Source organism: Musca vetustissima, unplaced genomic scaffold, assembly GCF_032173495.1.
Source record: "Musca vetustissima isolate MV318-11 ecotype Yass unplaced genomic scaffold, APGP_CSIRO_Mvet_v1 utg114709, whole genome shotgun sequence".
NCBI lineage: Eukaryota > Metazoa > Arthropoda > Insecta > Diptera > Muscidae > Musca > Musca vetustissima.
The window spans coordinates 1-52,928 of NW_026883877.1; the positions used below are offsets into that span (position 1 = coordinate 1).

Below are 52,928 nucleotides of genomic sequence, written 5' to 3' on the forward strand. Positions count from 1 at the left end.
GCTCTATGAATCCATCAACACCATAATTACTCGTCATTCTACTCAAGTTTCCATTCACAAGGTGGTAACTGGTCATCTTTTACGATTACTAGTTGATCAAGTTTGATATTCTCCATTGGGGATTGCCATTTATATCTGCGCTGTAACTCGGTGATGTATTCATCTTTCCATCGACGAGCAAATTGATGTTGCTGAGTTTTTAGTTTTTCCCATCTACAAGTGGGAGATAAATCGACGGATGCTGGTTCGGTAAATGCTACGAGTGGAGCACCTCGTAAAAAATGTCCTGGAGTTAAAGCTAATAGATCATGAGCGTTATCAGTCATTGGGGATAATGGTCGAGAATTCAGTACTGCTTCAATACGTACGAGCAACGTATTAAACTCTTCAAAGGTATATTTCTGGTTCTGAGCAACTTTTTTGAAGAGGGACTTAAATGACTTGACGCCTGCTTCCCACAATCCTCCCATGTGTGGTGCGTTTGGAGGGATAAACGACCATTGAAGACCTTGGGGAGTGTATTTTTTAATAACGTCATCCGCAGTGCTATTCAAAAATTGTTTAAATTCGTATCGCAGCTTCCTTTCAGCTCCAATGAAATTTGTGCCGTTGTCAGACATTACCTTGAGAGGTAAACCTCGGCGACCTACGAAACGAACGAACGCAGCTAAAAATGATTCGGAAGAAAGGTTGAACACAGTTCTAGGTGAATTGCTTTCGTGCTAAAGCACACGAATACGCATACATAGCTTTTTTGGTAGATTGCTTGTCGAACGTTTGAAGTTTTTGTAGAGAGAACGGACCAGCAAAGTCTAGTCCAGTATATGAAAATGGAAGTGAAAAAGTACTCCTCTCTAAGGGAAGAGCTGCCATGATTTGGGATTGAATCTTTTGCTTATAGATAATGCATTTTTTGCAATTTCTTATGCATTTTTTAATTGATGATCGCAATCGGGATATGTAATATTCTTCACGAATGGTGCGTAACATTAAATTATTTTCGGCATGAAGTAAAGCGTCGTGGATGAAATTGATATATAATTTGGTATATTCCGAATCCTTGTGTAGTATTATGGGATAGCGTGCGTTATAGGGGATATCGGAGTTAGAAATTCTTCCATTTACGCGGATAATATTTTGTTTGTCAATGAAAGGATTAAGAGGGAATAGTGAGCTTTTCTTATGAACCTTTTTGGATTGTTTTAGTCCAAAGTACTCGCGACTGTAATGTTGCTTTTGAGCCAATATAATCATTCGAGTTTTTGCTTCTACAAATTCTTTGTGGGATATAAGAGGAGATGGGTAACAAACCATTTTTCGAACAGCTTTATAGAATCTTAATACGTAGGCAATAACACGAATAGCCTTATCCCACCGAGAAAATCGTTTGAGGAAATCTTCTTCGGATTGCGAAGTGTGGAAAACTTCTATTTTTCGTGCTTCAGGAGGGTCTTCATGAATTCGGGTGGTGTTAGGCCATTCTTCGGGAGGACTGCGTAACCAGTTTGGACCATGCCACCATAACGAATTGTTGAATAGTTCCTCGGGAGTGCAACCACGAGATCCAAGGTCTGCAGGGTTATCATTCGATCGGACATGACGCCATAAATTATTACCAACGTTGCTAATGATTTTTGCAACTCTATTTGCTACGTACGTTTTCCAAGTATACGGGGGCTTTTCTAACCAGCTAAGAGTGATGGATGAATCGCTCCAAAGAAATATTTCGTAATTATGCAATGGTAGCCCGACCGTAATATGTTTAACTAACTGTGAGAGAAGAACTGCTCCACAGAGCTCTAAACGGGGAAGACTTACTGGATCGATTGGAGCTACTTTGGTTTTAGATACAAGCAATTGTGTATGAATAGAATTTCCTAGACTAACTCTCAGAAAAATAGTTGCACAATAAGCCTTCTCAGAGGCATCACAAAACCCATGTATTTGAGAAACACACGTTGGGGAAAAATTTATCCAGCGAGGAATTTGGAACTTAGATATTTGAGATAAGGATTCCGCAAATTGATTCCACTTTTGCAATGTATGAGACTTAACGTTTTCATCCCATTGAGTGCCTTCTATCCATAACTGTTGAAGCATAATTTTGGCTACTACAATGACTGGAGATATCCAACCAGCGGGATCAAAAACTTTGGAAACGATTGAAAGAATTTGACGTTTGGTAATAGAATTAGTTGTTGAAGGGGCTTCAACTTTATAAAAAAACATGTCCTGCATGGCATTCCACTGAACGCCTAGTGTTTTAGTGCCACTAGTTTCGTAGAACTTCAAAAATTTTGAGTTCAAAATGTTTTCTTCAGACACTGAATTCAGTATTTCAGGATCGTTAGAAGTAATTTTCTTTAGAGGAAATCCAGCTGAATTTAGCATGGATATTAATTGAGATAGGGAATCTATGGCGGCTTCTGGGCTATGAGCTCCAGAGAGAACATCGTCAACATACATGTCCTTTTTAATAATTTGAGATCCTTGGGGATATAATTCCACTGAATCATCTGCTAATTGGAGCAGAGTTCGCATAGCTAAGTATGGGGCACAATTCACTCCGAATGTTACCGTCTTTAATGAATAATCTTGAATGGGTGAGGTTGGAGAAGGGCGCCAAACAATTTTTTGGAAGTTAGAATCATCTGGGTGAATAAGTATCTGTCGATACATTTTCTCTATATCACCGTTAAAAACGTATTTATAGAAACGCCAGCGAAGTATCAACGTTAACAAGTCTGATTGAAGGGTGGGGCCGACATGTAGAGTGTCATTTAAAGAATATCCCGAATAAGTTTTTTTTGATGCGTTGAATACGACGCGTAACTTAGTGCTAACACTTTGCGGCCTTAAAACTGCATGATGTGGCAAATAGAATGAATTGGATGACCCATCTGTTAAAAACTCTGTAGAATTTGTGAGTTTCATGTGGTTCAGGGAGACATATTCCTGCAAGACGTCATTGTAAGCCTTTGCTATTTCAGGCTTGTTTTTGAGAGATTGTTCCATTCTTACATATTGTAGTAGGGCTTGAGTTCTGGAGGGTGATATAGGTGTTTCAACCTGAAAATTGGCTTTGAAGGGAAGTCGAACCATATAGCGACCATCGGGAGTTCGCGTAGTTGTTTTTTTAAATAACGACTCGCAATATTCATCGTTGGCAGACAAATGTCTTTTTTCGGGAAATTCTTCCTGCTCCCAGAATTTTCTAAGTTGTTGGCTAAGAGAAACATCAGTGTCTTCCGAGGCCTCAATTGAAAAGGAGGAAACTGTATGAGTAGGGACAGATCCACTTATGATCCAACCAAAGATGGTAGCTTGTAGAACAAGAGATGAACCAATTTTCCTTACACCGTCTAGTAAGAGATTTGGGATTACATTACTTCCTAGAAGCAAATCAACCTGACTGGGTGAATGGAAATTGGGATCTGCCAGGTTTAAACCTTCCACCTCTTCGAGGGCCACGTCGGATTTAGTCATAAAAGCTAGGTAAAAGTCGAGTAACTTTATTCACAACTATAGCTTCCATATCGACTGCACGATTGTAAAGTTCCGAGAAAAGAGAAAGGGTACATAATAAATTGGAATTTGCCACGATTTGTCCCCCTAAACCCCTTATTTGATAACTTTTACACTCTGTTGGGAGTAGGAGATGTTGTTGTAATCTTTTTGAAATGAATGATCTTTCAGATCCTTGGTCTAAAAAGGCACGGGCTTTAAATATATCGCCATTATGACGAATGGTAACAATTGCGGTAGGCAACAAAATATTTTCGTTTGTTGAAAAATTATTGTTTGTAGCCATATGTGTAGATGCTTGAAGAACTGATGGCTCTTCACACTGGGAAGAAGTTGTAGGAATATCATTTCCCAAGTTGTGAGATGATGTGCTTACAAAGTTTGCCTTGGTAGTAGGAGTAATATTTTCGGAGTTTTGTTGTGATTTGGAAGTAGGAAAGTGCAGCAATGTATGATGGTTTCTTTTGCATTCCATACAAACAAATTTGCTTTTGCAGATAAAGTTTCATGAGGGAGTTTTGTGGAACATAAATAGACGAGAATAGGATCCCAGTCCTTGGTTGAAATGTTTTGCGCTTGTAAGGCTGCTAGACAATCATTTATTGATGTCTGTATTTTTTGTAGAGATTCACTGTTCTCAGAATTTATTACTTTTAAGTTGAACAAAATCCGGAGTTGGTTGTCAACTAGACTTCTCTTATTCTCATAACGAGACTGAAGAGCTTCCCACGCTAGAGAAAAGTTATCTCCACACAACTTGTATTTGTGAACAATGCCAGCAGCCTGACCTTTAACTTTTAGACGTAAATAATAGAGCTTTTGTACAGAAGTAAGTTGGGCATGATTTATGTATACCGCTGTGAACATATCCCGAAATGAGGGCCATTCCTCATATCCGCCTTGAAATATTTCAGTGTCACAGGGTGGGAGCTTAATGGAAGCGTAGTTGTTGTGATGATCGGGTGTATTTCTCATAGAAATATTTTCTGGGGGAACAACAAGTGTTTTTTGCAAATCTAATAGTTTAGCCTTAGAGAAGTGAAACGCTTTTGTACATGCGGAATATTTTTCTTGGGCTGATTCCTTAAAGTTTTCATCGATTTCTTTGGCATAAGTGAAAATTTTCCGATACGACTTTTGAACATTTGCCCATCTTTCACTTAGATCTTGCAGAACAACATCTAATGAAGAATCTGTATGTTCAGTGGTGGGAATCTTTTCTAACCCAGATGTAAACATAATTAAATCATCGGAGTCAAAAATGAAATCGCCTTGTGCATTTTCCATTTTAGCAAAGAGATTTCCACTGAATTTATTTGAATATCGAAATATCTGGAATATCGCAATATAATTGTTCTAATTCAATATATGTATTTGTATGATATATATTGTGAACAAAACTAAAACCAATACGTATGATCTTCCCAGATAGCAAAGTACAACTATATCAGTGGAATATGTAATTGCTTGATTGACAAAATCCACAGGGGGAAGAGATAATATCAGTAAATAAGAAGAGATTTAAAGTTGTTGAGTTCAGTTCCAAAGATTCTGATTATAATTTGAAATTGTTTGTTGCAGAACTTGAGATCTGGAACTCATAGATGTATTTCATATATTATATCATCAAATTCATTCACAGAAACCCCATACAATTCATTTGAGTAACAAATTTATATATTCTTCTTGAATTGAGATATGCGTTCTTCATAAAAAGAGAACAAATCATAGGTAAATATTTCTACAAATTTACAACGTTTGTAACAACACTATAGTTCAATGGTGGGTAAAATTTCTCTTAAAATATGTTGAAGGGAAAATAAAAACAAGAATTATTCTCCAGAATATATTTAATTAATTTTTTTTTTTATAATAAATAATATCCTAAGACGCTCAAAAAATTAATTCATCAAAAAAATTGCGGAAAATTTTCCATTAGTGTTGATTCTTCTTTTGTTAATGTTAAGAGAACGCATCAACGCTGGTGAGTATGGCTTTCCAACTTTGCTATAGTTTCTTCCACAATCAGCAAAAACAAAGAGCACGCTAAATGAGAATGTAGTTAATAAAGAGATATATTCTCCAACGCTATTTGTACTCTTTGTAAGCACATAGAGAGACATTTAAATGCATTGGAAACGTTTCGTTTCTTCACTCATTGAAAATGTAGGTAAAAGAGAGAAATATTTTATTTGTGCGTGTGTGTTTTTTTACTTTTTTATGAATATATTGTGTTTGAAGAACAATGATGGGCAAAATCTATCTTAAAAATATTTTAAGGGAAATTAAAAACACAGAGAATTCTGCGGAATTTAATAAATTTATAAACATAAATGATATTTAAGCAACTGTAAAAACACCATCATTCCAAAAATTGGGAAAACTCGTGGTTACTGTTTATTTTCGTTTTAACAACAACAAATTTAAAGAGAATGCCTCACGCAGCTGTGTCTGCTTGCCTAATTTTGCTGTGGAACAATGGTGTACGGAACAAAACTAATAGGGAGTGAGTTCACTACAAAACGACTGGCGAAAAGAGAAAAGTAGGGTTTTGGGCTGTTTTGGACATCTGTATTGTGGAACGACACCAAGTTTGATAGAAGTGTTCTCTCATGTATTCACCATTTAACTCTCTTAAATAATTTGTTATTATGATGTTAACGGAGTTCATATGATCTCTTCATATGTTTCTTTATTTCACCAAGTTATTTTGCAATATAAATTATGTTATGGTTTTATATGCTTTCCTTGTACAATAATTCCCTTGTACAGAAGGAATTGTTGGGAGAGAAAAAAAATGTGTTATAAACAGTATGTGCAGAGAATATGAATCAACCGAAACCAATCGTACTCTTATTAACGATGTGTGCCAAAATCAAATCGACATAATTGTAGTGCTAATGATTATTCTTACAAAAAATAATATGTTAACAAAGTTGGCGAGTGTCCTTCTTTATGATGTTCAAGAACTTTAGCTTATAAGAAATTTAAATGAGAATTATTTATAAATTTGTGAAAGGGGTCGCTAATCGGACTGTGGATAATTGTTATATTTAATTATTACTGTTTTATAGAACGGATACAAGATTTTTAACATAAGGTGATTATGAATATGAATGCATATTCAGATTATGCTCGTGGAGTACATGGATATACATTTGTGAATATCGACTTACGTGGTTTTGTGGATATCAACTTTTTGCTTTGCAATTGTTAGAAATCGTCTTTTTGTTCACACTGAGACCCTTGGGAGCAGTGATCTCGCTTTTTTGCTGTCGGTGAGAGGAATTTCCACAGACTTCGAGGACGATGGTTGTGTGAATCTTCTTCCTTTTTGTGTAATAAAATGGGTTTTCACTGGTTGACTGACGTAATTCTGACTGGCAATCCCCAAGTGTTGCTAGTGGAAACAAATTGGAAACGTGACGGCGACGAATATCAATGTTGCTTGAAATCGAAGATGTCAAGAAGTCAATGGCTTAATAACATTGGTAGATGGGAAATAGAACTGCGATTAAACTCAGCGTTACCTTGCATCGATATCTCCACAAAACATTTGGCTCTGTTGTTGGTGTTATTGTGTCAACTTATAACAGAAAATGTTGCAAATTATCATTGCCGACGACCTGTGAATCTGCCGTAAATGATGGGAAAGGTTCAGACCATCTTCGGATAAGCTCAATGTTGTGCGCGAGTTTTTTTTTCTGGAATTCTTTGCGGATTTAACTTGAGGTTATGTTCGGAATTTGGTGTTGTTTTCCATTATAAGTTCACCACAATTTTTTTTTTTTTTTCCGGCCAAACTTCCACAATTTATATATTTTTTTTTTTTTTTGCTTTTCGCTGTGTATTTTTGAGAAAAAATGTATGTATTTTTTGTTTCTTTATTTCTTTTTTTTTGATATTTCAGTTTAAGTTTTGTGTGACATGTGATTGCAAATGTCAAAATTGCGAATCTGAAGAACAATGACAATTCACAATAACGATGATCGTGTTACCGTATTGCTGTTAAATGGAGTTGTGATAACAATATTGTTCAGCAGGTGTCATACGGAATCCAACTTTTGGATATTAGAATTATGACGAATCTTACGATTCTTTTTTTTTTTTTTTGTATTAATGATTTTTTTTAATGAATGTTATTTCATAGGTTGATTTCAGTGGGTTTTCGAAGGACCATGATTAATGTTAAACCTCTTTAACATTATGGAAGCATGTGGGAGTAAGTAGAATCTACACTTTAAGCAGTTGAACTAAGGTTCAGGTTTGGAGAACTAAGGTTCTAATGGAAGACCGGTCTAGAGTTAGGACTCAGGTCCTTAATGTGGATAACTTACGGAATTCGGGCTGTTTTAACGAACCAAATATAACAATTCGGTATTCCAACTTACATATTCAGTATGTACTTTATTTAGAGTTGTAAATATTGTAAAGTGGGATCCGTGCTGTTGTTCGCTTGAGTGGTAAATCCAGAAGAAAGTGCCATTTGTCATAATGCACACCAGCAACCACAAAGATGGTTGAACAAAAGCACGGATAAAACATAGATTTACAATTGTTGCCATATTGACATATACAATAATGGTAAATTAATTCATGGTTGTATTTATCGAGTTACAAGGCAAATTCAAATATTTTCAATACAATATTTTGACTTTAGAAATTCATTTTGTTTTGTTTGTTTAAATTAATTTCAAATCTTAAATTATGATAAACTACTTTAAACAATATTTTTAAAAAATCCACGCCTTGTATGGACCCTTGGTGGGCTCTTAAAAATATTTTTAAAAAATCCACGCCTTGTATGGACCCTTGGTGGGCTCTTAAAAATATTTTTAAAAAATCCACGCCTTGTACGGACCCTTGGTGGGCTCTTAAAAATATTTTTAAAAAATCCACGCCTTGTATGGACCCTTGGTGGGCTCTTAAAAATATTTTTAAAAAATCCACGCCTTGATGGGCTCTTGGTGGGCTCTTAAAAATATTTTTTTAAAAAATCCACGCCTTGTATGGACCCTTGGTGGGCTCTTAAAAATATTTTTAAAAAATCCACGCCTTGATGGGCTCTTGGTGGGCTCTTAAAAATATTTTTTTAAAAAATCCACGCCTTGTATGGACCCTTGGTGGGCTCTTAAAAATATTTTTAAAAAATCCACGCCTTGATGGGCTCTTGGTGGGCTCTTAAAAATATTTTTTTAAAAAATCCACGCCTTGTATGGACCCTTGGTGGGCTCTTAAAAATATTTTTAAAAAATCCACGCCTTGTATGGACCCTTGGTGGGCTCTTACAAATATTTTTAAAATAAGCCGCCCCTTATATGGACCCTTGGTGGGCTCTTAAAAATATTTTTAAAATAAGCCACGCCTTGTATGGACCCTAGCTGGGCTCTTAAAAATATTTTTAAAAAATCCACGCATTGTATGGACCCTTGGTGGGCTCTTAAAAATATTTTTAAAAAATCCACGCCTTGTATGGACCCTAGCTGGGCTCTTAAAAATATTTTTAAAAAATCCACGCATTGTATGGACCCTTCTTGGTGGGCTCTTAAAAATATTTTTAAAAAATCCACGCATTGTATGGACCCTTCTTGGTGGGCTCTTAAAAATATTTTAAAAAAATCCACGCCTTGTATGGACCCTTGGTGGGCTCTTAAAAATATTTTTAAAATAAGCCACGCCTTATATGGACCCTTGGTGGACTCTTAAAAATATTTTTAAAAAATCCACGCCTTGTATGGACCCTTGGTGGGCTCTTAAAAATATTTTTAAAAAATCCACGCCTTGTATGGACCCTTGGTGGGCTCTTAAAAATATTTTTAAAAAATCCACGCCTTGTACGGACCCTTGGTGGGCTCTTAAAAATATTTTTAAAAAATCCACGCCTTGTATGGACCCTAGCTGGGCTCTTAAAAATATTTTTAAAAAATCCACGCCTTGTATGGACCCTTGGTGGGCTCTTAAAAATATTTTTAAAAAAATCCACGCCTTGTATGGACCCTTGGTGGGCTCTTAAAAATATTTTTAAAAAATCCACGCCTTGTATGGACCCTTGGTGGGCTCTTAAAAATATTTTTAAAAAATCCACGCCTTGTACGGACCCTTGGTGGGCTCTTAAAAATATTTTTAAAAAATCCACGCCTTGTATGGACCCTTGGTGGGCTCTTAAAAATATTTTGAAAAAATCCACGCCTTGTATGGACCCTTGGTGGGCTCTTAAAAATATTTTTTAAAAAATCCACGCCTTGTATGGACCCTTGGTGGGCTCTTAAAAATATTTTTAAAAAATCCACGCCTTGTATGGACCCTTGGTGGGTTTTAAAAAATATTTTTAAAAAAATCCATGCCTTGTATGGGCCCTTGGTGGGCTCATAAAAATATTTTTAAAAAATCCACGCCTCTTAAGGACCCTTTGGTGGGCTCTTAAAAATATTTTTAAAAAATCCATGCCTTGTATGGACCCTTGGTGGGCTCTTAAAAATATTTTTAAAAAATCACGCCTCTGGTGGGTCCTTAAAAATATTTTTTTTTTTTAAATCCCACCATTAAAAATATATATTTTTTTTAATTTTTATTAACGAAGCTCTTTATTTTGCGCAAATTTTGTAACAAATTAATTCGAACATAAATGCTAAGAAACCCAATCCCGAACCAATGGCCACAATTAACCAAATCCAATAGAAATCCTGCACCACCAATACCTTGGCTGCCCTCTCCGGATTTGGATCACGTATCGAAATCCATTTCAATCTCAACATATCCGAAAAGGTGCTAGAATGCCATGCCTGTATTAGCCCCGCTGCATGGACCTGATGTATCAGATAATTCAAAGGTTCCTGATAGGGTGAATTAAATTGCAAACGAAATCCCCAGGGTAGAAGACGAAATACGGTTAGGCCATCCGAAGTGCAGAATACCTTGTGGGTAAAATATTGTTGCTTCTGCCTATACATTTCCCAGAGGGTAGAGGAACTATAGTATCCATATTTGGTATTGAAACGATGCCGATTATCCTGAAAATAAGTGGAATTTTGAGTGATGACCAGGGAGGATGTTAGACCCTCAATGTGTGGCAGAATATATTGGGCCTCAATGGCATCGAGTAGAATTTTCAGGGGGGATTGTTTCAGCTGTTCCATATTTTCAATTTGTTGATGATAGGTTGGATGGGTGAAAAGGGTCTGCACTCTGGCCGAAAATTGGGTACTCACATTCAGACCGGCGAAGAATAATAAAAAGTAGACCAATTTCAAGCCCTGCAGTTGGGTCTTGCGGGCCACAAATGATTGTCCCAACACGCCGGGTAGAATGTGTTCATTCAGCAGGAAACTTGTGGGTCTCCAGTGGCGAAGGAAGGCATAATCGTATAGGGAGTGGACCAAGGATAACAACACCGTACAGATTGTTATTGAACAGAAAAAATTCCAACCCAATAGAATATTGAAAACCTCACGTATGGTGCGCGGTTGGGCACAGGGTACCATAAAAATACCCTGAGCCACATCGAGAGGATATGACATATTTAGCCATTTTTCTTCGGGTCCGGTATCAAGGACCATGGGTATATCCAGCTGTAGCTCTTCCAACCTATCATTGATAATGGTGTAGTGGGTGGGCTTACCCAGTACCACTTCTGGGTACATTTCCAGCTTGGCATTGAAATGTTCCGCAAACAACATAACCATGCGGGGTATGAAGCCATTAAGGCGTAACTCCTTTGTCTTGGGATCTCGAAAAAGTAATGCTCGCGGCGGGGTTTGATCGGTGTAGGTGAGTAGGGATTTTTGTTGCATATTCCGCCAATGTTGAGGATAGAGGATGCCAGAGTTCCAGGCTTGCCAATGATATTCGGGATAGGGTTTTAGCATGACGAACTGGTAGTTCTTCTCAAGGGCCACTTTCAAAAGCACATTTGTCATTTTGTAGATCTCACATAGCTCTCGAAGTTCCCGCATAAAAATTTCCAAATTTTCAATATTTTCCGCCAACATAAGAATTCGTGTCTGACGTATATAATTCAATATTGCAGAGGTTAGATTCAGGAATTTTGCATCCATGGATCTTTGCATGATGAGGACACACAAAATTTCGGCATTGAATTTTTTCTTATACACAAAATCTGGCATCTCCTTGGTCACGATTAATTTGGGTATCGGACTTTCGAAGAGGTCTTGAAATTTGGAGGTTTCTACATTCTGGTCATACACAATTAACAGGCTATCGAAGTTACGTTCCTTATGAATTTTTTGTAACAAATTGGAGTTGTTGTGCAGCTGGCTCTCGACATAGGCACTGAGTAGAGGATATCCGCACAAAATCAAAACTAATTTCCAAAAATTCGACATTGCGATAGAATGGCAAACGCGAAGTGTTTACCATGTTCCGACCGTCTTCATATTTATATACGAAGTGAAAATACCTGCAGTTCTCTACAGGTGCGGAATTTCCCTGGCCATTGTTTGGGGGAAAATGTCCTTAGGCCTTTGTTACTGAATACCAACAATGGCCATTGTTCTTAAAGATTGATGTCAGATTAGAGAGCTGTCAACTTGGCAGATAGGATTCAACGAAAGGATACAAACTAAGGCGTAGATTTTTTAAAATTAATTTTTGAAGGCCTTAACCAAAATAAATTTTTTGTGGGACCCTTGAAAAAATATTTTTAAAAATCGAAGCCTTGTATAGACCACTATTCCTCGTACAAAGGCCAGGAAAATTATGCACCTGTTGAGAAGTTAATTTGGAATTTCCGACATTTTTTCCAGCCATATATAAATAAGAGGAACGTCGGAACATGAAAAACACTTCTAGTTCGCTATTCTCACCAAATGTTAAATTTTTGGAAAATCATTTTAATTTTGTGCGGAACTGCACTCGCAAATTTATGTGGAACGTAAATTTGATACCCTGTTAATTGTATATGACCAGTATTTGGAGACCTCTGAATTTCAGGACCTCATCGAATTTCCGTTGCCAAAATTAATTGTGATCAAGGAGATGCCAGATTTTGTGTATAAGAAAAAAATCAATGCCGAAATTTTGTGTGTCCTCATGATGCCAGGATCCATGGATGCAGACATCCTGCATCGAACCTCTTCAATATTAAATTATATACGCCAGACACGAATTCTTATTATGGTGGAATATATTGAAAATTTGGAAATTTTTATGCGGGAACCTCGAGATCTATGTGAAAACCACAAAATGACAAATGTCCTTTTGAAACCCCTATCCCGAATATCATTGGCCAGCCTGGACCTCAGAGACCCTCTATCCCCAACATTGGCGAAATCTGCAAAATCCTTACTCACTTTCACCGATCACACCCCGCCACGAGCATTGCTTTTTCGAGATCCTAAGACAAAGGAATTACGCCTTAATGACTTCATACCCCGCATGGTTATGCTGTTCGCAGGACATTTCAAAGCCAAGCTGGAAATGTTCCCAGGTGTGGAAATGGGTAAGCCTACCCATTACACCATTATCAATGATAGGTTAGAAGAACTGCAACTGGATATGCCCATGGTTCTCGATACAGGACCTGAAGAGAAATGGAAGAATATGTCATATCCTCTCGATGTGGCTCAGGCTATTGTTTTTGTACCCTGTGTCCAACCGCACACCATACGTGAGGTCTTCAATATGTTATTGGGGTGGAATTTTTTCTGTTCCATTACGATTTGTACTGTCCTATTGCCCTTGGTCCACTCACTATACGATTATGCCTTCCTTCGCCACTGGAGACCTACTAGTTTCCTGCTGATTGAACACATTCTACCCGGGGTGTTGGGCCAAGCATTTGTGGCCCGCAAGACCCAGCTGCAGGGCTTGAAATTGATCTACTCTTTGTTATTCTTCGACGGTCTGAATGTGAGCAGCAAATTTTCGGCCAGGGTGCAGACCCTCTTCACCCATCCCACCTATCATCAGCAAATTGAAAATATGGTACAGCTGAAACAATCCCCTCTGAAAATTCTACTTGATGCCATTGAGGCCCAATATATTCTGCCGCACATTGAGGGCCTAACATCCTCCCTGGTCATTACCCGAAATTCCACATATTTTCAGTATAATCGACATCGTTTCAATACCCAATATGGCTATTATAGTTCCTCCACCCTCTGGGAAATGTATCGGCAGAAGCAACAATATTTTACCCACAAGGTATTCTGCACTTCGGATGGCCTAACCGTATTTCGCCTTCTGCCTTGGGGATTTCGTCTGCAATTTAATTCACCCTATCAGGAACCTTTGAATTATCTGATACATTAGGTCCATGCTGCGGGGCTGATACAAGCATGGCATTCTAGTACCTTTTCGGATATGTTGTGATTGAAATGGATTTCGATACGTGATCCAAATTCGGAGAGAGCAGCCAAGGTATTGGTGGTGCAGGATTTCTGTTGGATTTAGTTGATTGTGGCCATTGGTTCGGGATTGGGGTCCTTAGTATTTATGCTCGAATTAATTTGTCACACACATTTGAATAAATTATTTCCCGACACATTCTCTCGTTTGTAGGTAAACATCTGACCCTTAACATATGTTGTTTGCCTAAAAGTATGCACTGAAATTTTGATGCCACATCATCAATGCCTTTGTGCCAATGACACGAATGATGAGAGGAATCTGATTCAGTTATTACCCAAATCATCATCACTAACCGGTATTTTGAATTACCTGAGAGGGTGACAGAGTAAATTTAAATGTTAATACTGCACTGCGCATAATCTTCTCAGGGGATGTTGAAAGTCCACAGAATCTCACACTCGCAAGGAGATGTTTATCTTCTTTGGTACGGCTGAGGTCAGCCTGTAACTATTTTAATGGACATGACTGTAGATGGAATTGAAACACATTTGAACGGAAGAAAAAATAGTCGAACATCTGGTTTCGTGGCGTATACGTAATGTCGATACGTATACGCAACCTATACCAAAAAATGGAACGTATACATGTTGTCGTTACTTATACGCAGCATAGCCCCAAAGGAGAATTTTAAAATAATGACAAAAGGACAATGAAAACCACATATTTTATGAAGTGACCCATCCTCACCTACTGTAGCGTAAATTTTATTGGCCTTTTATTGGTTACATCGCCATTGAATAATCAAATAATTTTTTTATTGTTCCGTCATAAAGTTCTGACAACATTAATTCTAACCCCACAATCGTATGTGTTCCGCTATTAGTTAATAAATAACCAGCCATGTGGAAGCAACTAATTTTTCTACTGCTCACAAATTCTGTGATGGCTCAAAAAATCTATAAAATTCCATTGCCACGGGAGATACACTATAACTTGAGTGAAATTCGAAATCTGCGGGATCTAATGGATTATGGCATTATCGAACCCTCCGCATTGCCGATATCAAAACGACCAAATGATTACTATTGTATACCGAAGTATTTGAAACGAGACAACAATTTCAATTATCCAGGGTGCCTGAGACGCTACCTGCAGAAGATGATTATTGAGGATTGAAAGGTTTTGAAAAAATGCAATTTTTGTAATAAATAATTTTGTAAAATAAATAAAAAAATTATCGTACAAAATCCACTGCTTGGTCAAGGCCTTGAAAAATTGTTTTAAAAATATCCAAAATTAAAAAAAAAAAACTCCAAAAATTGATTTAAAAATATCCGAACTTAAAAAAAACCACTCCAAAAATTGATTTAAAAATATCCGAACTTGAAAAAATACGCTGTGCCAAATTTCGTGCAAATCGAAAGATATATAGGGACTTTGGTGCACCATTTACATAAAATCGGACGAAAATATATATGGGAGCTATATCGAAATCTGAACCGATTTCAGGAAACTTATCACACATCATTCTAGATCTAATTCATTACTCTGTGTTAAATTTCGTGCAAATCGAAAGATATATACGGACTTTGGTGCACCATTTACATAAAATCGGACGAAAATATATATGGGAGGTATATCGAAATCTGAACCGATTTTCACGAAACTCAGTACACATCATTCTGGACCTAATTCAGTACCCTATGCCAAATTTCTTCCAAATCGAAAGATATATAGGGACATTGGTGGCCCATTTACCTTAAATCGGACGAAAATATATAGGGGAGCTATATCTAAATCTGACCCAATTTTCTCGAACTCAATTCAGTACACTACGCTAAATTTCGTGCAAATCGAAGGATATATAGGGGCTTTGGAGCAACAGTTACATAAAATCGGACAAAATTATATATGGGAGCTATATCTAAATCTGAACCGATTTCTCGAAACTTGACACACATTATTCTAGCCTCAATTCAGTACACTGTGCAAAATTTCGTGCAAATCGAATGATATATAGGGACTTTGGGACACCATTTACCATAAATCGGACAAAACAATATATGGGAGCTATATCTAAATATGAACCGATTTTCTCCAATTTCAATAGGGTGCGTCCTTTGGCCAAATCAGTGAACTGTGCCAAATTTCATCCGAATCTAATCATAAATGCGACCTGTATTTTAAAAATCCACGCCTTATGTAGAACCTCCAAAAAATAAATTTAAAAATCCACGCCTTATGTAGAACCTCCAAAAAATAAATTTAAAAATCCACGCCTTATGTAGAACCTCCAAAAAATAAATTTAAAAATCCACGCCTTATGTAGAACCTCCAAAAAATAAATTTAAAAATCCACGCCTTATGTAGAACCTCCAAAAAATAAATTTAAAAATCCACGTCTTATGTGGGACCTCCAAAAAATAAATTTAAAAATCCACGCCTTATGTAGAAGCTCCAAAAATGAAATTTAAAAATCCACGCCTTGTCTAGAACCTCCAAAAATGAAATTTAAAAATCCACACCTTATGTAGAACCTCCAAAAAATAAATTTAAAAATCCACGCCTTATGTAGAACCTCCAAAAAATAAATTTAAAAATCCACGCCTTATGTAGAACCTCCAAAAAATAAATTTAAAAATCCACGCCTTATGTAGAACCTCCAAAAAATAAATTTAAAAATCCACGCCTTATGTAGAACCTCCAAAAAATAAATTTAAAAATCCACGCCTTATGTAGAACCTCCAAAAAATAAATTTAAAAATCCACGCCTTATGTAGAACCTCCAAAAAATAAATTTAAAAATCCACGCCTTATGTAGAACCTCCAAAAAATAAATTTAAAAATCCACGCCTTATGTAGAACCTCCAAAAAATAAATTTAAAAATCCACGCCTTATGTAGAACCTCCAAAAAATAAATTTAAAAATCCACGCCTTATGTAGAACCTCCAAAAAATAAATTTAAAAATCCACGCCTTATGTAGAACCTCCAAAAAATAAATTAAAAAAATCCACGCCTTTAAAAAATAAATTTAAAAATCCACGCCTTATGTAGAACCTCCAAAAAATAAATTTAAAAATCCACGCCTTATGTAGAACCTCCAAAAAATAAATTTAAAAATCCACGCCTTATGTAGAACCTCCAAAAAATAAATTTAAAAATCCACGCCTTATGTAGAACCTCCAAAAAATAAATTTAAAAATCCACGCCTTATGTAGAACCTCCAAAAAATAAATTTAAAAATCCACGCCTTATGTAGAACCTCCAAAAAATAAATTTAAAAATCCACGCCTTATGTAGAACCTCCAAAAAATAAATTTAAAAATCCACGCCTTATGTAGAACCTCCAAAAAATAAATTTAAAAATCCACGCCTTATGTAGAACCTCCAAAAAATAAATTTAAAAATCCACGCCTTATGTAGAACCTCCAAAAAATAAATTTAAAAATCCACGCCTTATGTAGAACCTCCAAAAAATAAATTTAAAAATCCACGCCTTATGTAGAACCTCCAAAAAATAAATTTAAAAATCCACGCCTTATGTAGAACCTCCAAAAAATAAATTAAAAAATCCACGCCTTATGTAGAACCTCCAAAAAATAAATTAAAAAATCCACGCCTTATGTAGAACCTCCAAAAAATAAATTTAAAAATCCACGCCATATGTAGAACCTCCAAAAAATAAATTTAAAAATCCACGCCTTATGTAGAACCTCCAAAAAATAAATTTAAAAATCCACGCCTTATGTAGAACCTCCAAAAAATAAATTTAAAAATCCACGCCTTATGTAGAACCTCCAAAAAATAAATTTAAAAATCCACGCCTTATGTAGAACCTCCAAAAAATAAATTTAAAAATCCACGCCTTATGTAGAACCTCCAAAAAATAAATTTAAAAATCCACGCCTTATGTAGAACCTCCAAAAAATAAATTTAAAAATCCACGCCCTATGTAGAACCTCCAAAAAATAAATTTAAAAATCCACGCCTCATGTAGAAACTCCAAAAATGAAATTTAAAAATCCACGCCTTGTCTAGAACCTCCAAATATGAAATTTAAAAATCCACGCCTTATGTAGAACCTCCAAAAAATAAATTAAAAAATCCACGCCTTATGTAGAACCTCCAAAAAATAAATTAAAAAATCCACGCCTTATGTAGAACCTCCAAAAAATAAATTTAAAAATCCACGCCATATGTAGAACCTCCAAAAAATAAATTTAAAAATCCACGCCTTATGTAGAACCTCCAAAAAATAAATTTAAAAATCCACGCCTTGTCTAGAACCTCCAAAAATGAAATTTAAAAAATCCACGCCTTGTCTAGAACCTCCAAAAATTAATTTTGAAAATCCACGCCTTGTCCAGAACCTCCAAAAATTAAATTTAAAAAATCCAAGCCTTGTCTAGAACCTCCCAAAATTAATTTAAAAAAATCCAGGCCCCTTTACCCTTTCATAAGTTCTTTATTTCACATCAATACGACTATGATTACCAAAGTTATAGCCATTTAAAGAATCAACCGAACAATATAGCACTGCAATTCAATAATGTCCATGCATGCACAATCAATGAGAAATCCACGCACATATACTTTTGTACTACAATGTGTAAGCATAAAACAACAACAACAATAACAGTATTTGCTACGAACATCTATGCTCCCTCCTATTGCCACCCACTGCTGTAGAGCATAACAATATCACAGAGGTAATGAGAGCACTGAGAGTAGCACTTGGGTACTCTCCCATACTCAGTTACATTCTCTCCTAACGAGAACAGTTAACCGTAACATTAATAGACACTACCAACAACAACAACAATAAACGATGTTTGGCGAGTTGTTTTCTCTCGGGTGTCACCAAAAATATTCTTCTTACCTTTTTCTGCATGTCCACTTCGTTTAAAACCATATCGGGCAAACTACCGCACGCTTGCACTCTCGCGAGAGTAAATATCACTATTCTCTTACACACATTCAACTGAACCAATTGAAAAACCATTGACACACATACAAAGACAAACGCGTGAGAACAAAATTTTTTACGCTCTGTCCGAGCCTGGTTTAAAACGTACACACACATAAACACAGCAATATTATTTTTTATAGATCTTCACTTTCAAAGAACAGGCGAATAATACGAACAATTGAATAATGAATTAATTAATTTAAAATATTGAAATGCACTCGCGTAATAAACAAAAAACTCCAAAATATTTAAATATGACCGTATTTAAAGAATAGCGCCCGGCCCGACATTTAAAGATGAACTAAACTGAATAATGGTCGAGATTCTCGATTATCAGAAGAAAATAGAGAGAGAGAGAGAGAAGGCCTCTCCATAACAAGAACAAGCACACATAGTAATAAAAATAGAAGGAGAATCTCACCACATACCCCGGTGCAAGTTATGCTAATGTAAGCTCCTGTTGCCGTATTAGAAACAGAACTCCCAAATTAAAAAAAAAAAATCTACGCCTTATATAGGGACGGAAAAAATTATTTAAAAAATCTGATATAGGCCTTCAAACATTTTTTTAAAAAATCCACGCCTTATATAGGTGACGGAAAAAATTGTTTAAAAAATCTGATATAGGCCTTCAAAAAATTATTTAAAAAATCCACGCCTTATATAGGTGACGGAAAAAATTATTTAAAAAATCTGATATAGGTCTTCAAAAAATGTTTTAAAAAATCCACGCCTTATATAGGCGAAGTTCTCCTACATCAGTCTCATTTGCGCCCATGCTCCGACTGAGATAAAGATGAACAGGTCAAAGACATATTTTACGAGCGCCTAGAAACAGCATATGACCGTTGCCCTGGCCATGACATAAAAAAATTTGCTAGGAGATTTTAATGCAAAAATCGGAAGGGAAAATATCTTTAGCCCCACCGTCGGAAAATTCAGCATCCATGAAGAAGCATCAGACAACGGCATAAGGTTGATTGACTTCGCGGCAGCAAAAACATGGTAGTAAGCAGCACCAGATTCAAGCAACTCGATATACACAAAGCCCCTGGGATTTCTCCCGATGGATCAACGAGTAATCAAATCGATCATGTTGTGATAGACGGAAGGCATTCATCCAGTGTATTAGACGTTCGATCGATTCGAGGAGTGAATATCGATTCGGACCATTACGTTGTGGCAGCCAAGGTACGCGCCTGCCTTAATGTAGCAGCAAAGGTGCGATTTAATGTAACACGGAAATTTGACGTCGAAAAGCTGCAAACACAACAGGTAGCCGATGCTTACTCCGCTCAACTTACCCAACTGCTTGATGAAAGCAGCAATGGCAGAGAATTGCCCTCTCCCTACAGACTGCAGCAAAAGCAACACTTGGGTACCAACGACCACCATCAAGAAATCCGTGGTACGATCAGGAGTGTCGTAATGCTACTGATATGAAAAACACAACGTATAGGGCAATCCTGCAGACAGTAGCAATGCGTACTGTGATGGAGAATTATCGGGAGAAAAGGAGAGAGGTGAAATGTGTTTTCAGAAAAAAAGAAGAAAGAACAAGAATATCGCGAGCGTTAGCAAATCGAGATGTACAGGAGTCAGAATGAAGTCCGAAAAGTTTACCAACGAGTAAAACACCAAAACGAAGGTTTTGGTTCAGGCACATCCTCCAGTAGAGATAAAGAAGGAAACCTGGTGACAGATACAGACAGCGTGCTGAGGATCTGGAAGGAGCATTTTGAAAAACTTCTGGTATCAAATAGTAGCGGTGAAGAGAATACTCCAGAACCAATAATAGATGACGGTATAGAGTGTATACCACCTAGTCAAGATTAAGTCAGAATAGCAATCAATTGGCTGAAGAATAATAAAGCAGCAGGTGCCGATGGGTTACAAGCCGAACTATTTAAGACTGGTAGTCAGATGCTGGTAAGGAGCATGCATCAGCTGATTATTACAATTTGGCTAGAGGAAGCAATGCCCAATGATTGGAACCTCAGCATCCTGTGTACCTTGTTCAAAAAATAGGAGACAAGACGATATGTGCCAACTATAGAGGAATAAGTCTCCTTCCCATCGCATATAAAGTGCTGTGTGGGAAACGTCTAAAGCCAATGGTCAATGACATTATTGGACCATACCAATGCGGTTTCAGACCTGGCAAATCCACCATTGACCAGATTTTCACTCTGCGCCAAATCTTGGAAAAGACCCACGAAAAACACATCGACACATTCTACGGCGGCTTCAGACCTGGCAAATCCACCATTGACTAGATTTTCACTCGGCTCCAAATCCTGCAAAACACCCACGAAAAGCACATCGACACATACCACTTATTTGTCGACTATAAAGCCGCATTCGATAGCCCTATTCGTTCAGAGGTGTTTAAAGCCATGTCTACGTTCGGCATTCCTGTAAAATTGATACGGCTATGCAGGATAACTTTAAGCCCTATCCGTTTAAATGTGTTTAATGCCATGTCTACGTTCGGCATTCCTGCAAAATTAATACGGCTGTGCAGGATAACTTTAAGTGGCACAAGGCCAGCAGTTAAAGTCGAAAGTCTCGGAGCCCTTTCAAATACCGAACGAGGATACAGACAAGGCGATAGTTTGTCGTGCGATATTTTTAACATCCTGCTGGAAAAGGTCATACGAGAAGCAAAGAAATGACATTCTCTACGCCAAACAACACATGTTACTCGCCTACGCTGATAACATCGACATAATGGGTCGAACACTGAGAACGGTAACAGCCACCTTTGAACAAATTGAGAAGGAGTCTGTCAAAGTGGATCTGACAGTAAATGGCGAGAAAACGAAGCTGATAGTATCAACGCGCTAGACGTCCAGTAGACTCGGACCAACTGTGGAACTTGAGAACTACAGCTTCGACGTAGCCAAATACTTTATATACCTTGGTACCGCCATAAATAAAACGAATGACATCAGTTTTGAAATTCGGAAAAGGATTGTGATGCCCAATAGATGATACTATGGTCTGAGTATCCAACTCAAAAGCAAGGCCACCTCCCGCCAGACCAAACTCACACTCTACAAGACGCTGATACTACCCGTGCTGTTATTGTGGATCTGAATCATGGGTACAAGCAGTTGAGGCAGCTCTTGGAGTGTTTGAGTGAAAAATTCTCCGAAAGATCTATAAGGACCGATTTGCGTTGACGGTGAATATCGTCGTCGAATGAAGCATGAGTTGTGCCAGCTATCCTCAGACATCATCGAAATTGTTTGACGTATTGAGCTGCAGCGACTACGTTGCCTAGGTCATGTTGTGAGAATGGATGCCCCAGCCGAGAAGGCATATAAAAGCGAACCAGCTGCTGATGGTTCTCGTAGAAGGGGAATGCACGATAAGATGGAAAGACCAAGTGGAAGATAACATTACCGAATGTGGTCTTTCAAATTGGAAAAACTACGCAAAATACCTACGCGCCTGGAAATCTTTTTTAAGCTCGGCTTATGGAACGAAAGTTCTGTCACAAAAAGAAGACAAGACGATATGTGCCAACTATAGAGGAATAAGTCTCCTTCCTATCGCATATAAAGTGCTATCCAGGGTGCTGTGTAAACGACTGAAGCCAACGGTCAATGACATTATTGGACCATACCAATGTCGCTTCAAACCTGGCAAATCCACCATTGACCAGATTTTCACTCTGCCCCAAATCCTGGAAAAAACTCACGAAAAATACATCGCATTCGCATTCGACAGTCCTATCCGTTCAGAGGTGTATAAAGCCATGTCTGACTTTAAAAAATATTTAAAAAAATCCTTTCCCCCATTTAAACACACCTTTTTCATTACAACATTTAATTTTTATTTATTTTTTTTTTCATACAATTTTTTTTTTTTTTTTTGCTATATATAAAAAAATTATTAGTTAATTTTTTCTACAAAAATTTGTTTGTTTTCTATCTGATATTTTTTCCTTTTTTATTTATTTCTTCACAGTTATAGTTACATGATTTTCCATTTTTTAAAATAGCAAAAAATTGCTCACAAAATATAAAAATATATTTATTTTTATAAGGAGAGACCGTTTTCAGAGTTGTTGTGTTTTTTTTTTTATTAAAACTATTTTAGGAAAAATTGTTTCAAAACAAACTAGTTTTTGTTGTTGTTGTTATTAATAATTAGTTAGTTAGTTTCCATGCTTATATTCTAATGATTAATTAATTAGTTTTTTTAATAATTATTTTTGTATATACCTTGTTAAAAATTATCAGTCCAAGTTGTTGTTGTTAAATATTAGTTGATTGTTTTTGACTATAAAACTACTAGAAAAATAAAGAAAAAAATAAAAATTATTAATTTATTTACAAAATAATAATTTAATAAAAAAATTATAAAATTTAAAGTACATACCAAAAATAATTTAAAAAAATCCCCACCTTTTTTAAGGCCATCAAAAAAAAAAATTAAAAAAAAACCACGCCTTAGTAAAGTTTACGAAAAAAAAATTTAAAATTCCATGCCTTGATAAAGGCCTCGAAAAAATATTTTTAAAAAAATCACGCCTTCATAAAGTTCCATGCCTCGAAGAAATATTTTTAAGAATTCCATGCCTCGAAAAAATATTTTAAAAAAAATCACGCCTTTGTTCTTTGTTCTTCTTCTTCTTAGCTGGCTTGTGACAGACCACTCGTTCCATATGCCGAGCTTAGAAAAGATTTCCAGGCTCGTCGGTCTTTTGGCTAGAGGAAAGCATGCCCAATGATTGAAACCTCAGCATCCTGTGTCTCGTGCACAAAAAAGAAGACAAAACAATATGTGCCAACTATAGAGGAATAAGTCTCCTTCCCATCGCATATAAAGTGCTATCCAGTGTGCTGTGTGAGCGATTGAAGCCAATGGTCAATGACATTACTCGACTATACCAATGCGGCTTCAGACCTGGCAAATCCACCATTGACCAGATTTTCACGCTGCGCCAAATACTATAAAAGACCCACGAAAAACACATCGACACATTCCACGGCGGCTTCAGACCTGGCAAATCCACCATTGACTAGATTTTCACTCGGCTCCAAATCCTGCAAAATACCCACGAAAAGCACATCGACATATTCCACCTATTTGTCGACTATAAAACCGCATTCGACAGCCTTATCCGTTGAAAGGTGTATAAAGCCATGTCTGCTTTTGGCATTACTGCAAAATTAATTCGTCTATGCCGGATAACTTTAACTGGCACAAGATCAGCAGTTAAAGTCGGAAAGGAGCTCTCGGAGCCCTTTAATACCGAACGAGGATTCAGACAAGGTGACAGTTTGTCGTGTGACCTCTTTAACATCCTGCTGGAAAAGGTCATACGTGAGGCAAAAGTGAACAGAAATGACACTCTGTACACCAAACAGCACCAGTTACTCGCCTACGCCGATGACATCGACATAATGGATCGAACACTGAGTGCGGTAACAGCCACCTTTGAACAAATTGAGAAGGAGTCTGCCAATGTGGGTCTGGCAAGAAAACCAAGTTGCTGGTATCAATGCGCAAGGCGTCCAGTAGACTCGGACCAACTGTGGAACTTGAGAACTACAGCTTCGATGTAGTCAAAGATTTTATATACCTTGGTACCGCCATAAATAAAACGAATGACATAAGTTTTGAAATTCGGAGAAGGATAGTGATGGCCATCCGGTGCGACTATGGACTGAGCACACAACTCAAAAGCAAGGCCACCTCCCGCCAGACCAAACTCATACTCTATCTTCTACTTGATCTTTTCATCTTATTCGTCGCCTTCCCCTTCTGCGTGAACCATCAGCTTGTTCGCTTTTATATGCTTTATGGGCTGGGACTACTTCATCCATTCTCACAACAAGACCTAGACAACGTACTCGCTGCAGTTCAATACGTCTAACAATATCGATGTCCGAGAATAGCTGGTACAACTCATGGTTCATTCGTCGGCGATATTCAACGTCAACGCAGATCGGTCCATAGATCTTTCGAAGAATTTTTCTCTCAAACACTTCAAGAGCTGCCTCATCTGCTTGCGGAAGTACCCATGCTTCAGATTCATATAACAGCACGGATAGTATCAGCATCTTGTAAAGTGTGAGTTCGGTCTGGCGGGAGGTGGCCTTGTTTCTAAACTGCTTACTTATACCACAGTAGCATCTGTTGACCATCACAATCCCTTTCCGAATTTCAAAACTGATGTCATTCGTTTTATTTGTGGCGTTACCAAGGTATATAAAATCTTTGACTACCTCGAAGCTGTAGTTCTCAAGTTCCACAGTTGGTCCGAGTCTACTGGACGTCTTGCGTGTTGATACCAACAGCTTGGTTTTCTTGCCAGACCCACTTTGGCAGACTCCTTTTCAATTTGATCAAAGGTGGCTGTTACCGCTCTCAGTGTTCGACCCATTATGACGATGTCATCGACGAGTAGGCGAGTAACTGGTCACACGACAAACTATCACCTTGTCTGAATCGTCGTTCGTTATTAAAGGGCTCTGAGAGGTCCTTTCCGACTTTAACTGCTGATCTTGTGCCTGTTAAAGTTATCCTGCATAGCCGAATTAATTTTGCAGGATTGCCAAACGCAGGCATGGCTTTAAACACCTCTGAACGAATAGGACTATCGAATGCGGCTTTATAGTCGACAAATAGGTGGAATGTGTCGATGTGCTTTTCGTGGGAGTTTTGCAGGATTTGGAGCCGAGTGAAAATCTGGTCAATGGTGGATTTGCCAAGTCTGAAGCCTCCGTGGAATGTGTGTTTTTCGTGGGTCTTTTTTAGTATTTGGCGCAGAGTGAAAATCTGGTCAATGATGGACTTGCCAGGTCCGAAGCCGCATTGGTATGATCCAATAATGTCATTGACCATTGGCTTCAGTCGTTCACACTGCACACTGTATAGCACTTTATATGCGATGGGAAGGAGACTTATTCCTCTATAGTTGGCACATATCGTCTTGTCTCCTTTTTTGGTGCAAGGGACACAGGATGCTGAGGTTACAATCATTGGGCATGCATTCCTCTAGTCAGCATCTGACCACCAGTTTTGAATAGTTCGGCTTGTTATCCATCGGCAACTGCTGCTTTATTATTCTTCAGCCGATTGATAGCTATTCTGATCTTATCTTGGCTATGTGGTATACACTCTATACCCTCATCTCTTATTGATTCTGGCGTATCTTCTTCACCACCACTATTTGATACCAGAAGCTTTTCAAAATTCTCCTTCCAGATCCTCAGCACGTTGTCTGTATCTGTCACCAGGTTTCCTTCATCATCTCTACAGGAGGATGTGCCTGCACCAAAGCCTTCGGTTTGATGTTTTACTCGTTGGTAAAATTTTCGGACTTCATTCTGACTCCTGTACATCTCGATTTCCTCACGCTCACGTTTTTCTTGTTGTTTTTCTTTTTTCTGAAAATACGTTTCTCCTCTCTCGTTTTTTCTCGATAATTCTCCATCACATTACGTGTTGCTACTGTCCGCAGGGTTGCGCTGCGTTTTTCACATCAGTAGCATTACGACACACCGATCGTACCACGGATTTCTTGATGGTGGTCCATGGTTTGGTGTTTTACTCGTCGGTAAAATTTCCGGACTTCATTCTGACTCCTGTACATCTCGATTTGCTCACGCTCACGTTTTTTTGTTCTTTCTTCTTTTTTCTGAAAATACGTTTCTCCTCTCCCCTTTTCACCCGATAGTTCTCCATCGCACTGCGTGTTGCTACTGTCCGCAGGGTTGCCCTGTACGTTGCGTTTTTCACGTCAGTAGCATTACGACACTCCTGATCGTACCACGGATTTCTTGATGGTGGTCGTTGGTACCCAAGTGTTGCTTTTGCTGCAGTTTGTAGGGAGTGGGCAATTCTCTGTCATTGTGCTTCTATATTATTATCGGGACAAAGGGTGCTTTCGTCAAGCAGGTGGGTAAGTTGCAGCTTTTCGACGTCAAATTTCCGTGTTACATTAGATCGCACCTTTGCATTAAGACGGTTGCGCACCTTGGCTGCCACAAGGTAATGGTCCAAATCGATATTCGCTCCTCGTATCGATCGAACGTCTAAAACACTGGATGAATGCCTTCCGTCTATCACAACATGATCGATTTAATTTCTCGTTGTTCGATCGGGAGAAATCCAAGTTGCCTTGTGTATATCGAGATGCTTGAATCTGGTGCTGCTAACTACCAAGTTTTTTTGCTGTCGCGAAATCAATCAACCTCATGCCGTTGTCTGATGTTTCTTCGTGGAGGCTGAATTTTCCGACAGTGGGGCCAAAGATATTTTCCCTTCCGATTTTTGCATTAAAATCTCCTAGCAGAATTTTAATGTCATGGCCAGGGCAACGATCATATGCTGTTTCTAGGCTCTCGTAAAATATGTCTGTGGTCTGTTCATCTTTATCTTCGGTCGAAGTTTGGGCGCAAATGAGACTGATGTAGAAGAACTTCGCTTTTATACGGATTATAGCAATTCGCTCATCTACTGGAGTGAATCTAGAGAAGCCGTTGTTAAGTCCTCGAATAAATATTTGTAAAAAAAATCCAGGCCTTGGTAAAGGTTTCGAAAAAAATATTTGTAAAAAAATCCACGCCTTGGTAAAGGTCTCGAAAAAAATATTTGTAAAAAAAAAATCCACGCCTTGGTAAAGGTCTCGAAAAAAAATATTTGTAAAAAAATCCACGCCTTGGTAAAGGTCTCAAAAAAATATTTTTAAAAAATTCACGCCTTGGTAAAGGTCTCGAAACATTTTTTTTAAGAAAATAAAAAAAAATATTTTTAAAAAATCTAAAAAAATATTTGTGTTTTTAAAATATCCAAATAATTTGAAAACAGAAAAATGAAAAACAAAAAATTCACATAAATTATTATTTTTTTTATAATTTGTTTTTTATTATTATAATTAATTAATTATTTATTTATTTTCTTTCATTTTAATTTGTTATTAGGCACATCTCTTGTTTTTTGAATTATTTTAATTAATAAAAAAATATTTATATATAGATTACTTATTTTGTAGTTGATCTTACAAAAACAAAAAAGAAAAAATAAAAAGAATTTAGTTGTTGTTGTTGTTTTTTTTTCATTATCTTAAAGTATACTAGAAAAAAATATATATATAGTATAAAAAAATACTTATAAAAAAAAAATAGTTTATAAAATTTTTTTATGCTTAATTCTTCGTAATTTTTTATATATCTATATATAAAAAAATATATTGTTTTTGTTGATATTCTCCTCTACTTTTGCAAAAAGTAGATGCTATTGTTGTTGCTGTTGTTCTTGTGATACCCCCAGTGGGGTATTGCACAACAACAACAAATATTTTCCTAATTTTGTTGATGTTAATGCTGATGCAGATGATGCGGATAATGCAATGAAATGTTGTTGTTGTTGACGTCGTATTGCAAGGCTTTCGTCAATGTTCTCCACGCAGAAGTTCCATAAGTAAGTTGAAATCATTGCCATCACGAGATTTTATTGAGAGCATTTCTTTGCCAAGCTGTAAAAGAGAAAAAAAATCAATTTCAATTATTGATTTCAATTTGGTATTTGAAATATGTTAACTCACCTGACAAGTTCTCTGTAGATCGGGTATGCGCAGCAGCAATTCACCAAATTTCGATGGCGTCTCCGGATAGTTAGCCAATGTATAGGCCTGTAAACTTTGCAATGCCTTTTCTTGGCATTCTCGTACTTTGACGGGTTCTTGGAGTTCCGAAGTGTCTGAAAAATAAACAAAAAAATAAGAATTTTGGATTTTCAAAAAAAGTGTGCAATAAAAAAAACCGAAAAATTGTGGTTTTCAAAAATATTTCAAAAACATTTAATGCGGGTATTTCTCAAAAATATATATTGAATGTCACCTTCACCACACTGTGATCCGGGGATTATGTCTTTGTGCATATGTTTGTAACAGGCAAAGGAAACGAGGTAGACACATAGTTCCTTTTGAGAATATACATAGAATAACTTTCTGAGTCGATTTACGCATGTCCGTCCCTCTGTCCGTCCATGTATTTTGGTGAACAAAGAACAGGTCGCATTTATGATCCGATTTGGATGAAATTTAGTACAAGTCACATATTTGGCCCAAGGACGAACCCTATTGAAATTGGTGAATCGTCCGATTTAAGGTACATAAATGGTACATCAAAGTCCCTATATATATTTTTTTATATTTGCACGAAATTTGGTATAGCGCACTGAGTTGAGTCTATAATTTCATATATTAAGTTTCGTGAAAATCGGTTCAGATTTAGATATAGCTCCCATATATATTTTCGTCCGACATAGGTACCAAAATCCCTATATATCTCTCGATTTGCACGAAATGTGGCATAGAGTACTGAATTAAGTCTAGAATGATGTGTGTTAAGTTTCGTGAAAATCGGTTCAGATATAGATATAGCTCCCATATATATTTTCGTCCGATTTTATGTAAATGGTACAACAAAGTACCTATATATCTTTCGATTTGCACGAAATTTGGTATTGCGCACTGAATTGAGTCTATAATTTCATATATTAAGTTTCGTGAAAATCGGTTCAGATTTAGATATAGCTCCCATATATATTTTCGTCCGATTTTATGTTAATGGTGCACCAAAGTCCCTTTATATCCTTTGATTTGCACGAAATTTGGCATAGCGTACTTAATTGAGTCTAGAATGATGAGTGCTAAGTTTCGTGAAAATCGGTTCAAATTTAGAAATAGCTCTCATATATATTTTCGTCCGATTTTATGTTAATGGTGCACCAAAGTCCCTATATATATTTTGATTTGCACGAAATTTGGCATAAAGTACTGAATTTAGTCTATAATTTCATATATTAAGTTTCGTGAAAATCGGTTCAGATTTAGAAATAGCTGTCATACATATTTTCGTCCGATTTTAGGTAAATAGTGCACCAAAGTCCCTTTATATCCTTTGATTTCCACGAAATTTGGCATAGCGTCCTTAATTGAGTCTAGAATGATGAGTGCTAAGTTTCGTGAAAATCGGTTCAGATTTAGATATAGCTCCCATATATATTTTCTTCCGATATAGGTACCAAAGTCCCTATATATCTCTCGATTTGCATGAAATGTGGCATAGATTACTGAATTAAGCCTAGAATGATGTGTGTTAAGTTTCGTAAAAATCGGTTCAGATTTAGATATAGCTCCCATATATATTTTCGTCCGATTTTATGTAAATGATACATCAAAGTACCTATATATCTGTCGATTTGCATGAAATTTGGTATAGCGCACTGAATTAAGCCTAGAATGATGTGTGTTAAGTTTCGTGAAAATCGATTTAGGTATAGATATAGCTCCCATATATATTTTCGTCCGATTTTAGGTAAATAGTGCACCAAAGTCCCTTTATATCCTTTGATTTGCACGAAATTTGGTATAGCGCACTGAATTAAGTCTAGAATGATGAGTGCTAAGTTTCGTGAAAATCGGTTCAGATTTAGATATAGCTCCCATATATATTTTTGTCCGATTTTATGTTAATGGTGCACCAAAGTCCCTATATATATTTTGATTTGTACGAAATTTGGCATAACGTACTGAATTGAGTCTAGAATGATGTGTGATAAGTCCCGAAAAAATCGGTTCAGATTTTGATATAGTTCCTACATATATATATATATATATATATATTTGAGTCCGATTTAATGTAAATGGTGTACCACCAAAGCCCCTATATATTTTTCGATTTTCATGAAATTTGGCATGATGTACTAAATTAAATCTAGAATGATGAATGAGGATGATCCTGAAAATCGGTTCAGATTTTGAACCGACAAAAGGAAATGAGATAGACCCATGGTTCCTTTTGAGAATATGCATAGAATCACTTTCTGAGTCGATTTAGTCGAATTTGAGTCGACATTTTGTAAAACGCATTGAAGTTAGAACAGATTACCGTGTGCCAAATTTTATTAAAATCGGTTCAGATTTAGATATAGCTACCACATATATGTTCGTCCGATTTTTTGCAATTGGTACATCAAAGAGTCAAATTTAGGCCGATTGGCATGAAATTTTGCACAACGTACTGAAGTTAGGATAGACTAACGTGTGCCAACTTTTATTGAAATCGGTTCAGATTTAAATATAGCTCCCATATATATGTTTGTCCGATTTTTCGCAAATGGTACATCAAAGAGTCAAATTTAGGCCAATTGGCACGAAATTTTGCACAACGTACTGAAGTTAGGATAGACTAATGTGTGCCAAGTTTTATTGATATCGGTTCAGTTTCAGATATAGCTCCCATATATATGTTCGTCCGATTTTTATCAAATAGTGCACAAAATAGTCAAATTTAGGCCGATTGGCACGAAATTTTGCACAATGTACTGAAGTTAGGATAAACTAATGTGAGCCAAGTTTTATTGAAATCGGTTCAGTTTTAGATATAGCTCCCATATATATATTCGTCCGATTTTTCGCAAATGGTGCCCCAAAGAATTGAAGTGTGTTCGATTGACACAACATTACGCACAACGTATCGAAATGGGTCTGGGTTAAGCGTTATATGGAGGCTATCCGAAAAAGTGGACCGATATTAATAATTTTTAGTGGAGACATTTGGTACGTGGACCGATAATGGTCATCTTCGGACCTGCAGACAAGAGACAGTTTTATTCAAAATTTTGGCGATTTATCTCAATTATATATAAAAAGAAATACAAGAAATACAATTTGAAGTTGCAAAGATAGTTAAGTGGCCAACCTCGTTGGAACATTTTTAGGCTATCATGAAGTGTTTGGTGTATTTATAGACCTGCAGCTGATAGTTTTCTTGGATCACAAAAACCAAAATTATTACTTTTTATTGGATGCCCTGTCGAGAGTTGTTAATATTTTATTAAACCTAATTAGTATGGCCTTCAATATCCTTTTTAAGTGTTTCCGGCATCCGAATGGGAATGTTTAAAAGAAAAGATGTTATTATTGAGGTCCTCAGGGAAAGCACAAAATTGGGCATTGGACGAACCAAAGGAAGACAATTTGATCTATGTGAGGGGATTCAATTGATCAACATGTTCGGGGTCTGTTTTAGGCAACCAAATGAGAAGTTTTAAAAGAAACTTCCAATTGAGTCATTGTGGGTGAGTTTAGAGGTATATTTTAAAACATTTATCTGATAGTCTATTGAGGACAATAAAAGCCCATATGGTTACTCTAAATGGATTTTAAGTGACAGATACAGACAGCGTGTTGAGAAACTGGAAGGAGCATTTTGAAAAGCTTCTGTTATCAAATAGTGGCGGTGAAGAAGATACACCAGAACTAATAAGAGACGATGGTATAGAGTGTATCCCACCTAGCCAAGATCAGGTCAGAATAGCAATTAATCGGCTCAAGAACAATAAAACAGCAGGAGCCGATGGGTTACCAGCCGAACTATTCAAGACTGGTGGTCAGATGCTTGCATGCACCAGTTGATTAGTACAATTTGGCTAGAGAAATCTATGCCCAATGATTGGAACCAGAGCATCCTGAGTCCCGTGCACAAAAAAAGAGACAAGACGATATGTGTCAACTATAGAGGAATAAATCTCCTTCCCATCGCATATAAAATGCTATGTGAACGATTGAATGACATTATTGGACCATACCAATGCGACTTCAGACCTGACAAATCCGCCATTGACCAGATTTTCACTCTGCGCCAAATCCTGGAAAAAAAAACGAAAAACACATCGACACATACCGTGTCCCGTGCACAAAAAAAGAAACAAGACGATATGTGCCAACTATAGAGGAATTAGCCTTCTTCCCATCGCATATAATGTGCTATCCAGTGTGCTGTGTGAACGATTGAAGCCAATGGTCAATGACAATATTGGACCAATGCGACTTCAGACCTGGCACATGCACCATTGACCAAATTTTCACTCGGCTCCAAAAACCCACGAAAAACATCGACACATTCCACGGCGGCTTCAGACCTGACAAATCCACCATGGACCAGATTTTCACTCAGCTCCAAATCCTGGAAAACATCCACAAAAAAAACTTCCACACATTCCACCTATTTGTCGACTATAAAGCCGCATTCGACAGCCCTATCCATTCAGAGGTGTTTATAGCCACGTTCTACGTTCGGCATTCCTGCAAAATTAAATCGGCTATGCAGGATAACTTTAATTGGCAAAAGATCGCCAGTTAAAGTCGGAAAGGACCTATCGGAGCCCTTCAATACCGAACGAGGATTCAAACAAGTTGACAGTTTGTCGTGTGATCTTTTTAACATCCTGCTGGAAAAGGTCATAAGAGACGCAAAGGTGAACAGAAATTGCACTCTGTACACCAAACAACACCAGTTACTCGCCTGCTCCGATGACATCGACATAATGGGTCGAACACTGAGAGCGGTAACAGCCACATTTGAACAAATTGTGGGTCTGGCAGTAAACGCCGTGAAGACCAAGCTAATGGTATCAACGCGCAAGACGTCCAGTAAACTTGGACCAACTGTGGAACTTGAGAACTACAGCTTCGAGGTAGTTAACGATTTCATATACCTTGGTAGCGCAATAATACAAAGAATGACATAATTTTTGAAATTAGGAGAAGGATTGTGATGGCCAACAGATGCTACTATGGTCTAAATTAGCATTTTAGAAACAAGGCCACCTCTCGCCAGACCAAATTCACACTTTACAAGATGCTGATACTACCCGTGCTGTTATATGGATCTGAAGCATGGGTACTTGCGCAAGCAGATGAGGCAGCTCTTGGGGTGTTTGAAAGATCTACGGGCCAATCTGCTTCGACGGTGAATATCGGCGTCGAATGAACCACGAGCTTTACAATTTATACGCGGACATCGACATGGTCAGTCGTATTAAGCTTCAGCGACTACGGTGTCTAGGCCATGTTGTGCGAATGAATGAGAATGTCCCAGCTCAAAAGGCATATAAAAGCGAGCCTACTGATGGTTCCCGTTAAAGGGGAAGGCCACGAATTAGATGGAAACACCAAGTAGAAAACAACATCTTGGAACGTGGTATATCAAATTGGAGGAGATGCGCACAAGACTGACGCGCTTGGAAATCTTTTTTAAGTTCGGCTTATGGAACAATCGTTCTGTAACAAGCCAGCTAAGTAAGTAAGTGAAGAAGACAGCATTTAGTAACAATAAGAAGGTGGTATTGGTGTCCCAAAATGAGGCTCTTTAAACGTCTAGATTTTGGTATATGAGGATGTACCAAATGAGAATATTTAAAAGACATCCCGATAGGAAATTTTATAGAAGTTCTTAGACAGCCACCAGAAAGGTATTTAGCGGATCATACTCGTAGTCTGTGAGTGTGTCACTTGGTGAACTTAGTTTTGGTATTTTTGTCCATCAGGAAAACGACATAAGGTGAATGGATTAGTCTAAATTTTGACGAATTGGAAGACCTCGGGTAGGTATCGCTCTGTTTGCGTGACAGTGATAGGGGGCATGTCGGTCGGTAGGGGATAATTAACCATTCACGCCTTGGTTAAGGCCCCAAAAATTAATTTGAAAGCCAACGACTTGGTTAAGACATTCAAAAATTAATTTTTAAAAAATCCTGACTTGGTTAAGGCCCCCAAAAAAATATTTTTACAAATTCCAGGTATCCTGCAGACGCCTCTTTGTTTCAAAATCTTACCCGATTGCAGTAGAACAATCACTTTCATTGCCACATATTCATAGCGATCGACTCGCAAACGTCTTAAATGGTCTGTCAGATTCAGCATTCGTTCAATGCAGGGCTGTGAAAAATCGAAAAAAGATATATTTCAAAATTTCCTTCGTTAATAAAAATTGATTGGGACTTACCTGAAAACCAGTTAATTTCGCATCGGCCAGATTAATCTTTTTACCCATGGACATTTTAATTTCTCCCGGTACATCGATGGAACGATAGCAGCAAGAGAATAGTAAAAGTTCACACCATGAATTGATCAGGAGGCAAATTTGATCGTCAATCTGAGGGGGAGGAAAAGAGATTTTGATAATTTATTTTGAAAATAGGGGGATGTGACAGGCCTACCGAAATATTTTTGAAAAGCGGCAGACTTTTACACCACTTGACAATCTTGTAAAGCCGATGATCGGCCACCTTACACAGATGGGCAATCAAATCGGGATTGGTGCTCGATGATAGACCTGCACTGGCCAGCAGTGGATTGGTCATTTGACTGGCAGCTGCTGTGGAGTCGGTGGTGGACGATGATGAGGAGGAGCTGGTACTGGATGACGTTGCCAAGGGTTGATTGAGCCGTGCCAATTCGGCATCGGTATATTGCCAAAGATGTTCAACATCCATTATCTCTTGGAGAAGTTGGGGAATACTGTTGTTGGAGGTGGAGGAAGAAGATGCGGAAGTGGTGGAACAGTTTGTCGAATGATTACGGGGTGAGTTGTGTAGCCCCCCACCATTCAGGGGAGAGGGTGAGTGGGCGGAATTTGCAGCCTTAATGTAGCCAACATCGGGTAGTTCGGTTTTAATGGTGGCCGGCCCCCCAGGCATGAAACCATTATTTTGTGGATGTGAATTATTGGCCCCCGCCGTTCCCGCTCCCGCTCCCGGCTGCTGCTGATGATGTGGAGAATGCAGAGCTGGATTTAATCGTTGTTGTAATTGATGTTGTAGCTGCGTTTGTTGTTGTGGGCTCAGGAGATTTTGAACCGACGACGTCGAAGACGACTGATGTTGCTGCGAATGATGCTGTTGCTGTTCTGGACTCAGCAAGGGGCTCATAATCGAATTCGGTAGGGTATATGAGCACTGATAAGTAGAACGCCCTCCCCTGGTGCGATCCTCTCTAATGGCCTCCAATTTCATACCCTTTTGCAGACATTTATCAAAACGACAAGCGGGACATTTTTTCCTCGTCGTAATGCTGACGGCACAGGGCCCACCCCGCACACAAACATAGTTCTTGCGATTTTGGACGGTACGTTTGAAAAATCCCTTGCAGGATTCACACGAGAAGATGCCATAATGGAAGCCGGAGATTTTATCACCGCATATGGGGCAGGGTGAGTTGATAAGCTGTTGACGGGAGATACCCGCCGCAGGGGAGGCTGGCAGCCCGGTGGCAGGGTCGGTGGTCAAGCCAAAGGGGGTGGACGAAGCGGATGAGGACGTGGCGGCGGCATCCATGGACAAATTTTGCACTTCATTGGACATGCTATCCATTTTCAGGGAGGATGAGGAACCTCCGGCCGAACCTGCCGCCAGGGGCCGATACAGCAAAGTGGAATGATGTAAGGAGTTAGCTGCGGAACCATTGAAACTATGTGTCCCACCGCCATAGACCACATGAGGGCCGCCCGCAGAACCCGTCGCCTGATGCCTACCCTGTATCGGCGAATGGGTGGGGCTAAATTCCGATGAATAGGAATAGCAAGAGCTGTGGGAGGCATCACTGTTATTGCGTGACAGTGACGGCGTGTAGGGGGCATGGCGGGACGTCAACGGTGATTGGGAGGGTGAGCTGTGCGTATAAACGGAATGTATGGCAGAATCGGGACTGGGGTTGGCAGGCAGATGGGGCAAAGCTGTGGTGGACTTTTGACGGACCAGCAGGGGAGAATTTACCAGGGAGGTGGTGGTATTCGCGGCCCCATGATCGGGTGGTTCATATTTCAAATTGATCGGATCACTTTGGGTGGGGGCCAATTTCAGTTTGGCATGGCCATAGATGGAGCTGGCCGTCGGGTTGCTACCACCACTGCTGTGATGTTGGAAATCGGGTAATTCGGGTTTGATGTGAGGAGGCTCCTGCAGCAGCATCATAGAGGGTGTGGTGGTAGTGGCCTCACTTTTTATGACCGCCACTGCATTTGAGGGCTCTTGGCAACCTCCTCCGCCACTTCCTCCTTCACCACCACCGCCACCATTACTCATGGTGGTATCCGTGTCCATTAGTTCCGCCTCTCGGGTATCTTCATCATTATCCGATAATTCACCCTCCCAGGACATGGGCCGGGGGCCATGATGATTCTGATGATTGCTGGAGGAAGTCATCACCGCCGTGCTGGAGCTAACCCTGCGGGTCACCTTTAAATTCTCAATATTTGTTAATTCCGTCTCGGAATCGGATTCTTCCGACTTTGTCACTGGAATGCGTACAGCATGACCGGAGGTAATGACACCAGGAGGGCCACCACCAATAATTGCACCTGTTGTGGTTGTTGTTGTCGTTCTAGAGCCATTATAAAAATGACCCACCGAGACGATATTGCCATTCGCTAGGGATGTAGATCCGCCGCCGCCTTCGTCCACTTCGCATTTGATATTTGTTACGGAGATGTTATTGCGGGTGGTGGTGGTCGTGGTGGTAATGACACCACCAGAGGAACCCACCGCAACTCCAGAAGGCCCGCCAGGACCACCTCCCGGACCACCTCCACCATTATTTGTGGACCCTGTGGTACACATATTAACCGGCAATTGAAAGGAGGCTGATGATGACGAACCCGATGTTGTGACCACAGCTGGTCCCGCCAGATTTTCCGTTTTTATTGTTGACATATTTTTGTTGTTGTTGTAAAAAATTTTAAGTCTTTTTTTCTGCTAAATTTTTTTAGTCTTTTTTTGTAGATTTACGAAGGGCGTTCAACGCCCTCCTTTTCTTTTTTTAAAATAATTGGCCTTTTGTTGTTGTAGATTTAAGTCTTGGGGTTGTTGTTGTTTTTTCCTTAAATTGATTTGATTGTTTTGTGCATTTTTGTTGTTGTTGTTGTTTTTCTTTATGTTAAAAATTTTCTATAAAAATTTGATAAATGTCGTTGATCATGTAGTAGCATGGTGTTGTACTAAAAATGCCTGGAAAGAGAAGAAAGAAGGAAAAGGAATTAATAAAACAATAAAAAATCGGGAAAAAATCCTCATTTTTTGGAGGAAATTCGAGGAGTACTAAAATTTAGTACTGCTTGAAAATACATAATATGCACCTTAAATTAATCAGCATCGAAGGAGAAATCATTTGAGCTAAATTTTAATTGAAAATCAAGGAGTACTAAAATTTAGTACTGCTTGAAAATACATAATATGCACCTTAAATTAATCAGCATTAAAGGAGAAATCATTTGCACTAAAAATCAGTCTGTACTAAATTTTAGTACAAAATCAATTTTTAAGCTTTTTGGAAAATTTAAAATGCCAAAATATACAGAAAAATCTGAAATTTAATAGGAAAATATAAAATTCGGAAAATTTTTAAAAATTGTATTTTAAAATAATTAAAAACTAATAAAAATACGGGATTTTCCTTATAACAAAAATATTTTATTTTTAGTACTAAAAAATGTCAACACAAAAGTATTACTTTAATGGATGGCATACATTATAGAAGAAAAATGGTCGAGAAACCCTCATTTTTGCCGAAAATCAAAGAGTACTAAAATGTAGTACTGCTTAAAAATATAAAAAATACATCTTAAATTAATCACCATTGAAGGAGAAATCATTTGAGCCAAAAATCGGCGAGTACTAAATTTTAGTACAAAATCAATTTTTAAGATTTTTGGAAAATTTAAAATGCCAAAATATACAGAAATTTTTGAAGTTTAATAGAAAAATATGAAATTCACAAAATTTTTCAAATTTTATATGGAAATTAATAAAAAACTGATAAAAATAAGAGATTTTTCTTATAAGAAAAATATTTACATTTTAGTATTAAAAAATTGCAACACAAAAGTATTATTTTAATGGTTGGCATACTTTCTAGTAGAAAAATCCTCGAGAAACCCTCATTTTTGCCAAAAATCAACGAGTACTAAAATTTAGTACTGCTTAAAAATATGAAAAATATATCTTAAATTAATCACCATTGAAGGAGAAATCATTTGGGCTAAAAATCGACGTGTACTAAATTTTAGTACAAAATCAATTTTTAAGATTTTCGAAAAATTTTAAATGCTAAAATATGCAGAAAATTTTGAAATTTAATAGAAAAATATAAAATTTGGAAAATTTTTAAAAATTGTATTTAAAAATCATTAAAAACTAATAAAATAAAGAATTTTTCTTATAAAAAAAAATATATTAAATTTTTTGTACTAAGAAATTGTCATCATAAAATTATGATTTTAGTGGTTGGCATACTTTCTAGTAGAAAAATCATCGGGAAACCCTCATTTTTGCCAAAAAATCAACGAGTACTAAAATTTAGTACTGCATACAAATGAATAAAAGGCATCTTTAATAAATTAGCATCAAAAAAGAAATCATTTGGTGTAAAAATTTGGCATGTACTAAATTTTAGTACAAAATCAATTTTTAAAATATTTCCAAAAATTAACTTTAAAATATCCACGCCTTGGCTGAGGACTCCAAAAATTAATTTTAAAAAATTTACACGCCTTGGCTGAGTACTCCAACAATTTATTTCAAAAAATTTACCCGCCTTGGCTTAGTACTCCAACAATTTATTTCAAAAAATTTACCCGCCTTGACTGAGGACTCCAAAAATTAGCTTTAAAATATCCACATCTTGGCTGAGGACTCTAAAAATTAACTTTAAAATATCCACGCCTTGCTTGAAGACTCCAAAAATTAACTTTAAAAAATCCACGCCTTAGTTATGTCCTTGAAAAACTGTTTTTTAAAAAATCCACGCCTTAGTTATGTCCTTGAAAAACTGTTTTTTTAAAAAATCCACGCCTTTACTAAAACCTCCAAAAATAGTTTTAAAAAATCCCCCTGTGGATTATTAAAATCTCTCTGGGGATTATAAAGTCCCCTCAGGGATTATAAAATTCCCTCTGGGGATTATCGAAATCCCTCCGGGGATTATAAAATTCTGTCTGGGATTATCCCAAATGATGATCAATAAAATCCCACTGGGGATTATTAAAATCCCTCTGGGATTATGAAATTCTCTAAGGGGATTATTAAAATTCCTGCGGGAATTATGGAATTTCATCTGAGGATTATGAAATTCCGTCTGGGGATTATAAAATTCCCTCTGGGGATTATGAAATTCCGTCTGGGATTATAAAATTCCCTCCGGGGATTATAAAATTCCCTCTGGGGATTATAAAATTTCCTCAGGGGATTATTAAAATCCCTCTATTGGGATTATAAAAATTCCTGTGGGAATTATGGAATTTCATCTGGGGATTATGAAAATCCCTCTGGGGATTATTAAAATCCCTCTGGGGATTATTAAAATCCTTCTGGGGATTATAAAATTCCGTCTGGGGATTATAAAATTCCCTCTGGGGATTATAAAATTGCCTCTGGGGATTATTAAAATCCCGCTGGGGATTATAAAAATCCCTCTGGGGATTATTAAAATCCCTCTGGTGATTATTAAAATCCCTCTTGGGACTATTAAAATTTCTTTAGTGATCATAAAAACCTCTCTAGGATTATAAAAATCCCTCTGGGAATTATAAAAATCCCCCTGGGGATTATAAAATTTCCTCTGGGGATTATTAAAATCCATCTGGGAATTATAAAAATTTCTCTGGGGATTATTAAAATCCCTCTGGGTTTATGAAAATCCCTCTGAGATTATTAAAATCCCAATGAGGATTATAAAATTCCCCCGGACAAATAAAAAATTTCCCCTGGGGAATTTTTAAAATCCCTTTATATTTTAATTTCCCCAAAAAAATCTCTCTGCTTAAACCACACACACATAATTCAAGGTCATTTACAAAAACAAACATGGCCTTAACGAACAACAACAATAGACTTAATTAAAAATTCTTAAGCGTGCTACTACTAGAAGAAGAAGAAGAGGAACACCATCATGACTAGTTGTCAATAAAATGTTGAATAAGTCAGAATTTCTGAAAAACAAAAAAAAAAGGTGTCATTGACCCCCTCTCCTGGCTGTGGCTGTTCGACACAACAAAGAATCGGCTTGTAAGAGGGAAACTAGCATAATAATGGAAATAACAATAACAACAACACAAAGCAACAATGCCGGCAAAAAACACACACACACACACCGCCACCACCAACAACAACTACGAAAATAATTAACATTTTTAGGTACATTAACCTTAACCGAATTCAACAGTTTCGATGTCGAGCTTTTTTTTCATTTTTTTTTTTTTTTTTTTGTTGGCCAATGTCGTACCAAAGAACCTAACACAAATTTCAAAAAATCATGAAGAAGAAGAAAAATGTATGACAATTTATTCTGTGTGTTTTTGTGTGAAAAACGTCAATGGTAGAAATCGTGAAAATTAAACAGAAAAAAAACCGGAGGTGCTAACAAGAATCACACTGAGCTGGGCAGCATCGAGACCAATAATGGTCTCGCACCATTCAAAGAGACCAATAAGAGGGTAGATAAAAAGGCTAATGGAAATTTTTAAATTTAAATTTCCATCATTCCTTTAAAACAACACCCTTTATAGTTTTTTATATATTGAATCAACAGCACGTTTCTGATGACACATTCCCGGTTAGCATATTCTCTCTCACAGCTTTGAGATAATTAATGCTAATTGCTAGGGCAAATTTTGATTATGACAGAATTTAATTTTTCAAAAATTTTTTTAACTAAAAAATTCGAAAAAATTAGAAAAAAAATATGTTTTCCAATACACCCCAATATACTCCCACCATCGGTTTTTCTTCATTTGAAGAAAACAAATTTTAATTGACAAACAAAATTGTCACAGTGAAATCTGTCACTTTGACATGAGTAATGGCCATGTTAATGTATTTTTTTTCATTTTTTTGTTGTTGTATTTAATGTCGTGGTCATGTCTTCTAAAAATTTTGGATAGGTAGTTTCAACATCATTAACATTTCAAAATTATGGACGGATGAATGCTGCTAATTGAATTTACTTTGATGTGAAATGAAGAAGAAGATGAGAATACTAGACAAATATTGAATTGTCAAAATTTAGTTAAAATAAATAAAAAAAACAATTTTCGGAAGCAGTTGACTCAAAAAAAAAAATATATATAGTAAAATTTACCAAGGCGTGGATTTTTATACCCTTCACCACACTGTCCATGTTAAATTGTAAACAAAGTGCAGGTCGCATTTATGATCCGAATTGGATGAAATTTGGCATAGGTCACTTATTTGGCCCAAGGACGAACCCTATTGAAATTGGGGACAATCGGTTCAGATTTAGACATAGCTCCCATATATATTTTCGTCCGATTTAAGGTAAATGATGTACCAAAGTTCCTATATATCTTACGATTTGCACGAAATTTGGCATAGCGTAATGAATAAGGTATAGAATGATGTGTGTTAAGTTTCGTGAATATCGGTTCAGATTTAGATATAGCTCCTATATATATTTTCATCCAATTTAAGGTAATTGGTGCACCAAAGTCCTTATATATTTCGATTTGCACGAAATTTGGCATATCGTAATGAATTGGGTCTAGAATGATGTGTGTTAAGTTTCGTGAAAATCGGTTCAGATTTAGATATAGCTCCTTTATATTTTTCCTTCCGATTTTATGTAAATAGTGTTCCATAGTCCCTATATATCTTTCCATTTGCCCGAAATTTGGCATAGCGTAATGAATTAGGTCTAGAATGATGTGTGTTAAGTTTCCTAAAAATCGGTTCAGATTTAGATATAGCTCCCATATATATATATTCATCCGATTTAAGGTAAATGGTGTGCCAAAGTCCCTATATATCTTTCGATTTGCACGAAATTTGACATAGCGTACTAAATGAAGTCTAGAATGATGTGTGCAAAGTTTCGAGAAAATCGATTCAGATTTAGATATAGCTCCCATATATATTTTCATCTGATTTTAGGTAAATGGTGCCCCAAAGTCCCTGAAAATCGTTAGATCTGCACGAATTTTGGTATAGCTTACTGAATTAAGTCTGGAATGGTGTGTGCAAAGTTTCGTGAAAATCGGTTCAGATTTAGATATAGCTCTCATATATAGTTTCGCCCGATTTTAGGTAAATGGTGTACCAAAGTCCCTGCAAATCATTTGATTTACACGAATTTTGGTATAGCGTACTGAATTAAGTCTAGAAAGATGTGTGCTAATTTTCATGAAAATCGGTGCAGATTTAGATATTGCTTCGATATATAGTTTCGCCCGATTTTATGTAAATGGTGCACCAAATTGCCTGAAATACATTCGATTTGCACGAATTTTGGCATAGGGTACTGAATTGAGTGTAGAATGTTAGGTGCTAAGTTTCGAGAAAATCGATTCAGATATTGATATAGCTCCCATATATATTTTCGTCCGATTTTAGGTAAATGGTGCCCCAAAATCCTTGAAAATCTTTAGATCTGCACGAATTTTTGGTATAGCTTACTGAATTAAGTCTGGAATGATATGTGCAAAGTTTCGTGTAAATCAGTTCAGATTTAGATAAAGCTCCCATATATAGTTTCTCCCGATTTTAGGTAAATGGTGTACCAAAGTCCCTGCAAATCATTTGATTTTTGGCATAGTGTACTGAATTATGTCTAGAATGATGTGTGCTAAGTTTCATGAAAATCGGTGCAGATTTAGATATAGTTTCGATATATAGTTTCGCCCGATTTAATGTAAATGGTGCACCAAAGTCCCTGAAATTCATTCGATTTGCACGAATCGTGTGTGAAGTTTCCTTTAAATGGATTTACAAAATTTAGCATAGGTTGCAGAATGACATGTGTAGGGATTGATGTTAGTAGGTTTAGATATAGGTAGAGATCACATATTTAAGTTCCTTCAATTTCATTTCAATTTTCCTTGGAAAAGGCGACGTCACGTTTTTTTTTTTAATTTAATTTAATTTTTTAAATTACTTTTTTTGTTTTCACTCATTTAAATTATTTTAATTATTTAAATTTGTATTTTAATTTTTAATATTATTATAATTTTTTCCACTTTATTATTACCACTCCAATGACAATTTATTAATTTTTTGATTTTTTTTTTAAATATTTCTTCATTAACTTCAATGGTCCAAAACCACATTCACCGAAAGTTATCTATTTATTTTAATTTATTTAGTTTTAATTTTTATTGGTTTTTAATTTGTAACATTTATTTATTTCTTTTTGCCTAACTTTTATTATTTTATGTATTTTTTCTTATTTTTATTTTTCCTTATTTTTTTATTTGATTTTAATTTAATTATTTTTATTTTTTTAATTTTTTATTTTTTTAATTTTTTATTTTTTTAATTTTTAATTTTTTTCATCTTTTATTTTTCTTTCCTATTTATTTATTTGTATTTGATTATTTTAATTTTTCTTTCATTTTTATTTCTTTTCTTATTTATTTATATGTTCGACATTTTTATTTATTTATTTTTTCCCCTTATTTATTGTTTAATTTTTCATTTTTTTTATTTGCCAAATTAATTATCACATTCACCCAAATTTATTAAAACAACACAAAAAAATCCAAATCTTCAAATATATTTATTTTTTTTTTTTTTTGCAATACCCCGGAATACCAAAATTATTGATGATAAGACCCTGCGTTGTACACAAATTGAGCGGAGCGACTAACCTACTACGTCATACGCCACCATACGCAGAGACAGATAGATAGCAAACACGACAAGAGCGACAACAACACAAATAATGGAATGTTAAATTATTTCGGGGGGAATTGATTTCACGTCACACATCACTCTCAGCAGTCTATTTTTTCTGTAGACACTTGAAACTTTGTTTAAAACATTAATAACAAAAAATATCTAGTGAAGACAATTGGATATTCTTTCCAGATACCTTGAAACCCTTTTTCACTGTTTAATAAACAAAAAAGTTCGAAAAAACCTGAAGAAAAACAGCTGAAAATGAATTTCCTTTCCCTTCGCCTTTGTAAAGGGCTCATTTAATGCTGCATACAGTGAAAGAGAGAGAGGCATACATATAACGAGAGTTGGGGCAGCCAGTGAAGGGCCTTGAATATCAAGAGGGTGTAATGAAAATGAAATCATTAAGAAGGTTAACAAGAACAGACACACACTCATGAATACTGCAACAACAACAACGACGACACCACGTACTTGAGGACGAACGCCAACGACCTTTAACAAAAGCGAGCAAGCAACACCACCATCGTCGTCGTCGTCATGAACGAGCAACACACACATACACAAAAATATTCACGTGCACAATTTGATATAAAAATAGCACCGAAAACAAGCAGTGTATACACAAGGGAGGGGGACACCCTGATAGAGAGGGAGAGAGAGAGAGACCGAGAGCATTCCTTGCAATTGATGTGATATTGTAAGAAATAAAACAGATGGAAAACCACAGGAGAAACACACAGCAACAACAAAACAACGACAAAAAACAAAGGGGTCAAACGACGATGGGCACTTGTCACACACATGCACACACACACTCATAGGCAAGCATGTCATGCAAACAACCCCAGCCGAAGTCAAAGTACAAAGGCTGCAACGTCATCGAACACACACAAAATACAATGTACATCGTCATAAATATAGAGGGTGTGTGTGTTTATATTTCACAACAATGCCGAGCAACGACACCATTAATCGTCATCGCCTTCGTCATCTTCTTCTACTTCTTCTCCACAAACAATAATCATCTGCAAAGCCATCTGATGAAGAAGAACCTCATCATCCCCCAAAACAAAAATAAAGGCACACGAACGACCATGCACACACACACATACTCTCCCCCAAAAAGAAAACAACAATAACAAAAACACACCACCATTTATTCCCGGCGGCCGCCAACAACCATTTAAAAGTACAGGCAGGCAACAACAAGGCATGCAAACGCAGTTGCGCCAAATAATAAACAGTGCTGCCAGTGACGTCGAAAGCGACGTCAACGACATCATCATCACCGCCGCCACCACCATCACCACACACACACACCAACCAACCAACCCGAAACACACAAAAAAGGACGACCTTCAAGTAATGTTGAATTTGTGTACGCAAACGACCTTGCTAAGGAAGCGAACACAGCAACACCAACAACAACCATAATAATACAACAAATATACTACGTCGTTATTAACAACGGCGATGATACGATGGCCCACACAAACGACGACGAGCAAAACGAATCAAAGCAAGACGAACAGACAAACAAATACAAATACAGGGTAAACACAACGGCAGGACGAACAACAACACAGCACTGAGACACAGTCTTCTTATGGGACGGTTGTTTGGTTAGGGTAGGAGAACAAGTAGAATCTTGCTCTCAGAACATGAATACACAAAGAGATGGAGCCATAAAGGGGACACAATGAAATTCTTATAACTGTTGACAATAAGAAAATTCATTGTGATGGGAGGGAGAGAGAGAGAAATCCAAATGGGGAAAGGGGAGCATGATTGAAAATGAATCAAAGACATTGAGAGAGAGAGAGTGTGTGTGTGTGTGAGACAAATAATCCCAGTTATCCCCAATAATAAAATAGATAAAACTGGGGGAGACAATGGGAATTTCTTTAGTCAACAACAAAGTGAGAAATGAACACAGTGCTCAGGTTAAAGAGCGTAAGATAAATACTAATGCAGGGATGGGAATGGTTAATTAAAGAGTAGAAGAAATAAAACCATTGATTTATTGAGGAGATTTTCAAATGGCTATATCTTGGTCAATAATGGTCACATTTAAATGAAATAAAAAGCATAGTAAAGGTAATAGTTTGTAGTTTTGGAATCTTAAGATAAATACATATTTAAAAAAAAATAAATGGAGAAAAACGTTAATGAACATCTCGATAAAAAATCAAAAAAATCATTTTTTTATAAAAATGTAATTCAAAGAAAAGTTAAAGGTAAAAAATAAATCTTAGAAAAAAAATAGTTTTTCGACACCTTAACCAAGGCATGGATTTTTTTAAATTGATTTTTCGACACCTTAAACAGAGCGTGGATTTTTTAAAATTCATTTTTCGACACCAAGGTGTGGATTTCTTAAAATTCATTTTTCGACACCAAGGCGTGGATTTCTTAAAATTAATTTTTCGACACCTTAAACAGGGCATGGATTTTTTAAAATTCATTTTTCGACACCAAGGTGTGGATTTCTTAAAATTCATTTTTCGACAACAAGGCGTGGATTTCTTAAAATTCATTTTTCGACACCTTAAACAGGGCATGGATTTTTTTAAAATTCATTTTTCGACACCAAGGTGTGGATTTCTTAAAATTCATTTTTTGACACCAAGGTGTGGGGATTTCTTAAAATTCATTTTTCGACAACAAGGCGTGGATTTCTTAAAATTCATTTTTCGACACCTTAACCAAGGAGTGGATTTTTTTAAAAATATTTTTTAATTAATTTCATTCATTTCAAAATCCCACCCCTTGCTTGCCAATGTTCAAAGAGTATCAGTGCAAAAATGAAGAGTTGTACGGGACATCTCTCTCTCTTCACTCAAAATTAGATAACATTTCATTGTCCCGGTCTCCCCAACAACATTTTACTTTGCGCCATTAATTATGGGGCCCTCTCTCGTTCTCTCTCTCTCTCCCTCTTTTCAATGGGACACCAAATACAACATTTTTTTGTTCAAGCAGACTTTAACCAGAATGAAAAAAGGTTTGAGAAGAAGAAGAATTGGAATACAAACGAGAAAAAAAGGTGTTAAAACAAGTCAATGGCGAAGGAGAAAAACAATCAAAAAGAAGATAAGAAAGTAAGGGAAGGGAAATGAAAAGAAATAGTGGTAGTAGTTTGGTGTTGTTGTTCGAGTTCGAGTTCTTGTTGTGACGGGGGGATAGTGGTAGTAGCTCAGGTTCACATTACTTTTTGTTGTTGTTGTGTTGAGTCCCCATCGGACACACACTGTATGAACTGTATGAAAAAAAAGGAGAGGCCAACAACAGAGAAGGTAGTCAGGCAGTTAACAGGTATGAAACCCAAAGAAGAAGAAGAAGAAGGAAGAAAAATAAACAGCAAATAAGTGGTGAAACTAGTTTAAGAATATTTTGTAGTAGTTGTTGTTGGCGATATGTGTTTGATTGGGATTTTCTCCAATTCTGTTTTTTATTCTTCTTCGGTTGTTGCTTGTTGGTTCATGATTAAAAAAGGTGAAAGACATATTGCGTGAGTTTTGTTCACAATGCAGAGAGGAGGGGGGAAGGAGGGCAAGCAAGAACAAAAGCAGCAATTTGAATTGATGGATGGCACAAACAAGGCTAGGCATGACCTAGCCTGAACAGCAACGCAGGTAAATTTAAATTATTTAAATAAAAATTCTAATGAATTTCAAAAATAAATAAAATGTAGCCTCCAAAAATGTATTTTAAAAAATGCACGCCTTGTTTGAGGTGACTAAAAAATGGTTTTAAAAAAATCGATGCCCATTGACATTTTTTATTACGGTGCCATTGTCCTTAGGAAAAAGAATTGTTGCTTTTTTTGCAATTGTTTTTGTTGTGTTTCACTTGGTTTCCATGGTTGGTGGCCTTGCAGGGTAGTTGCTTTCATTTTTTTTTTCATGCAGTTCAATTCTGATTTTGTTCTATTCTTGGCTGTATTATATATATAAACACATACATATGTATGTGTGTGTATTTATATTCTTTTGTTTTCTATAAAAATGTCAATGTCATCTTAGCACTTTTATAAAAAAAAAAACAAGAAACATTGTCATTTCCATTTCATTACCCTTTTGATTGTGGACAGAAAAGCTATTCACACTCTGAAGGCAACAACAATAGCAATAAAAATAAAATAAATTCCGTTTACAACAATGTTGCTAAGTTGCAAAACATATTTTTAAAAAAATCCACGCCTGTTGAAAGTCTCCAAATAAACAATTTTTTATTCTCCAAAAAAATATTTTTAAAAAATCTCCAAATAAAAAAATGTTTATTCTCCAAAAAATATTTTTAAAAATCTTCAAATAAAAAAATTTTATTTTCCAAAAAAATATTTTTAAAAAAATCCACGCCTGTTGAAAGTCTCCAAATAAATTTTTTTTTATTCTCCAAAAAATATTTTTAAAAAATCTCTAAATAAAAAAAATGTTTTTTCTCCAAAAAATATTTTTATAAAATCTCCAAAAAATATTTTTATTTTAAAAATCTCCAAATAAAATTTTTTTTCCAAAAAATATTTTTAAAAAATCCAGGCCTTGAAAGTCTCCAAATAAAAAAAAATTATTCTCCAAAAAAACATTTTTAAAAAATCTCCAAATAATTTTTTTTATTCTACAAAAAATATTTTTAAAAAATCCACGCCTGCTGAAAGTCTCCAAATAAAATTTCTTTTATTCTCCAAAAAATATTTTTAAAAAATCTCCAAATAAAAAATGTTTATTCTCCAAAAAATATTTTTAAATCTCCAACTAAAAAATTTTTGTACTCTCCAAAAAATATTTTAAAAAAATCCACGCCTGTTGAAAGTCTCCAAATAAAAAAAATTATTCGCCAAAAAATATTTTTAAATCTCCAAATAAAAAAATTTTGTACTTTCCAAAAAATATTTTAAAAAAATTCACGCCTGTTGAAAGTCTCCAAATAAAAAACATTATTCTCCAAAAATATTTTTAAAAATCTCCAAATAAAAAACATTATTCTCCAAAAATTTTTTTTTAAAAATCCACGCCTGCTGAAAGTCTCCAAATAATAACATTTGTTATTCTCCAACAACTATTTTAAAAAATCTCCAAATAAAAAAATTTTATTCTCCCAAAAATATTTTAAAAAATCCAAGTCTCCAAATAATAAAATTTGTTATTCTCCAACAACTATTTTTAAAAAAAATCTCCAAATAAAAAATTTTATTCTCAAGAAAATATTTTAAAAAAATCCACGCCTGTTGAAAGCCTCCAAATAAAAAAAAATATTCTCCCAAAAATCCACGCCTGCTGAAAGTCTCCAAATAAAAAAAAATATTCTCCCAAAAATCCACGCCTGCTGAAAGTCTCCAAATAAAAAAAAAATATTCTCCAAAAAGTATTTTTAAAAAATCCCCACCTCTTGGAAGTCTCCAAAAAGTATTTTTAAAAATCCACCCCTGCTGAAAGTCTCCAAAAACTAATTTTAAAAAATCCAAGCTTGCTGAAAGTCTCCAAAAACTAATTTTAAAATATCCACGCCTGCTGAAAGTCTCCAAAAACTAATTTTAAAAAATCCACGCTTGCTGAAAGTCTCCAAACCCTAATTTTAAAAAATCCCCACCTTTTGGAAATCTCCAAAAACTAATTTTAAAAAATCCACGCTCGTTGAAAGTCTCCAAAAACTAAGTTAAAAAAATCCACGCCTGCTGAAAGTCTCCAAAAACTAATTTAAAAAAATCCACGCTCGTTGAAAGTCTCCAAAAACTAAGATAAAAAAATCCACGCTTGCTGAAAGTCTCCAAAAACTAATTTAAAAGAATCCACGCTTGCTGAAAGTCTCCAAAAACTAATTTTAAAATATCCACGCCTGCTGAAAGTCTCCAAAAACTAATTTTAAAAAATCCCCAACTTTTGGAAATCTCCAAAAACTAATTTTAAAAAATCCACGCCTGTTGAAAGTCTCCAAAAACTCTTTTTAAAAAATCCCCACCTGCTGAAAGTCTCCAAAAACTAATTTTAAAAAATCCAAAAAGTCTTTTTAAAAAATCCCCACATCTTGGAAGTCTCCAAAAAGTGTTTTTAAAAAATCCACGCCTGTTGAAAGTCTCCAAAAAGTCTTTTTAAAAAATCCCCACCTCTTGGAAGTCTCCAAAAAGTGTTTTTAAAAAATCCACGCCTGTTGAAAGTCTCCAAAGTCTTTTTAAAAAATCCCCACCTCTTGGAAGTTTCCAAGGAGTATTTTGTAAAATCACCACTTCTTAAAAGTCTCCAAAAAGTATTTTAAAAAAAACCCACCTCTTGGAAGTGTCCAAAAAGTATTTTGAAAGTCTCCAAAAAGTATTTTGGAAAATCGCCACCTCTTGGAAGTCTCCAAAATGTATTTTTAAAAAATTCCCACCTCTTGGAAGTCTCCAAAAAGTATTTTTAAAAAATCCCCACCTCTTTTAAGTCTCCAAAAATTATTTTTTAAAAAACCCCACCTGCTGAAAGTCTCCAAAAAAGTATTTGTCATCCAAACCTGTCATAAAAATTTCAAAACTATTTGATCTCTGACACCCCCATGCATTCTCCTCTTGCAAGTCTCAAAAAACAGTTGTTTTACAAGACATTAAATTGTTGCAGCGAGTTTCGTTTGCTTTGGGGGGCGGACAAATGGTGCTGTGACAACGTTTGGGATCGTGATTGGATTTTTAAATATCTCGGCGAACAGTTTTTATTGTGTCAATATGTAAATTATGCACAAGAATGACAGAAGTCGAAGCGAGGCGACCTGCTGCAAGACCACAACAGGAAATGTACGTTCGAATGTAATTTACAACTTCGTCGAACACACACCTCTTCCTCCTTATCCCGCTGCCATTGCAGAGAAGGTATGAAAACACATTTTTATTCTGTTTTAATGCAGTACACCTTGATTGGTGTCCAATGACACATGCAAATGGCCTAGGTGGCTGGTCTGTCCGTCCACAACTACCCATTCGAACTTTTGAAACAGGTATTAGTCGACGTTTAATTGTGTTTGCTGAGGTGTGCTTAGAACAAGAATTTTGCAAATCGAATCGAAGTGGTGTGGAACACACAGAACCACCACCACCAGGGACACACCACACCTAAATCTAACCCGAACTAATGCTGGTTTGGTGGCCAGAGAACATCGAACACCACACAAAAGTTGACTAAAATAGATTGCAATGTTTGAACCGAGGGGAGGGGGGGAAAGGTTTGGTCGGTTGAACAATAAACTCAAGATACAGAAGAAAAAAGAATGGTATTTGGACTAAATCAAAGGAATGTTGATATGACGGGGAAAGAATTTTAGAAATAATTGTGTGAAAAAAATGCCATAGAATAAAAAAAATAGAGAGGATTCTTGAAAAATATTTTTTGATGGTCTTAGCCATCAAGAGAAATCCCAGGTACGATCGGGTGTCTCGTAATGCTGCTGATATGAAAATAGCAGCATATAGGGTAACCCTGCGGACAGTAGCAACACGCAGTGTGATGTAGAACTATCGGGAGAAAAGGTGAGAGGAGAAACGTATTTTCCGAAAAAAAAAGAAGAAAGAACAAGAAAAACGTGAGCGTGAGCAAATCGAGATGTACAGGAGTCAGAATGAAGTTCGGAAATTTTACCAACGAGTAAAACACCAAAACGAAGGCTTTGGTGCAGGCACATCCTCCTGTAGAGATGAAGAAGGAAATCTGGTGACAGATACAGACAGCGTGCTGGGGATCTGAAAGGAGCATTCTGAAAAACTTCTGGTATCAAAAAGAAGCGGCGAAGAGGATACCCCTGAACCAATAATAGATGACGGTATAGAGTGTATACCACCTAGTCAAGATGAGGTCAGAATAGCAATCAATCGGCTGAAGAATAATAAAGCAGCTGGTGCCGATGGGTTACAAGCCGAACTATTCAAGACTGGTGGTCAGATGCTGGTAAGGAGCATGCATCAGCTGATTACTACAATTTGGCTAGAAGATTGAAACCTCAGCATTCTGTGTTCCGTGCACAAAAAAATGAGACACGGCTATATGTGCCAACTATAGGGGAATAAATTTCCATCCCATCGCATATAAAGTGCTATCCAGAATTCTGTGTGAACGATTGAAGCTAATGGTCAATGGACCAATGCGGCTTCAGACCTGCCAATTCACCATTGACCAGATTTTCACACGGGTCCAAATCCTGGAAAAAAAAAACACGAAAAACACATCAATACATTCCACGGCGGCTTCAGACCTGGTAAATCCACCATTGACCAGATTTTCACTCTGCGCCAAATCCTGGAAAAAACCCACGAAAAACACATCGAGGAATAAGTCTCCTTCCCATCGCATATAAAGTGCTATCCAGCGTACTGTGTGAACGACTGAAGCCAATGGTCAATGACATAATTGGACCAATGCGGCTTCAGGCCTGACAAATCCACCTTTGACCAGATTTTCACTCTGCGTCAAATCCTCGAAAAAACCCACGAAAAACACATCGATACATTCCACGGCGGCTTCAGACCTGGCAAATCCACCATTGACCAGATTTTCACTCTGCGCAAAATCCTGGGAAAAACACATCGACACATTCCACGGCGGCTTCAGACCTGGCATATCCACCATTGAACAGATTTTCACTCTGCGCCAAATCCTGAAAAAAAGCCC

The 52,928-nt window shown here is 36.6% G+C and overlaps 3 protein-coding genes across 3 annotated transcripts; 1 reads left to right on the forward strand and 2 right to left on the reverse strand.

Moving 5' to 3' along the window:
* Window positions 1–10,109: 10,109 nt before the first annotated feature.
* LOC133330870 (uncharacterized) lies at window positions 10,110–11,867 on the reverse strand. Its single transcript, XM_061539274.1, has one exon. The coding sequence runs from the start codon at window positions 11,865–11,867 to the stop codon at window positions 10,110–10,112; it is 1,758 nt and encodes a 585-aa protein (XP_061395258.1).
* An 859-nt stretch (window positions 11,868–12,726) lies between these two features.
* On the forward strand, window positions 12,727–13,794 carry LOC133330871 (uncharacterized). Its single transcript, XM_061539275.1, has one exon. The coding sequence runs from the start codon at window positions 12,727–12,729 to the stop codon at window positions 13,792–13,794; it is 1,068 nt and encodes a 355-aa protein (XP_061395259.1).
* Window positions 13,795–28,206: 14,412 nt separating this feature from the next.
* Window positions 28,207–37,323, reverse strand: LOC133330872 (nuclear hormone receptor FTZ-F1 beta-like). The gene is made up of 6 exons (XM_061539276.1): window positions 35,340–37,323; window positions 34,834–35,198; window positions 34,607–34,769; window positions 34,450–34,560; window positions 28,370–28,524; window positions 28,207–28,300 (listed from the first exon to the last, which is right to left on the reverse strand). Exons 1-6 carry the CDS (start codon window positions 37,321–37,323, stop codon window positions 28,217–28,219), a joined length of 2,862 nt encoding a protein of 953 aa, XP_061395260.1. The 3' UTR covers window positions 28,207–28,216.
* Window positions 37,324–52,928: the final 15,605 nt, after the last annotated feature.

Coding starts and splice junctions, on each gene's coding strand:
- LOC133330870 (XM_061539274.1), bottom strand. CDS start 11,867: ATGTCGAATTTTTGGAAATTAGTTTTGATTTTGTGCGGATATCCTCTA.
- LOC133330871 (XM_061539275.1), top strand. CDS start 12,727: ATGACAAATGTCCTTTTGAAACCCCTATCCCGAATATCATTGGCCAGC.
- LOC133330872 (XM_061539276.1), bottom strand. CDS start 37,323: ATGTCAACAATAAAAACGGAAAATCTGGCGGGACCAGCTGTGGTCACA. Junction 34,561..34,606: donor TTTTCAGGTAAGTCCCAATC/AATTTTTATTAA, acceptor CTTTTTTCGATT/TTTCACAGCCCTGCATTGAA. Junction 28,525..34,449: donor GATTGTTCTACTGCAATCGG/GTAAGATTTTGA, acceptor TTTATTTTTCAG/ACACTTCGGAACTCCAAGAA.